Source organism: Medicago truncatula, chromosome 2 (assembly GCF_003473485.1).
Source record: "Medicago truncatula cultivar Jemalong A17 chromosome 2, MtrunA17r5.0-ANR, whole genome shotgun sequence".
Taxonomy (NCBI): domain Eukaryota; kingdom Viridiplantae; phylum Streptophyta; class Magnoliopsida; order Fabales; family Fabaceae; genus Medicago; species Medicago truncatula.
In genome coordinates, this window is record NC_053043.1 from 8,158,188 (window position 1) to 8,226,194 (window position 68,007).

General features: G+C 33.9%; 8 protein-coding genes across 10 annotated transcripts in view; all 8 read left to right on the forward strand.

Moving 5' to 3' along the window:
• Positions 1–983: 983 nt before the first annotated feature.
• Positions 984–8,206, forward strand: LOC25486150 (peptidyl-prolyl cis-trans isomerase CYP57). Its single transcript, XM_024776700.2, has 10 exons — positions 984–1,322; positions 1,489–1,667; positions 2,366–2,464; positions 2,597–2,709; positions 2,810–2,951; positions 3,672–3,894; positions 5,430–5,475; positions 6,282–6,477; positions 7,159–7,299; positions 7,592–8,206. The coding sequence occupies exons 1-10, from the start codon at positions 1,103–1,105 to the stop codon at positions 7,730–7,732; spliced, it is 1,500 nt and encodes a 499-aa protein (XP_024632468.2). The 5' UTR covers positions 984–1,102; the 3' UTR covers positions 7,733–8,206.
• Positions 8,207–8,350: 144 nt separating this feature from the next.
• LOC25486153 (probable inactive receptor kinase At2g26730) lies at positions 8,351–11,386 on the forward strand. The gene is made up of 2 exons (XM_013607364.3): positions 8,351–9,945; positions 10,507–11,386. The coding sequence occupies exons 1-2, from the start codon at positions 8,634–8,636 to the stop codon at positions 11,046–11,048; spliced, it is 1,854 nt and encodes a 617-aa protein (XP_013462818.2). The 5' UTR covers positions 8,351–8,633; the 3' UTR covers positions 11,049–11,386.
• Positions 11,387–14,828: 3,442 nt separating this feature from the next.
• Positions 14,829–15,729, forward strand: LOC25486151 (uncharacterized). The gene is made up of 2 exons (XM_024776888.2): positions 14,829–15,114; positions 15,272–15,729. The coding sequence occupies exons 1-2, from the start codon at positions 14,829–14,831 to the stop codon at positions 15,727–15,729; spliced, it is 744 nt and encodes a 247-aa protein (XP_024632656.2).
• A 4,453-nt stretch (positions 15,730–20,182) lies between these two features.
• Positions 20,183–24,266, forward strand: LOC112419189 (uncharacterized). The gene is made up of 5 exons (XM_039830331.1): positions 20,183–20,279; positions 20,760–20,809; positions 21,162–21,183; positions 23,072–23,127; positions 23,886–24,266. Exons 1-5 carry the CDS (start codon positions 20,198–20,200, stop codon positions 24,141–24,143), a joined length of 468 nt encoding a protein of 155 aa, XP_039686265.1. The 5' UTR covers positions 20,183–20,197; the 3' UTR covers positions 24,144–24,266.
• Positions 24,267–27,043: 2,777 nt separating this feature from the next.
• Positions 27,044–30,478, forward strand: LOC120578138 (uncharacterized). Its single transcript, XM_039830332.1, has 3 exons — positions 27,044–27,773; positions 29,350–29,405; positions 30,107–30,478. The coding sequence occupies exons 1-3, from the start codon at positions 27,707–27,709 to the stop codon at positions 30,356–30,358; spliced, it is 375 nt and encodes a 124-aa protein (XP_039686266.1). The 5' UTR covers positions 27,044–27,706; the 3' UTR covers positions 30,359–30,478.
• Positions 30,479–31,032: 554 nt separating this feature from the next.
• On the forward strand, positions 31,033–31,547 carry LOC120578290 (pentatricopeptide repeat-containing protein At2g03880, mitochondrial). Its single transcript, XM_039830945.1, has 2 exons — positions 31,033–31,130; positions 31,229–31,547. Exons 1-2 carry the CDS (start codon positions 31,033–31,035, stop codon positions 31,545–31,547), a joined length of 417 nt encoding a protein of 138 aa, XP_039686879.1.
• A 17,456-nt stretch (positions 31,548–49,003) lies between these two features.
• LOC112419103 (uncharacterized) lies at positions 49,004–57,948 on the forward strand. 2 transcript variants are annotated; one of them, XM_024776029.2, is made up of 5 exons: positions 49,004–49,148; positions 49,573–49,622; positions 49,975–50,122; positions 51,042–51,097; positions 57,505–57,948. In XM_024776029.2, exons 2-5 carry the CDS (start codon positions 49,581–49,583, stop codon positions 57,751–57,753), a joined length of 495 nt encoding a protein of 164 aa, XP_024631797.2. In that variant the 5' UTR covers positions 49,004–49,148; positions 49,573–49,580; the 3' UTR covers positions 57,754–57,948. The 2 variants fall into 2 exon arrangements, with proteins under 2 accessions (XP_024631797.2, XP_024631796.2); XM_024776028.2 differs by lacking the exon at positions 57,505–57,948 and adding an exon at positions 51,873–52,298 and having other exon boundaries at positions 49,009–49,148.
• Positions 57,949–61,053: 3,105 nt separating this feature from the next.
• Positions 61,054–68,007, forward strand: part of LOC120578139 (uncharacterized) — a 13,451-nt gene continuing 6,497 nt past the window's right edge. The window contains exons 1-7 of one of the 2 annotated variants that reach the window (XM_039830333.1): positions 61,054–61,328; positions 62,177–63,604; positions 63,720–64,038; positions 64,682–64,766; positions 65,978–66,034; positions 67,570–67,629; positions 67,715–67,936. In XM_039830333.1, the coding sequence (XP_039686267.1) occupies positions 61,313–61,328; positions 62,177–63,604; positions 63,720–64,038; positions 64,682–64,766; positions 65,978–66,034; positions 67,570–67,629; positions 67,715–67,936 (2,187 nt within the window). In that variant the 5' untranslated portion in view covers positions 61,054–61,312. Of the gene's footprint in view, positions 61,340–62,176; positions 63,605–63,719; positions 64,039–64,681; positions 64,767–65,977; positions 66,035–67,569; positions 67,630–67,714; positions 67,937–68,007 lie in introns of both variants that reach the window. The other variant, XM_039830334.1, reaches the window with a different exon arrangement.

Here is a 68,007-nt window from a genome sequence, read left to right on the forward strand (position 1 = left end):
TGCCTTTAACCACCCGAGCGTTAGCAACCTTACTTTCTTCGTAAGATGCTTTAGAGGCAACTCTTCGTATGCTTGAAGATTCTTCTATTTCGTTCATTCTGTATGACCCACACACATGAAAGTCAAATTAAATGCATTGTTAATTGACAATTCTTTGTCAGTCATTCAAGATTACGAAACTGCAGTAAGTGATCTATAATATGAGCCGGATAAACTATGTTGATACCTACCCAATGCAAGACCATTGGCCAAATAGACCCATAAGAGCTGCAATTTATGAATAAATGATCTACGTCTTCAACCCAGCCACAACCACCCAAACAAAGTTGATCATGATAATGAAACACACCGCGCCTAGTAAGGTTAACTGTTGTATGAATACGATTCTGGAGCAAATGCCAAGCAAAAAGACAAGTTTGTCATTACAATGAAAATCAGTTAGAAAACGCAACATATCATCCTTTAAATCATCTCAAAAATCCTTTATAAAACTAAAATTAATACCATTAGAACCTGGACTTTTGAAACTGTCGCAGTCCCATAGAGCTTGTTTCACTTCTTCGATACTAAAAGGCTTAATCAGATCACCACAAAGAGCTGATGTTAAAATTTTGACAGAAAAGTTATCCACTCTTGGACGATCAAAGTTACCAGACTGGAAGTGAGTAGCAAAATGATTAAACACCGCTTCTCTAACATTGTCCACACCTTCGACTTGAGTATCGTTCACTTGTATGAAAATTATAGAATTAGACCGACACTGAGAGGACACAGTGCTTGTTTTGTTCATATTTTATCTCTGTTGCTTTAGTTTTTATGCCATCAATATTTTTATATATTTTGGTCTTCGTATAAGTTTATATGGTTGTTCAAATAACATGAACTAGACCGTCTGTTATATTTTTCTTTCTCTATATATATTTTTTATTAAAAAAATATTTCTCCATAAAAATGTGTAAATTTTTTTTATTATTTTACACAATGCCACACGAATTAAACTCACGAAAGTGTAAAATAATTGTTCATCGAATCGAATAATCGATAAACACACGCAGAATCAAAACCACCGCTAACTCCTCCGGCTCAGCAATCGGAATAGAAGATGTCGACGGTGTACGTTTTGGAACCGCCGACAAAGGGAAAAGTGATCGTGACCACCACGCGCGGCCCCATCGATATTGAACTATGGCCTAAAGAAGCTCCCAAAGCCGTTAGAAACTTCGTTCAACTTTGCCTCGAAGGTTACTACGATAACACCATCTTCCACCGTATCATCAAAGGCTTCCTCGTTCAGTGCGGCGATCCCACTGGCACCGGCACCGGTACTCATTAACCCTCCTTTTATTCCTCAATTTGATTATTTAGGTTTCTGAAACACTGATACTGACAAGATAGTAATTTAAGAAAATTGAGATAATTGAAGGTAATCGCATGTGTCTGTCACGCCTTAAAGGCAATTTTATGAATGAATTGGTTGTGATTGTGTAGGAGGTGAGAGTATTTATGGAGATGTGTTTGGTGATGAGTTTCATTCGAGGATTAAGTTTAAGCATAGAGGTTTGGTTGCAATGGCGAATTCTGGAACACCGAATTCTAATGGAAGTCAGTTTTTCGTTACTCTTGATCGTTGTGATTGGCTTGATCGGAAGCATACCATTTTCGGAAAGGTAAATTGCCAAATTTCAATGTTTATGTAGCTAAGTTATTCTCATCATCATTATTATTAGGAGAAGTAGAGGTAGTAGTGGTAGTATGCAGGATTGTAAATAGAGGTTGTAACATCGGCTTGGGTCCTCTACGAAGCCCTGACACATACACCAGACACAACATTGAGTCTGCATTGGTAATAGTTTGAGAAAATGACAAATTGAATATAATCACATGCGCTAGTGTCAGACACTGACACATTTAGGACACCAGACACACCATCAATCATAAGTGTCAGTGCTACAGAGGCGGTCCTTGATATTGCGCAGAATTGCAGCCAAATGTGGCTGATGCGGTTGCAATCACAATTGTGTTTTGGTTTTGGCAACATCAGAATCCGTTATGTTGTGGCATAGGTCACGGCTGCGGACCTTTATTTAAAACCCCGGTAGTAAGTTTTGTGTTTCTGATTTTTAGAGATGCATGCGAAGGATTGATTGCTAAATTATTCTCATTAATTATAATTGTCATTGAGGATAGGAGAGGTAGTAATGGTAGAATACAGTTGTGTTATTGTTTTGGCAACATAAGAAACCATTATGTTGTGGCTTAGGTGCAGTTTGTGGATCTTTATTAAAAAACCTGGTAGTATATTTTGTGTTTGTGATTTTTGGATTTATGTGATGGATTGATTGTTATAGCTGTTATTTATTTTTAGGTGACAGGAGATACATTGTATAATCTGTTGAGACTTGGTGACGCTGAGACTGATAAGAATGATCGGCCTTTAGATCCCCCAAAGATATTATCAGTTGAGGTAGGTCATGGATTTGTGATTTTGATTAACATTGTATGAAAATTAATTGAAGAGATTGTTCTAGGTGTTGAGGAACTCTTTTAAAGAGGGATTCTAACCTTCTTGGTGTCTTTGTTAAACTACTTGTTTTAGGTGTTGTGGAACCCCTTTGAGGACATTGTTCCAAGAACACTTCAGAAACCTCAGACCAAAGCTACACGTGATGGTGATACAGAGGGTAAAAATGAAAAGAAGAAAGGTGTAAAGTGAGACCTCATTTCTACCTATGATATTAAATTTCTTCTTAGAACTCAATGCAATAGTTTGCTTATTATTATTATTTTTTGTTGCAAATTTAAATTGCAGAAATTTGAGTTTGCTTTCATTTGGGGAAGAAGCTGAAGAAGAGGAAAAGGAATTGGCAGTGGTGAAGAAAAAGATTGTGAGCAGCCATGATGTCTTGAATGATCCTCGCCTTCTAAAGGACGAAAATGCTAATAATGAATTGGTAATAAGGCCTTTCTTGTAGTTTTCCTTCCGATTCTAATATAGCATTCTTGCCTGACACCCTGCCGCTAATAATTACAATTTTTTTTGTTCTATCTATTTTATGCAAGTTGTTTTTGGCTTACAGCTCCCAAAGTTGGATTGTTATGCAGTTATTTTAATAAGGGTTAAATAAGTTTTTGGTCCCTATAAATATAGTCAATTTCGTTTTTAGTCCTCATAAAAAAATTGACATGTTTTGGTCCCTATAAAAAATTTCAGCATGTAGTTTTAGTCCCTGTAAAATTAAAATTTGTTGAATTATGCTTATACTTTTAAATGATTTTTTAACTACTTGTTTAAAACATTATAAAAAATTTCTCCGCAAAAAATTAGCTCAAAATTTGATTTTTAGGTCGAAATTTTCATTAGTTTTATCTTGAGACTTTGGAGTTTAAAAATATTCTTACTTAATTCATTACATGTTAAAAAATGTAATTTTTATAAAAGAGTTTCTTATAATGTTCTTAACTACGTGCTGGAATTTTTTATAGGGACCAAAATCTATCACTTTTTTATTTATGAGGACTAAAAACAAAATTTGTTATATTTATAGGGACTAAAAACATATTTAATCCTTTTAATAATTTCACTATGTAAGTTTATATTCGAATAAAAACCTAACGGCATAAATTTACATTAAATGGCCTTACATATAAGCTTGCTTTAATTTATTTTGCAGAGTTCATCCGACAGTAAAATAAAAAAAGATCGGCAGTTATCTGTAAGGGATGCACTTAACTCTAAAAAAGAAGAGCCTCAGAAAGATTCGGAAGCTGATAAATTGGCTCATCTTAATTCCAGTGATGATGATGAAGCAGATTTTGATACAAGAATGCGCATGCAAATACTCAAAAAGCGGAAGGAACTGGATGTTCTGCCGCCCAAACCAAAGTTGAAAAATGGTACCTGACTTACCTTCCATATTATATATTGAAGCTTATAGAATCTCTACCACTAATTTAGGAAGTGTTTGGTTCTGCCGTGGAGTTTTCATAAGCTTAGAACTTTTACATCGAGTTGTTAGAAGCTTAGAGTAACTTTCAGACTGTCATGTTTATTTACTTGACATCCCAATAGAAGATATATATATATATATATATATATATATATATATATATATATATATATATTGCCAATTGTTTGGGTCACTTCCTACTTGATAGGTGTAAGTTTAAATAAATTAAGGTGCTTTGCGAAAGGAACCACGAAGGGGAGTTTGGCTAGCTGCCACCAAATAAATTGGCCCGGAAGAATGTGGAGGCTGAGCTGGCAGGGAAAGGAGGGAAATAACATTAGTGGGAGAGTTAGTTATCTTTGAAATAAGGGGAACTATGATGAGTTCTGTTATAGGAGAGGGAGAGAATAAGGGGTGGTATGAAACAGGTATGGTGACTGAGTTCTGTTATAGGAGAGAAGGAGAGGGAGAGAATAAGGGGTGGTATGAGACAGGTATGATGACTGAGTTCTGTTATAGGAGAGAGATGGAGTTGGACCACTGATAATACTCTCTGGTGAGGGAGCCTGTTATAGGAGAGAGATGGAGTTGGACCACTGATAATACTCTCTGGTGAGGGAGCCATTCTGGATAGGGCTGGGTGACATATTCTTCCTGATTTTGTTTTTCTATTACCAATTTTCATCAATATATAATTTCAGTAGTATTCATCTTATATCTATTCTTTAATCCAAAAACACTTTGAATTATTAATAGAGTTTAATGGAGGTGCACTATCGGTGTAAAATCATTTTACACCAAAATCCACTGACAATTCATTGTATTGCCACATAAGGCCATTTTAAAATGGCATTTTAAAAATAACCGTTGAATACTTGACTCTCTCGGTTATCAGTGACCCAGTGTAGTAGTTTACATTGACAGTTTACATATCCCCATTTCTCTTATGAATATAGTTTGATATGATTGATGATGATTATGATTAGATTAAACATTAACCATTTATTTATTTGGTAATCCACCATAATTAGGGCCCTTGGCCTACAGTTGGCGCCCGAGGGTATCTCTACAGGCCACGGCTTAGGCCCTTTTGGACACTAAGACTAATCCCCATAGATCATAGAAAATTAATTCCAAGTGGTTTTGAGTTAACAGTAGAAGAGGGAATCAATGGGATGGGGCTTTCCATAGAATCCACTTTTTTCATATTGGAAATTGAGATATTGTAATGCTTCACTTCAGTACATCAAAAGGTACAGTAGTGTTGGTACTGCCAAGTCTATTGTCCACATAAACAATAAAGTGGAACTGTGTGTGGAAACATAGTAATTTATATTAACATTTATATATGTTAATATGTAAAATCTGTACACTGTAAATAATATCTCATCATTCCTTCATTTTTTTTATACATTTTCCTTATTCAAAATTATTGTAGTATTGTACTGTTAAGGCTCAGCATCTTATCATTTTCATCTGCAGGAAGGTCCAGGTCCAGTCCAGAGAACCGTACTTTGTCAAGAGCTAGGTATTAATTTCAACATTTAGTACTTTAATGTCTGTTTAGCAGTTGCCACAAGTGCCAATGTGCCAACATTTGAATGGTGATGGTTTAACTTATGGCATAAAACAAACTTAGGGCTTTTAAATTGTATGATTAGAGTTTCATATATGTGTAGCATGTGGCTAATATTTGTTCTGTTTCCCTATAAGTATTGTGTGGAACAAAACTAAGAACTTGTGCCCATGGAGGACACAAGGTTGAGGCAATTTTTAGATGGTTTTACTTGGATGCATGTCACATTGAGTTCAAACAAGGAACTTTGCCTTTGCTTAATCTCATACAAGGTTAATAATTCCTAAAGATTAAAATGGTTTTGTAGTTCATTCTCCAAAATTTACAGAATAAGTTAAGATTTCTTAATAAATGTTGGATCAGATATTTTTTGCATATAAAATCAGTGATAGTTGATATTTCTCTTTAGTAATTGTTGGAGATTTCTTCTTATTCTTGGTGCATTACCTTAGAAATCCATTTCAGGCTGGTCCTTATTCTAGTCTGATACTTGAAAGTTGCCAATGTCGAGCACTATCTATTTAGAGAAGCATTATCTGCCAATTGAACTATTTTAAAATGGCTTCTGTTTGGCTTTGCCAGGCACCTCTGAAGTTTGCTTAATAGATTATAGATATAACAGTTCTATAATAATTTTCAAAATATGGAGTTTAGGATAACTATTTGATGTCCTACATATGTGAGTATGTTTTGGGGTCGTACTATTATCTTACTGGTTTTTTATCAGTTTGGTAAATGGTTGAATAACTTCTTGCCAGGTCCAACTCCGTAAGTGGTGACGAGGATCAACCAAGAGTGGAAAAATTGTCCATGAAGAAAAAGGGAATAGGATCCGAAGCAAGAGCTGAACGAATGGCTAATGCAGATACAGATATGCAGCTTCTGAATGAAGCTGAGAGAGGAAGACAACTGCAGAAGCAGAAGAAACGCAAACTTCAAGGGCGTGAAGAGGAAGTATGTTATATTTTTTAGTTATTTATACTTTTTGCTCTCAGTTTTCTTATTCACATTGTATTTTTTCTACCATATAAAATGCTAGAATGTTCTTGACTATCAAGAAATGTGATCAACAACGCATAGTAGCTAGACTCGTTAAAAAAAAACGCATCGTAAGTAGACTGATAATCTAAAATGATATGGAAGAGCCGCTGGCTATAATTTTGTAGATTAAAAAAGAAATTACCGACCTAGTTGAACTTATGCCAAATCAATGCTCCGTGACATTTCTCAATTTTGAAAGTGCAAATTATTGTGTCAATGACATAATTGTTGTATTTTACTGACTTGAATTGAATCTGAACATTTCTTGTACTTTCTACAAAGAACTGTACAAATATATACAGAAGAGAAAAGATATCCACTTCCTTTTTTTTTTAATAGCAAATATTAGCAGTTAGTTAAATTAATATTTATTCATTTGTCCGGCAGGGTGGGAGTAGTAGCAATGAACCTGAAACCACATATGTTATGATGTTTATGCTATGTTTTAAGTTTATAATTTATAATCATTTCTGGGCTTTTTTGGATATATATATATATATATATATGGCCACTTTCAATCACTATTCATTCTTTCAAAAAAAAAAAAAAAATCACTATTCATGTGTAACGTTCTTTTTATATCTCTATCTTCAGGTTCTGGCAAAACTTGAGAAGTTTAAAACCAAGGTATCAGCAAAGGAGACACCCACAACTGTTGAATCTAAACATGCTAATGATGAGGAATTAACTGACTGGAGTAGTGTTACCTTGAAATTTTCCCCCGGAGTTGGCAAGGTCTGTTTTCTCTTTTCATTCCATCATATGAAATCATTTCACTTTCCATTTACATTGAAGTTTTTTTAAATACAGAATATTGTCGAAAATTGTGTGCTCAGTAGTTTTATAACCAAATGTGGAGACATGTTAGTTTTATAATTTGAAATAATTCCTTTTGAATTCTAACCACCAAGTTAATTCTTTCTACAATAGCAATAACACACGTCTTTTTTAGACGGAGTTGTTCGTATCGATCAAACACACAGTTGTCCCTTTTCTATTGTCTTAAAAAATTTCTGTTAATATGCAGGACCACATGTCTCGCAAAGAGGATCCAAATGATTATGTTGTGCATGACCCACTTTTGGAAAAGGGGAAAGAGAAGTTTAATAAGATGCAAGCCAAACAAAAGAGACGAGAACGGGAATGGGCTGGGAGATCTCTTACTTGATTCTGCTGGTGTCAACTATGTGAATTTACAAAGCTAATCTGTTTTCATTTCTGAAGGCTGGTATATCCTTTCAGCTATGGGAGTACCTTATGTATCAAGTAGGGAAACTTCTCAGTGAAATAGAGGAAAAACTTGTTGGACATAGGATGGTGAGCTTGGTAGACAAGGAAACTAATGTAAAATTTAGGGTTACTGTTCCTGTCTTAATCTATGCTGCATTATTGCTAACTCTTCATCTTTTAGTTGAAGCCAAATGGGGAAGATCTCATGAAAGGATACCCGCATTCATTGCACCATGTGAAAGGACATAGTTCGACATAATTGTAGTTTTGGTGCAATGTTCATAGATGTATTGTTTAGCTTTTCACAGATATACTTGTTATTTGTATTATATATATATAATTGTGGAAGTTGGAACCAACGTGTTGAGTTGAAAACTTAATTTTAGACATACGAATTTTTTGTTTGGCTAAATGAATCAGAATTTTTGGTTTGTGGGTGGAAACATCGAGAGGCTCTATTTGTAGTTGTAGCCCTTGCTTTGAAAAGAGAATAAACTCATCCAACCCTTCTGGTATTTTTATCATACAAACAAAATCAGAATAATTTTCAATAAAAAATTTCGCTTTAAAAGTCGTCCAACTATTGTCTAAATCATGTGAGATTTTAATATCTTGGCTCAGCATTAGTAAATCATGATGTCAACATCCCGGCCAAATGAATAAAATTGAGAGGGTCATGACATTACTAGTTCCATCTGCCGGCCTATATTTGTCAACTATTATATTTATCAGGACGGCTTTAGGATTATAAATCAAATTATCATTGTAATATCAGCCAATTGGACCATTTAGTCCACATAAACTTTTGCATCAAAAACCCTATAGCATATTCTGCTCAAATGGAAATGATTTCCAATATCTTGTTGGTCTTCTTAGTAACACCCTTTTTCCTCCTAAGCATGATTAGTTGTGAGGATGATGAGGTGAAGAGAACACTAATACAGTTCCTGACACAACTCAAAGGCCAGCAGAATAATAGTTCAAGTTTGGTCTGGAAACCAGACACTGATCCCTGCAAGGATCATTGGAATGGTGTATACTGTGATGCACAAATGTCAATAAAGAAATTGGATTTTTACAGGTTCAATTTGTCTGGAACTCTTGACGTTTCCTTGCTTTGCAACCTACAGCCTCTAGCTGAATCTCTCACCTTTCTTAGTCTTGATGACAACAACATCAGTGGTGAAATAACATCAGAAATCAAAAACTGCAAACAACTCACTCGTCTTCACCTAAGCGGAAACCAACTTGCTGGAAACCTTCCGACTTCACTTGCCATGTTGAACAATTTGAAAAGACTAGACATTTCAAACAACAAGTTTTCGGGACCATTGCCAAACCTGGGTAGAATCTCAGGCCTCAATATGTTCCTAGCACAAAACAATGAACTTAGTGGAAATATACCAACATTTTATTTCTCTAATTTTGATCGTTTCAATGTTTCCTTTAACAATTTCAGTGGTCCAATTCCAGATTTGCAAGGTTATTTCTTTGCAGACAGTTTTCTTGGTAATCCAAGATTATGTGGATATCCACTACAAAAAAATTGTACTAGTCAACCTTTAAGTACTGTTAGTAAGACATCAGAAGAAGAATCAAAGGGTGCTTCTAAAGAACAAGTTCTTATGTACTCAGGTTATGCTGCATTAGGTTTTATCATAATCTTTTTTGTAGTCTGGAAGCTGTGTGTAAAAAAGAAGAGTGGGAAAAAAGTTCAAACAGAATTGAATGATGATATCGAAAAACCGAGCTATGTTTCAAGCGAATCCAAAGCAGAAGAGCTAAGCAAATCAGGATTTTCAGTCACTTCTGAAAGTGGAATGGTCTCGCAACAATCGCTTATTGTTCTTTCAAGGCCAGTGGTGAATGAATTGAAATTGGAAGAGTTGTTGAGAGCACCTGCTGAAATGATAGGAAGAGGAAAGAATGGAAGTCTTTATAAGGTGATGCTAACAAATGGGATTCAAGTGGTTGTAAAAAGGATTAAAGATTGGAGTATTTCTAGTGTTGAATTCAAGCAAAGAATGCAACTCTTGAATCAAGCAAAGCACCCTCATGTACTTTCACCTCTTGCTTTCTATTGTTCCAAACAAGAGAAGCTTTTGGTCTATGAATATCAGCAGAATGGAAGTTTGTTCAAGCTTCTACATGGTAAATTTTAAATACCAAATCTTCATTTTGTTTTTATATATCCTACACTTTATTTATTGGTTTAATTATTCTCTAGGTCTCTGAAATAAGTCCTTGAAATATATATTTTTACATTTAAGTCCCTAAATTTATTAACAAATTGCAATTAGGCCCTTGAGTTTAAATATTTTTAATCAGTTCCTTGAATTAAGGGATTCAATTAAAAGTTATATAAAAAGTTAAAGGACTTAATGACAAATTATTTACAAGTTTAGGAATCTGATTAACGGTATTTTAGTTCAGAGACTTAATTACAGTTATTGATAAATTTAGGATTCCACTTACAAATATTTTTAGTCCAACTTTGTAAATTCCCAAATAATTCAATATTTTTTTAGTAACTTTTCATGTACACAACTTTGAAAATAGAAAGTTAGGTGAAACCATGGCAGTTTTGCAATTTAAAATGAAAACAGACAACATTTACTCAAACTGAACATATTATAAAAATCTTGCTTGAAACATTGTATAAATTGCATATGAGGCAACATGGGATAGCTAAAGTACTAGATATGGTTTCAGGCACATCAAAAACCTTTGATTGGAGCAGCAGACTTGGACTTGCATCTACAATTGCTGAAGCATTAGCTTTCATGCATCAAGAGCTTGGCCAACATGGCATTATTCATGGTAACATGAAATCCTCAAACATTTTGCTAAACATTAACATGGAGCCTTGTATTAGTGAATATGGCACTATGCCAAAGGATGAACAACAAAGTTCAACTTTTGCAACTCCTAATGATGCTAATGCATGCAAGGAAGATGTTTATGGCTTTGGTGTTATTCTTCTTGAACTACTAACTGGAAAATTGGTGAAGAGTAATGGTATTGACTTGACTGAATGGGTTCAATCAGTTGTAAGGGAAGAATGGACAGGTGAAGTGTTTGATAGGTCATTATTGAAAGAGTATGCAAGTGAAGAGAGGATGGTTAATATGCTTCAAGTGGCTATAAGATGTGTCAATAGTTCCTTCGAGGCTAGGCCAACTATGAACCAAGTGGCTCTTATGATTAACACTATCAAAGATGAAGAGGAAAAATCCTTGATTTATCAAGTTTGATTGTTTAGGATTATACATGAAGAAAAAAAACATGTAAATCAATTTCTTTGAAATATTTATAAGTGCATGTTTAGATCGATAATGAGTTTGTCAAAATCACGATGTGTTACCGTGATTTTGATAAAAAAGTGTAACTTTCGTCAAAAGTTACACTTAGAACTTCAACAAAATCAAGATCACAATGCCTATGTGATTTTATCAAAGTCATCGTCATTCTAAACATTCATCAAGTCTTCATAAATAACCATAAATTCAGGGATCGAAACAAAACTAGTTTTGGACTTGAGAATTAACTATAGATTAAATATCGTTTCTTTCTTATTTTATTTTTTGAATTATATCCTTGTCTTTACAATATGATATTCTTTTTCCAAAAAAAAAAAACATTTATAAAGTTTTTATTGTTTACTTTTTATTCCGAAGCATGTATTTCCAAATCATCTCAATATAAAACGTGCCCCCCTCTCTCTACTCATATGAAATATTCCTTTTCTACTTGTGTGCATGGTCCCCTAGGTAATTTTAAAAATGTCAAACTATTTCCATAAAAGATACAAGTTGTTTTAATAATCTACTTTTGAAGAGTTTATAGAGATAAGTTCAAAACAACTTAAAATTATATTATAAGTTGTTATCATAACTCATAAGTTCTTTCAAATAATTTTGCAAATACGTTTATGAGGAGACATAATCAAATAAATCATTCTAAATATAACCTTAATATATTTGGTCTTACCCATTTAGTACCAAATTACCTATAACTAGTTTCTTAATTAAGTACGAAAAATCAATAAGTAAAAGAACAATGATTAGAAAAAAAATACAGTATTATTTTTAAAGGAGAAAACTTAAGTACAACCATTTAAAAGTACAACCATTTAAAAAAATACACCATATATTTAATCTATTATTTCAAAATTTGTTATATCCAAAAAAAAAAAAAAAATTAGTTAAGAACCATACAAAAAGGACCTAAGAAATTGTAACTAAGTTTTCTCCATTTTTAAATATAAGTAAATATTAGAATAAAATTTCAAAATAATAAATTCATATCTTTGTAGGTTTGAATTAATAGCTGTGACGACATTTTTGAGCATGTTGTTTTAATAATAAATTCTTATGTATAATACAAGGCAAGCGGATCCTCTCAATCCTACTATGTCTCTACAACTGTCTCTCAATCTAATAAATAAACCATTAGATACATCCAATGGTTGATAGGGAAATGCAATAAAATGTTGGAAAAAAACTGTCTTAAACTCCAAATTAATGGAGTATTTTCACGTAAAATCCGGTTGCATTTATTTCATAATTCTGAAAAAACAAATTGTGCATGTTGTAATAGACAGTGCTTGAATCTTAAACGGTTCAATCACAATCTTCTTTAGAAGAATTACATGATGTATCTTTCTCATAAAACTATAAACAAGAAAGTAGGTTTGATTTGCAAAACAGTAAGTACTCGACGGAACAATATAAGATAGAACAATACAACACAAATCACATGACAAATTTTGTATGACATTGAGTAATTTTTTGTTTTATACGATTTTTAAGGGAAAAAAATGTTATTTTGGTATTTTTAGACTATTTGTATCTGGAACAAAAAGTTGTGTTGTGGTTTGGTGAGAGACAAAAATATGAGTTTTTGTATTGTCTCTTGCCTCCAGTTTGTTCTGTACCTGAAACAATTTTACAAATCAAACACCTTGACAACTAGAGTAGTATTGTCATGTTCTTTATCTTTTAGTAAATCAAACACACCCTTATTCTTTTATTTTGAATTAGGCGCACCAAAAAACAACACAAATACATGCAAGCAGTAAAAAAGAAAAACCTCAAAAGTCATTTAAACTGATTCCTTCTAAAAAAAATTAATGAAGCCCATATATAATAGGTTTTGTGATACTGATGGGAAGAAGTGGTCAAAAGTAGGTGTGTGTTCACATGAGAAATGTTAATCCTTTCTCACCATGGGAAAGTTGGATTCAATGATTAGATTAAGTGAACATATTTTTAACATGTTCTCTCAACACTAGATTTTTCTTCACACTATCTTCCAACAATTTAAAAATTTTGAAAATTAATTTTCAGAAATTAAAAAAATATAAAAAAATTCAGATAATTTTTTTTAAAATTCTGTAATTCATTTATTGAATGTTAGAATTTTTTTTTTGAAAAAAAAAATTATTTCAATAAAAATAAAATTTTGGAAACTAAGATAAGTTTTTATTTTTCTAAAAAGAATATATTTTTTAATTTCATAATAAAATAAGATATTCTGAAAAATAAAATAAAAAGTCCTAAAAAAAATATTTTGAAATTGAAGTTTTTTATTTTTCTAAGAAAATAAAATTCTGGAAAATAAGGTTTTTGAAATAAAATTCTGGAATTTTTTTTTCATTTTTTCAAAAAAAAAAATTCTAACATTCAATAAATAAAAAAAATTATCTGAATTTTTTTCGATTTTTTTAATTTCTGAAAATTAAATTTCAGAATTTTTAAATTATTGGAAGATAGTGTGAAGAAAAATCTAGTGTTGAGAGAGCATGTTAAGAATATGTTCTTCACATAATCTAATCATCGAATCCAACTTTCCCATGGTGGAAAAGGATTAACCTTTCCCATGTGAAATGCCCAAAATTTTTCCTCTAAAAGTTAATGAATCTTGATTGATCGAGAAAGAGAAGCGCGAAAGAAAACTTGGAAGTCTCGTGGTCATGTTTCCTAATTGGTAGTTCTCAATTTCGTTTCTATGTATTTCAACATATTATTGCCTTTTCCTATCAACCATTGGATGTATCTAATGGTTTGATTATTAGATTAAGAGGCTGCTGCAGGGACATAAGATGGAGAGGATTCGAATCCAAAATTAATCACTAGTGAAAAAAACAATTTTGAGAAAAGAATAAGATTGGTGCTAGTCACACCCCAAAAAAAACAAGTTACACCCAAATTTATTTAAAATTTTACTATAATACCAAAATTGTCCTCTTCATGTAAATTTTTAAAAACCCATCTTTTATGATCATTCTGAACCCTTACTTACCCCCTTTCATCCACAAGTCACCATAGATGTGCAACCAATATCTGAATCAACATATTTGTTATTGATCTGTACTATATTTATAAAGGTTAGTGAATTTCATGAATTTCATTTTCGATGAGTTTCTATTTGTTTATTGTTTGTTTTGGTATGAGATATGCTTGTCAATTTGATTTTAAGTGAGAGGTTAGTGTAAATTAAGTTTACGTGTATGTATATAAAAGGGGTTAGTGTACTTTACGTATGTAGGTTAACGTAAATTCAAGTTTACGTATGTTCAATTTAGGTTAGTGTAAATTCAGTTTACTTACGTTCAATCTAGGTTAATGTAAATTTAGTTTACCTATGTATATAGTATGTATATAAGAGGTTAGTGTAAATTCAGTTTACTTACGTTCAATCTAGGTTAATGTAAATTAAGTTTACTTATGTTGAATTTACGTTAATGTAAATTTAGTTTACGTATAAGAGGTTAGTGTAATTTCAGTTTACAAAGGTTAATGTAGATTTAGTTTACGCAATTAAAGAGGTTAGTGTAAATTAAGTTTACGGATTTGCAACTTATGTTGCTCATGCCTAATTATACACACTTATACTCACGTGCATAAACATAGTTTACTTAGCTGTAAACTCAGTTTACATTAACTACGTAAACTCAATTTACATAGTTTAAAAAACTATTATCTTTCTTTCAATTTACATTTTTATATCTTATATTTTTTCCTCTCCAGTAAATGGACCTTGAAGAAGAAGAAAATGTTGACGCAGTTTTCAATGACGTGAAACTTGAAAACCCACAATTAGTAGATTCTACCGTTGTATTTACTACTGATAAAGTGTTTGCTGCACGTGGTGATTTATTGAAGTGGGCTAAAAATGTTGGGAAGCAAAACGGTGTTGTTGTTGTCATTTATAGGTCTGAAACAGCCACAGCAAAACCAGGAACAAGGACAAGACTAATTCTTGGTTGTGAAAGAAGCGGAAAATATAGACCTTGGAAGAACCCTAAACCTATGAGGGGTACGTGCACCAAAAAGTGAGTGTCCATTTAGATTAAGAGGACTACCTTCAAGGGATGGTGAAGGATGGACTCTCCATGTGGAATATGGTATGCACAACCATAATTTATCGAGCATATTGACTGGTCATTCCTTTCTTGGACGATTATCTCATGAAGAGAAAAATTTACTCGGTGACATGACAAAGAATATGGTTAAACCAAGAAATATATTGATGACACTTAGGGATCATAATGCAGAGAGTTTAACAACCATCAAGCAGGTTTATAATGCACGCCAATCATTTCGTTCATCCATTAGGGGAAACAGGACTGAAATGCAACATCTAATGTGGTTGATGGAACGCGACAAATATGTGTATCAGTATAGAAAAGTGGATGATTCTGATGAGTTGATGGACATATTATGGGCACATCCATATTCAATCACACTTGTGAATAAGTTCCACCTAGTTTTGATTATGGATAGCACATATAAGACTTGCAAGTATCATTTGCCATTGCTAGAGATTGTTGGTGTTACTTTGACCGGAATAACATTTTCGGTGGCATTTGCTTATTTACAATCTGAGCGTGGTAATAACTTTGTTTGGGCACTAAAAATGTTGAAAGAATAAATTACAAGTGGTGATGTTGGTGTCATTGTTACTGATAGAGATATTGCCTTGATGAATGTGGTGCAACTTGTTTTTTCAAATGCGGTAAATTTATTGTGTCTATTTCATGTATGCAAGAATGTGAAGGCCAAATGTAAGATGATTGTGTCCCCAAAAGAGAAACAAAAAATGGTCATGGAGGCATGGGAATGTGTAGTATATTGTTCTGACGAAGTTGAGTATCAACAGAAGTTGGAAGTGTTCAAAGAAATTTGTGATGATAATACCAATTTTCATGATTATGTACATGAACAGTGGTTGATTCCTCACAAGGAAAGATTTGTTGAAGCATGGACAAACAAGGTTATGCATTTAGGAAATACAACTACTAATAGGGTTGAGTCTTCACATTGGAGTTTGAAGAGGATATTACAAGATAGCATGGGAGACATATGTAGTGTTTGGGAGGTTGCTTCTAGCATGATCACACTACGACACAATGAGATAAAATCATCATTTGAAACAAGCATATTTTAAAAAGAACATCGACACAATACTAGACTGTACGCCCACTTATGCGACCATGTTTCGAGGCATGCCTTGTCGCACATTGCCAATGAGTTTGACCGTGTGAAGTATGTCTATATTGATAAGTGTAGTTGTCATTGCACTATTAGGACGACTCATGGCCTACCTTGTGCATGTGAACTAGCTAGATATAGTATGATGCCTAGTGCCATCCCATTAGATGTTGTTCATATTTTTTGGAGGAGATTAAATTTTTTCGATGATGGATTCAACAAATCATCAGAGTTCTCTATGAAACCTGAGATTGATGCATTAATGAGAAGATTTGATGAGCTTGATATGTGTGGAAAAATTGCACTTAAGAGTAAGGTACATGAACTTGTCTTCCCAACAACCACCTCAATGTACCCACCGCCTAACAAAGTGAATGTAAAAGATGCACCAAAGAAAGGGAAGAGAGAGGTGTGCAAGAGACAAAAATCAACAAAGTGTGATCCATCTTGGTGGGAATATGTAGATGCCGCTTTTGAATCTCAAGGTTCAGTCCAGAAGCTTACACCTCAACCATCGATTTTGAAGTTTAGAATACAACAATCCCAACAGAAGCTTACACCTCGACCTTCACTCAATAAGGTTGATAAACCTAGAGTGATGCCTTTCATGGAATGGTTACATAAGGAGATCCACCATTTCATAGATCACGTTCTGGATGTAGGCCCAGATGGTAATTGTGGATATCCTGCAATTGGCGCTTTGCTTGGTAGAGGTGAAGACTCATGGCCTCTAATTCGTCAGGAATGTTTGGAAGAGCTTCAAGAGTGGAGGGAAGATTACCCAAAGATGTTTGGTGGGGAAGATTATGTTCAAGATATGATCCAAAGTTTATATGTTAACGGATATGCAACTAGGGATAAGTGGATGACACTTCCAACAATGGGACATGTGATTGCTTCAAAGTATAATATCACACTTGTCTCATTATCGGTGGACATGCCGATCTTTTTTTCCCTCTTAGAAGTCCATTTTCACCATCATCTGGTCTCATAGTAATTACCTACGTTAATTATTGTCATTTTGTTCAGGTACATTATCATAATTTTTAATTCTTTTTCATTATACTTAATAATACAAATAAACTCATCAAATGTATAAATTTTCTTTGTTTTGACAAGTTTATTTGAAGCCTAATTCTCCAATACCACCGGCTACTAATTTATGGAAAAAGTATTGCAAAGAAGAAGCTTACACGTGGGAAACTGCATATCTTACACGCATACAATCTTGGTTGACAATATTTCCACGTACATATGAACCTGTTATAAACCTTGGTGATCCTGTTTAATAACCTTATATGTAGTCAAGATATCGTCAAAATACTTGTTGGTGTACCCTAATTTTGGTACTTTCATAAAATTGTTGGAGGAACATTTTTACATTTATCTCCTGTATTCAAAGTATGCAAAATTCATAAAGTTGCACATCTATAAATGCCGAAACGCAACACTAAAATCGCAAAAAAGTAGTAGCTGAAATGCATAAATGCCGAAACGCAATACTATAAATGCATAAACGCATACTGCAGTACACATCAGATAATTCAAGATCGGAACCAATAATACATAACAATTTTCCTCCGTATATAATAATCGAAGATAACAAAATACTTGTTCAAAATACAAAATCAAGGTATATTTTTTAGCATATCTCCAAAACATGTTTAATGTCGGCATGAAATTACCAAAAAGCTTCATTTCATCCAATGTAGATCACCGGTCAATCAAGGTAAGAATATGCTCCAATATTTGTATCATCAAAGGGTGCCTACGTTAATAACAAAGAGATAATAAAAAGATAATCAGTATCATGATACTTTAATATGTAAGGATAGTTCATAATGAAAAAGATGTGAAAGAAGGATGGATTCTCCAACAATTGTCGTTGAAAATATTGTGAAAGACATCCAATCTCACCATACGCCATACTTCTTTTTCTTTTTGCAGTGATGTAGTTTCTTACATCCTTCTATGTAAATCCTACATTAGCTTTATGCCCTGCATGTGTGCTCATAAGTTGAAACGTGGACTTCTGTCTTAATCCAGACTCATTGGCCATATCAATTTCATATGCTTGTACTTCAGTTATCTTTCTATGTGATCGAAGCATGTGTGTAGTCTCTGGATTTTGTAGGTCATGGTTATGTTCATCTTTAAACTCATGTATGACCAACTTTCCGTTCTTACAGCGTGAAAGTGTAATTCTTGCAAGGCAATCTGTTCTAATATCGGCTCTCTCATATTTTCCTTCATATGCATTTTTGTTCCCTTTATTCTTTAGCCCTTCCTTACAACAAACCAACCTACATGATGTTACACTACCATCTTTCTTCTTGTTTGTAAAACGTACTCTAATTCCGAAGCCCACACGTAAACCATAAACAAGCCAAAATTGTTTAGCCTCTTCCATATTATCAAATCCCATTCCAACCTCTGGCTTCCAATCAACATTTGTAGATGCTATGTTTGATCAAACTACCAAGGAACAACAAAAACAACAACATTAGTCAAGCTGTTAAAAAAAGAAGAATTAGAGTTTATGTAACAATAAGAAAAAGAAACACTAAAAATATCATGACATGGTATTTTGAAGTATGAATTGAACTAAGGGTCTAGCTTGACATGGTGATCAATCAATCTGTGCATACAAAACAATGGTAAAAATAAAAAAATACAAACTTAAGTGAGTTTTTTTTGGTAAAAACAAACTTAAGTGAGTTGATACTTTGTTTAATTGTTTTTTAATAATACTAACGCATATTAACTAAGTTGAGCCTCTATTTGATTTTTTCTTAATATTATTGGGATCATTTATACAATCCATTTTTCTTTTAAACTATTTTAGATATTTAAATATCAACCGAAAACCAGATTAGTAGAGCTATTTTCTCCTAGTGTAGGGTTGAAACTAGGAACATACATAATTAATATGTGTATGGAGAAGAATATAAAAAAAAAAAATGTTTATATAAAAGATTTTAAACGGTGTGTATACAAACAAAGATGACTATTTTTTGCCAAATACAGACTTAAATGAGTTGATTATCTATTTGATTGTTTCTTAATAATATTAACATGTATTAACTAAGCTGATTCTTTATTTTATTGTTTCTTATTATTAACACGTATTAACTCAAATGAATCTTTAGTCACTCACCTTTGATGGATTGAAAATCGGTAAAAAAAAAATGAATCCATTAATATAGTATATTAGTTAAAATGACTCCATTATAACAACATACAAAATGACAATTTAGTTAGTGACAACATACATAACTTTTTTTTTTAATAAGACACCGTAAAATATATATTAGCTATTATAATTGAATATTAAAAAAAAAATTAGCTGATTGAGATTAAAAAAAATCCGATTCTCCAAAAAAAAATTAAGAAGAATGGAGCTATGATATTTTTTTCCAAACATTTACCCATTATTGGGGTTGTGTGGCACATTTTTTTTCATTATCTAATAAAGAAAATCTGATTAATAAATTGGAAAGAAATCAGTCAACAAGTATGATTCAAGAATGTGAATTCATTTTCATTATTAACTAGTTCCAAACTCGTGCGAAGTATTTTGTAAAAAAGTGGTTCTAAAAGAAAAATAATCAAATTAAAGGAGATAGTTGCATTTTTCTTGTTAATTATAAATGAGAGAATTAAGTAAGCATATTGCACAAACATTAAAAATGTGCACCTTTTAGAAATATTTATCAAAAGCATCAAAAGAACATATATTACAATCAACATTCCAGATAGTAGTCATGTCTATCTATTTAGATACACCACTAATTATCTCAAATAGCTAAAATAGACTCGTGTATATACGTTAGCGACGTTGAAGAAATCTAAAAATAATCGAATTTTACATAGTAAAAAATCAACCTCCCGTTAAAAACTGGTTACTTATGTTCTATGCTTTTGTTCTTCCCTTTCCTTTTCAGGTTCCTTTCTTTCTTTCACTACACGCGCGAGCGTCACCGCAAAAAGGTAACCCTAATCATGATGTAATTGAGAACGATGATTGATTATATCAATTCTTGTATATATAATTTATGTAATTTCTTCACAATTACTCTAATTATAGTGGTAATTTTGTGGATTTTTGGTTTTAGTTCTTACATTTGGATGAGATTATTTGAAATTTTTTTTATTATTGTATCCTGTTTCAATATTGTTTTCGTTTTTGAAATTGCAATTCATTCAATTTTGAACCCACCATGCGAAGATGCAATTATTTTTGCCTTATGTTTTATTTAAAATCACCTCCTTGTTTAAGATTTTTAGGCAATTGAAATTCAAAGTTAGTTTTCATACATTTTTACTGTTTTATATATCGACTTTAGAACCAACCAACTGTGTGAAGATACAATTCTTTTTTACTTTCATGTTCTTTGTTAATGCAATGCACATCAACTCTTTACTGTATCCACTTGCCTTATGTGCCTTGTATTTTTTTATTTATTGAAGCTGCTGCTATGGTGCAACTTGCTATTCTAGACACTTGTAAACCAATCAAGGCAAGTCTTTCTGGAAATCCCAACAAAGTTTATGCTAATGAAGCTATTTGATTTTTATTCAATTTTCACAATTTTAATTTCTTTCTACATATTTCAATTCTTTATTTGATATCTTAAGTAGTAACATTGTTCATGTGTGTGTGACATTTAGTATTTCTGCAAATAGCTTTAGCTCAGTTGTTCATAACTTAAGTTGATAAAATGCTCGGGTCGTATACATCGCAATGTGTATGAATGAGAGATGAGGATTCCAACTGTTTGATATTTGCTGTCCCCTCGTGACTTCCTTGCTGATTGTTGTTTAGTTACATATATTATGAATGAGTCTCTAAACAAATATTTACCCTAGCAGGCGATTGGCAGAAGCAAAGGGGGTGTGTTAAGTACCCGTGAGATTCAACTTGGAAAGAAACTGTACCGTATTAAGAAGTTTGGTGATGGAACAACCACCGTTCAATGGAGGTTCTTAAGGGGCTTGAAGGCAAATAATAAAAGTGAAGGTAAGTTTTTCCAATGCGATAATAGTTTATGACTTTATGTAAAGGGGAGGGATATTTTGACTCCAAGAGTAACTCTTTTGAGTTACTCCAAATCACATCCCTCCATTTTGTTTTAATCTAACCACCCTAATTGATTATTAAATCATCTCTCATTATCAAGTAGTACTGAATCATTCCCTCGCCGCATGCGTAGAAACGGTTCCGGTCTTCTTCCTCCCTCATAGTTCTTAAGAAACAAGGATTTGAATATGAATTAATTAATTCATTGGTAAGTTGAGTTTTATTTCGATAAATTTCAGATCTTTGTTTTTAAGCTGCAAAAATTATGAATTACAGTGTCTGCCACACCCCCAACCATCTCACCTCACCTCTCCATCCAGAATTTTGTACAATCATTTAAATTTGATAATTCTGTTATTCAAAGATAAGAAGAATAAAATTATTGGAATCTAAAAACAAAGGAAAGTCGCTAGATTTTTACTGAGTCCAAATTCCTTGCGGAAATCCAAGGGCATAAAATAGAGAACCTGTAGACATTGAATTGAAATCCATAGGCAATTTCGTTCATGACTATTGATAATCTTTGAGAACATACATGGAAGGATCGAGGAAAAGACTTTAACAATGTATTTCATTTTTCTTAGTGACGCTGCAATAAGGGAGCGATGTAGAGGATAATAGTGCTTGATCATGAAGATGATTTAATAATTAATTAAGGATCGGTAGATTAAAACATAATGAAGGGATGTGATTTGGAGTAACTCAAAAGAGTTACTCCTTGGAGTCAAAATATCCCTCCCCTTTTGTAAAATTTTGTACAATCATTTAAATTTGATAATTCTGTTATTCAAAGATAAGAAAAATAAAATTATTGGAATCTAAAAACAAAGGAAAGTAGCTAGATTTTTACTAAGTCCAAATTCCTTGTGGAAATCCGAGGGCATAAAATAGAGAACCTGTAGACATTGAATTGAAATCCATAGGCAATTTCGTTCATGACTATTGATAATCTTTGAGAACATACATGGAAGGATCGAGGAAAAGACTTTAACAATGTATTTCATTTTTCTTAGTGACGCTGCAATAAGGGAGCGATGTAGAGGATAATAGTGCTTGATCATGAAGATGATTTAAATGATTAATTAAGGATCGGTAGATTAAAACATAATGAAGGGATGTGATTTGGAGTAACTCAAAAGAGTTACTCCTTGGAGTCAAAATATCCCTCCCCTTTTGTAAAATTTTGGGGGATTTTATCATGTTTTTGGTGGTTTTTAGTTTTTATTAGGCGTGATTTACTTCTGATTTGCTACGATTTAAGTTGTTATATATATTTCTAAATTTGGTAGGATCTTACAATCCATGTTATGATCCTATGATTTACGATCTTGTGACCCTTCCCCGATCTTACATAGGATCCCGATTCTGACTACCTTGGTGTTAACTATCAATTAATGCACGTAGACTGTTTGATGTATGCAAATAACCTCTTTCTTTATGACTATTAGGCAACTAAATGTCAAAGCTAGTTTTCTCAATGCTGCAATGATTATTAGGCAACTGTATGATTATTAGACAACCTACCATGTTAAGATGCAATGCTTATTTTTTGGTCAAGTAGATGCAGTACTTTTTTTATTTAATGCACGTAAGCTTTTTCATATATTCATTTGTTTTCCGTGCCTTGTATTTTTTATTTATTTTTTATATACATTTTGCCATATTAAATTTAACTCACATTTTGGCATCTTATTTTGTTCAGCTGTAAACCCTTTTACCGGCAAGCCAGTTGCCCTTTTCAATGAGCAACCACCCCAGGCAAGTTTTTCTGGATGGGTCCTTTTTTCTTTTGATTCAAATTTCACAATTTTAGTTTCTTTCTACATATTTGAATTCATTCTTAATTTTTATTTTTACAATCCATTACGGTTCCACACATCAAACAATGAATGTCCCATCAACTGGGATCCAAATACTTCTTGGTAAAACAGCTTCTAGGAGCTCATAAACTCCGATCATAAGATCTGGTAACATTCTCTCCCAAATTGTCCCATAAGCACTTGCAACAGCAGACAAGCCAAAATAATCCAAACATAAGCATTTCCAAACAGCCCCCCTAATAATGAGCAACTTGTACTTTATTTTGTTTTCACATAAGTACCCCATTCTTCAACTTTCCACCTATCTGACTAGGGTATTACATATAAATCAGACATTTAATGCTCTTGAAGATTTTGTCTTGAATAAGTTCAATATTACAATTTGCTTTGTGTGCCAGTTTGCATAATATGGGATTAGTGTTGAATATCTGCTCCATTTTATTTTTTTGTAACATGTATCTTTGGTGGGTGTGTGTGTTTGTTGTAATTGTCTAATTTTTTCTGCAAAACTTCAGCTCAGTTGTTTATAACATACAATGATAAAATGCGTGCTTGAGTTGCATCCGTAATGTTGTGTATGAATGAGAGATGAGGATTTGAACTGTTTGATTTTGCTTTACCCTCCTGATTTCCTTGCCTATTGTTGTTTAATGACATATTTAGACGCCTTGAGTCTCTGATTGAATTTTTAACCAGGAGGTGAAACCCGAAACCGATGAAAAGACTAAAGTGTACTATCATGCAAATGGAAAGCTAGAGTTTCTTCTTATGAACCATCAGCTAGGCCTTCGGTCTATGCTCCAATTTTTAAACAAGCAGGAGAAACTGAAAACTTACAAAAATATTGAAGTTCATGAGACTGAATTTGAAGAGCTACAGTTTCGTGTTGAGAACTTTGGCGGAGCAACCACCATCGAGCGGATCTTGAAGGTCAGAATGATGTATAGTTCTTGAACCATCATGCCATGGATTGATATTATTGTACTCCCTCCTGGATATGTGGATTAATCTTGTCATAAAAAATAAATATATTTCTACTCTTTAAAAAAGAAGTAATATTTGTTACAATTTTAGTAATGATAATGCATCTTTTTTTGTCTTTGAAAGATTAATGTTTATGCGTGATACCACAAATTGTTATCTTCAATCCATTTTTTCAAATACATGGCCACGATTTCAACCAAATCCGGACTTCACAAATTTTCATTTGATTAAAAAAGAAACACGTTAAATTCTTAAAATTTATTTGTGACTTCGAAATAGTATATAACACATTACTGCTTAGCAACATATTTCGTCTGATTGTTTTGTTGAGTTTGTCTTTTGGGCCTTTTGCGCGGTGGGGTTTAGAATGGGAATGAAGAGTTGTTTCCCACCATGGGAAAGATTTTTTGGACTGTTGGATTAAAGATGATTATTGATTTTAGCATGGTCTGTTCACACAAGATTTTTTTTCATTCCCCTTTAACATTGACCTTCAACCTCCATTGTCTTCAAGTGAGGTTTAGCATGGGGAAGGGAAGTTGTTTCCTATGATAGGAAAGTTGATTTTAGCCATTTGATTAAATAAAGAGTACACTATTATCATGTTCTCATAACACTGAATTATTTTGACACTCTTCTCCAACAATTCTCTCTCCTCCGTGTCTCCCTCACCAACCAGTACCACAACCAGCAACTTCACAATGTATTCATCTTCCATTTTCAGATCTTGGTCTCTGTTTAATTTTAACCTCTTATTTCAATTTGAGCCCCTCTTGAATCAGAATAAATCCATTACAAACAAAACCTTCAATAAACTAATATCACTTGATGTTGTTCGGAGAACAAACAGACTACTTGGATCTCTGTCTCATCTTTCGTTGCTTCCTCTTCAACCTCCTCATATGCTTCTTCTTCCACTTGGCACGCATGGTTGTTGAAAACGGATGAGAATTTGATGAGAGAAATTCATATTGGATTGAACATTACCATTATTATTTCCATTATTATTGTTATTATTATCAATAATTGGTGGGTTTTTGTTAGCAAAATTTGCAGCAACCTCTCGAATTTGTTGTGGTATAAGTGAATTGTTAGAAACTGCATTGATATCCAAATTGAAATAAATTTTTATTTGCAGCAACCTTTTGAATTAGTAGCAGATGATGATAAGGTTTTTATTTGATCAGTGGCAACATCATGATGATCCATGTTTAGTATAGTAGCTACTAGCTAGTTACATTCATATAATAATAAATTTTTATGTGGGTAGCTAATTTCAATTAATATTGGAGAATTCATTGTGTTGTGCTTGCCTATAAATAAACACCAAATGATGATGGCTCGTGTGTGAATAACTTGGATTTTGAATTTGAATTGAATGAAGGTCTTAGCTCTAAACGTGTTGATCAAAGTGAGTTAAGCAACTTTAAAGAACATTAAACAACAGAATGAATCAATGGGTTTTAAAAAATTAATGGGTTTTGAGATCTGGTCGCACAACAAGAGTGAGAAAATTAGATCCGAGACAAATTGTGAGCCACTATGGAGAAGAGAGGGGAAATATATGGTGTGGACAAACCATCATAAAATGTATGCACCTCTTTAATCTAATGGTTAAAAAAAACTTTCCCATCATGGAAAACAACTTCCCTTTCCCATGTTAAACTTCACCTTATCTTCAACATATATACTTTCCTGCAATTACCCCTCTTTTCTGTTGAACTCCATGAATACACACTTTTTTTTTCCAGATCTAGAATTTATGTTGCAGAACTATCGGAGGAGAGCATAAATCATATTATCTTAAATTATTTGATTACTCTTCTTCAATTATAAATTAATGAACTAGTACAATCTTAAAACTTTAAAGAAGCTAAAACTGTATTCCACATCTCATATCTTTGATGCCCACAAGCTTCATTTCATATCTCAAAGGCAGTAGTCCTATCACGGACGTTCGCTTCATTAGCCTATTTACAGATTTGTTCCTTCAATTTGTCATCAAATTTATGAGAAGGGGCAGCGTAAACTTGTACAACTAAGAAAGTGCTATGGTGTTGAACATTCCAAAAACTCAAAGGGTCAAATTGAACTCTAAGAAATGTATACAAGTGTGCTTCGATGAGCGAGGAACACACTGGTCTTGCAAACAAAATATTGCAATCAATGGTTTCTAAAATGAGTGTGTAATTAGATTAATCGTAAAGGCTCCTTAAATTTTGTTCCTTCATAAAATGAGTGTCTGTAGTTAGATCAACTAAAAAACAGAATCTAAATCACAAGAAAACGGTGTGGTGGTCAGGGGCGGTTTCACCGCCCGGCGACCCCGGGCGGTCGCCCGGGCTCGATCGATAATCTTTGCACATTAGACCCAACTCAAAAGTCAATTAACACACTTACAAAAAGAAAAATTTGGGCAATCTGAAAAATTCTCACACGCAAATAGATCTCGGAATTTTATTTAACACACTATTGACGGGTTCATCTATCTTATTTTGACGGGTTAATTGTTCAAATTGACCCTGTAATATACCTTATGTCTGAAAAATGACCCTTAAAAATACAAAACATATATTCTAGCATTATAACTTGAATTTCTTCTTATTTTTGACCATCCTGTGATATACGTGTAGTCTAAAAATGTGACCTACATGTTGAATTTTTTCATTATTTTTTTCATACATGATTAGCACATTAAAATATAGCTTTATATAAAAAATTAAATTTCTTCGACCAGAGATAAATTAATTATGAATTTTCATTTCCTCATAATTATGAATTTCTTAAACAATTTATAATTATTATTGTATCATGTTTCAATATTGTTTTCGTTTTTGAAATTGCAATTCATTCAATTTTGAACCCACCATGCGAAGATGCAATTATTTTTGCCTTATGTTTTATTTAAAATCACCTCCTTGTTTAAGATTTTTAGGCAATTGAAATTCAAAGTTAGTTTTCATACATAACCAACTGTGTGAAGATACAATTCTTTTTTACTTTCATGTTCTATGTTAATGCAATGCACATTAACTCTTTTTTATTTATTGAAGCTGCTGCTATGGTGCAACTTGCTAATCTAGACACTTGTAAACCAATCAAGGCAAGTCTTTCTGGAAATCCCAACAAAGTTTATGCTAATGAAGCTATTTGATTTTTATTCAAGTTTCACAATTTTAATTTCTTTCTACATATTTCAATTCTTTATTTGATATCTTAAGTAGTAACATTGTTCATGTGTGTGTGACATTTAGTATTTCTGCAAATAGCTTTAGCTCAGTTGTTCATAACTTAAGTTGATAAAATGCTTGAGTCGTAAACATAGCGATGTGAATGAATGAGAGACGAGGATTTCAACTGTTTGATAATTCTGTCCCCTCTTGACTTCCTTGCTGATTGTTGGTTAGTTACATATATTATGCCTAGAGTCTCTAAACAAATGTTTACACTAGCGGGCTGTTTCCAGAAGCAGGGTGGCTGTGGTAAGCACACGTGAGATTCAAAATGGAAAGAAACTGATCCTTGTTAAGAAGATGCGCGACGGATCATTCACCATTAATCGTAGCTTCCTGGGCTTGAAGGCAAATAATAAAAGTGAAGGTTAGTTTTCCCAATGCTATAATAGTTTATGTTTTTATGACTTTATGTTATTGACTTCACAACCAACCCTGTGAAGATAGATTTTTTCTTTTCTTTTTTGTTTCATGTAAACCCAAGAAAATTGTTAACCGTGTTAGGGAAAAGCGGATTTCGCGGCCGCTTTACATGGAGCGGTAGCGGGTCAAATCGCCCACTTTTCCACTTTCCCGGGTCTGAGTACAAAACGAGAGAAAGAGAGCCAAAAACGACTTTGTTTTTATAATCGACCCATGTGACCCGGTTTTTGACCCGGTTCGCTAGGAATAATAGAAGTTCGTTATTTGTTGAATAAATTAAAATAAATGCATATTTATGATTTCTTTGACATTGCTTGCTGAAAAGTCACACAATGAATGTGCCAGTTAAATGCATATTTTGATAGTTATTTTTCTGACAAATTATTTTAATACTTAATATTATTGGTTATTAATTATCTTTCTTAATTTCAATATAATTTTATTTCAAATCATGAATACTTCATAAAATTTGATTAATATTTAAGGTATTTTAGTATATTTTTTGTATATTATGGTATTTTAATATTAAATATATTAGTGTCCGCGTCATGAAATAGCGTCCGCTACGCGCTGCGTCAATTTTTGGGGTGGCCGCTTTCTGCTTTGACAGCAGAGTATAATGATGTTGATCCCTATCACTGCGTTTCGTGCTTATTGGAATCCTAAATTGCTCGGAGACGATGGAATCTCCATGCTAAGTGGTGGATTCTGCTACTATTCTACATGTTCTGCTATTTCTGAGTTTTCCTGGTCTGGTCAGGCGACCTGGTTTCAATTAAAACGACCCTCAAATATCCCTCTTTGGAAGCTTTATGTTGTTTTTGTTAAGGGGAGGGATATTTTGACTCCAACCATCTCACCTCACCTCTCCATCCAGAATTTTATACAATCATTTAAATTTGATAATTCTGTTATTCAAAGATAAGAAGAATAAAATTATTGGAATCTAAAAACAAAGGAAAGTCGCTAGATTTTTACTAAGTCCAAATTCCTTGTGGAAATCCAAGGGCATAAAATAGAGAACCAGTAGACATTGAATTGAAATCCATAGGCAATTTCTACGATTTGCTACGATTTAAACTTCTGATTTGCTACGATTTAAGTTGTTATATATATTTTTAAATTTGGTAGGATCTTACAATCGGCAAAAGTTATGGTGCATAAGCCATTTCCTTATGCATCGTGCATAAACACATCACAACCATCAGATTTCTTTTATTTTGAACAAAAATGATTTTGGCTCACTTTGGGGGTGTAGGAAGCAATTATGTTGGGATTTATGCATGGTGCATAAGGATTTCCTTATGCACCATTACCACTCCCTGATTATTAGACAACCTACCATGTTAAGATGCAATGCTTATTTTTTGGTCAAATAGATGCAATACTTTTTTTATTTAATGGACGTCAGCTTTTTCATATATTCATTTGTTTTCCGTGCCTTGTATTTTTTATTTATTTTTTATATACATTTTGCCATATTAAATTTAACTCATATTTTGGCATCTTATTTTGTCCAGCTGTAGACCCTTCTACCAGCAAGCCAGATGCCCTTTTCAATGAGCAACCACCCCAGGCAAGTTTTTCTGGATGGGTCCTTTTTTCTTTTGATTCAAATTTCACAATTTTAGTTTCTTTTTACATATTTGAATTCATTCTTAACTGGGATCCAAATACTTCTTGGTAAAACAGCTTCTAGGAGCTCATAAACTCCGATCATAAGATCTGGTAACATTCTCTCCCAAATTGTCCCATAAGCACTTGCAACAGCAGACAAGCCAAAATAATCCAAACATAAGCATTTCCAAACAGCCCCCCTAATAATGAGCAACTTGTACTTTATTTTGTTTTCACATAAGTACCCCATTCTTCAACTTTCCACCTATCTGACTAGGGTATTACATATAAATCAGACATTTAATGCTCTTGAGGATTTTGTCTTGAATAAGTTCAATATTACAATTTGCTTTGTGTGCCAGTTTGCATAATATGGGATTAGTGTTGAATATCTGCTCCATTTTATTTTTTTGTAACATGTATCTTTGGTGGGTGTGTGTGTTTGTTGTAATCGTCTAATTTTTTCTGCAAAACTTCAGCTCAGTTGTTTATAACATACATTGATAAAATGCGTGCTTGAGTTGTATCCGTAATGTTGTGTATGAATGAGAGATGAGGATTTGAACTGTTTGATTTTGCTTTACCCTCCTGATTTCCTTGCCGATTGTTGTTTAATGACATATTTAGACACCTTGAGTCTCTGATTAAATTTTTAACCAGGAGGTGAAACCCGAAACCGATGAAAAGACTAAAGTGTACTATCATGCAATTGGAAAGCTAGAGTTTCTTCTTATGAACTATCAGCTAGGCCTTCGGTCTATGCTCCAATTTTTAAACAAGCAGGAGAAACTGAAAACTTACAAAAATATTGAAGTTCATGAGACTGAATTTGAAGAGCTAAAGTTTCGTGTTGAGAACTTTGGCGGAGCAACCACCATCGAGCGGATCTTGAAGGTCAGAAATGATGTATAGTTCTTGAACCATCATGCCATGGATTGATATTATTGTACTCCCTCCTCGATATGTGGATTAATCTTGTCATAAAAAATAAATATATTTCTACTCTTTAAAAAAGAAGTAATATTTGTTACAATTTTAGTAATGATAATGCATTTTTTTTTCTTTGAAAGAGTAATGTTTATGCGTGATACCACAAATTGTTATCTTCAATCCATTTTTTCAAATACATGGCCACGATTTCCACCAAATCCGGACTTCACAAATTTTCATTTGTGAGTTCGAAATAGTATATAACACATTACTGCTTAGCCACATATTTCGTCTGATTGTTTTGTTGAGTTTGTCTTTTGGGGATTGCACTTACGTAACATTGTGGCGGGCTATGTCACATGACATAGTAAGATTGTGCCACGTGTTGCTTCTTTTTAAAAAAAAAATAAAAAATAAAATGAAATAAAAGAAAAGAAACAAAGCAGAAGCAAAACGCGCACATCTTCTTCTCCTTCAAAACGCGTTCGGCGTTCCCTCATTTCTCCCTTGCTTCACTTCTCCCTGTGCTATCCACCCACAATAATTTGTGCAGAGACCGCCTTCACTTCTCCATCATTCGCCGCCTCCTTCCTCCGTTGCCGTAATCATCTATGCACAGGCCACCGTCGATTTTCATGAACTAATGGATTGATGAAATGCGTCGTAGAGGTATTGTTTCTTGCTCAGCTTTAATATCTTGTCTTGTTAAAAACAATCTTCCAGCTGAAGCTCTTCCTGTTTTCCAACAAATGCAGTGGGTCATTCTAATGTTTGAAATTCACTTGATAGGGCTATTATGTTGAGCATAGGTGTGATTGAATTGGGTATTTGGGTTCATTATTTTATTGTCAGGATGATGATTGTTATTACTGTTCCATTGTGTACTGCTATATATCTGAGATGTGGGTCGATTGATCGTTCTGTTAGGGTGTTTGATGAAATGCCGGAAAGAAATATACTTACGTGGATAGCGTTGATTAATGGGCTTGCTGTTCATGGACGTAGTAGGGAAGCTTTGAAAGTTTTTGATGTGATGAAAGAGTCTGGTTTGAAGCCTGATGGGGTGTTATTTATAGGTGTTTTGGTGGCTTGTAGTCATGGTGGTGGAAATGCCTTTGAAACCAAACTATGTTATTTGGAGGACTTTGCTTGGAGCATGTGTGAATCATAATCATCTTGTGTTGGCTGAAAAGGCAGGGAAAGGATCGTTAAGATTGACCCACGTAAGGCTGGCTTGAGAAATTCCTTGAGGCATAATAGAATTTTCAAGGAGCCTGGGCTCAAGTGTGCTCAAGTGAGGCTTAGACAATTGCTACAAGCACTGCTGTTTATAGTTCAAGTGAAGTTGTGTTGTTATAGTTCAAGTGAAGCTGTTATAGTTCAAGTGAGGTTTCTGGCAGAACGCAAACATTGTTGTTATAGTTCAAATATCATGATGATATGTTCTAATCTCATTACTGTATTGTTCAAAAATAAACAAGCATTATATGCTGTAATATCACTACTCTGTTGTAATCACACTGTTGTTATAGTTAATGAAATTTTCTTTGCCCTTTCAAAAATAAACTTATAACAGAAAAAATGACACAATTTATTAGTTACAGTACCATAAACAAAAAAAATGCTAAAACCGCAATGCATAAATGCAGGTAAAAAAAACTTGAAACGCTGCAACACATTAATGCAGAAACGCAATTTCTACCAGAAACGCAAGTAAAAAAACCTGAAACGCTGCAACGCATAAACGTAGTTTCTTTAACTATTACTAGAAACACAACACTAAAATCGCAAAAAAGTAGTAGCTGAAATGCATAAATACCGAAACGCAATACTATAAATGCATAAACGCATACTGCAGTACACATCAGATGATTCAAGATCGGAACCAATAGTAAATAACAATTTTCCTCCGTATATAATAATCGAAGATAACAAAATACTTGTTCAAAATACAAAATCAAGGTATATTTTTTAGCATATCTCCAAAACATGTTTAATGTCGGCATGAAATTACCAAAAAGCTTCATTTCTTCCAATGTAGATCACCGGTCAATCAAGGTAAGAATATGCTCCAATATTTGTATCGTCAAAGGGTGCCTACGTTAATAACAAAGAGATAATAAAGAGATAATCAGTATCATGATACTTAATATGTAAGGATAGTTCATAATGAAAAAGATGTGAAAGAAGGATGGATTCTCCAACAATTGTCGTTGAAAATATTGTGAAAGACATCCAATCTCACCATACGCCATACTTTTTTTTTTTTGCAGTGATGTAGTTTCTTACATCCTTCTATGTAAATCCTACATTAGCTTTATGCCCTGCATGTGTGCTCATAAGTTGAAACGTGGACTTCTGTCTTAATACAGACTCATTGGCCATATCAATTTCATATGCTTGTACTTCAGTTATCTTTCTATGTGATCGAAGCATGTGTGTAGTCTCTGGATTTTGTAGGTCATGGTTATGTTCATCTTTAAACTCATGTATGACCAACTTTCCGTTCTTACAGCGTGAAAGTGTAATTCTTGCAAGGCAATTTGTTCTAATATCGACTCTCTCATATTTTCCTTCATATGCATTTTTGTTCCCTTTATTCTTTAGCCCTTCCTTACAACAAACCAACCTACATGATGTTACACTGCCATCTTTCTTCTTGTTTGTAAAACGTACTCTAATTCTGAAGCCCACACGTAAACCATAAGCAAGCCAAAATTGTTTAGCCTCTTCCATATTATCAAATCCCATTCCAACCTCTGGCTTCCAATCAACATTTGTAGATACCATGTTTGATCAAACTACCAAGGAACAACAAAAACAACAACATTAGTCAAGCTATTAAAAAAAGAAGAATTAGAGTTTATGTAACAATAAGAAAAAGAGACACTAAAAATATCATGACATGGTATTTTGAAGTATGAATTAAACTAAGGGTCTAGCTTGACATGGTGATCAATCAAACTGTGCATACAAAACAATGGTAAAAAAAAAATATACAAACTTAAGTGAGTTGATACTTTGTTTAATTGTTTTTTAATAATACTAACGCATATTAACTAAGTTGAGCCTCTATTTGATTTTTTCTTAATATTATTGGGATCATTTATACAATCCATTTTTCTTTTAAACTATTTTAGATATTTAAATATCAACCGAAAACCAGATTAGTAGAGCTATTTTCTCCTAGTGTAGGGTTGAAACTAGGAACATACATAATTAATATGTGTATGGAGAAGAATATAAAAAAAAAAAGAAATAATGTTTATATAAAAGATTTTAAACGGTGTGTATACAAACAAAGATGACTTTTTTTTGCCAAATACAGACTTAAATGAGTTGATTATCTATTTGATTGTTTCTTAATAATATTAACATGTATTAACTAAGCTGATTCTTTATTTTATTGTTTCTTATTATTAACACGTATTAACTCAAATGAATCTTTAGTCACTCACCTTTGATGGATTGAAAATCGGTAAAAAAAAAATAATCCATTAATATAGTATATTAGTTAAAATGACTCCATTATAACAACATACAAAATGACAATTTAGTTAGTGACAACATACATAACTTTTTTTTTTTAATAAGACACCGTAAAAAATATATTAGCTATTATAATTGAATATTAAAAAAAAAATTAGCTGATTGAGATTAAAAAAAATCCGATTCTCCAAAAAAAAATTAAGAAGAATGGAGCTATGATATTTTTTTCCAAACATTTACCCATTATTGGGGTTGTGTGGCACATTTTTTTTCATTATCTAATAAAGAAAATCTGATTAATAAATTGGAAAGAAATCAGTCAACAAGTATGGTTCAAGGATCAAATTACCAGAAATATCCAAAGCAGAGACTTGGTTTAATATTTAGTAATTAGTGATCATAACTAACTACATTCCTTTTTCTGTTAAAATTCTGATTCAAACTGAAAATCTTAATAAAATATATGGCAGGAGAGTCCAAAGATGTGGTGCCAGAGGACAAATGTAACACTACACTGCCCCATACTTGGGCAAATCGAATATGCAACAAGAATATCAATTTTGCATTCTGGTGTCAGTTATTGGAGTGGCATACAGAAAGCAACCAATTTTCATATTTCCAACAATATTACAAAACATAGAATATTTCATATTAATCGGTTGCAGTATTTATATATGAAAACTAGTATCAACTCAACAAGGATGTTCCATATCATACTTTACTACCTTCACCAGCTACTAGCCTAACACTTGATTTATATAACAAACAAAAGAAAATTGGAACCTTCCATAACAAACAATACAAAATTAGAACCTTCCAAAATCTGTAGAAAATTATCAAGACCGAACATAAATCAGGCAGCAAAATAATATCCTTAGCTCTTAGAACTAACTAAAACAGACATAATAACTTAAGATAACCACTTCTTATCAATGACAGCAATGTCACTTCTTCCAGCTTTCTCCACAATGTACCTTAAAGACAGTTGTTAGTGAAACCCAATTAAGCTCGGCTGTAAAATACACTTAAGAGATTTTCTTTTCTCGCCCTACTACCTTCTTGCATGTCCTAGAATATTTCATATTATATAGTCCAAACAATTTAAAAACAAGTTAAAAACACCCTACAATATTTCGAATGATATATAATCTAAACCATGTAAAAATACGTTAAAAAGACCCTTCAACATCCTACAACATTTCGAATTTCAGAATTCGATCCAAGAGTGGAGTTTCGGAAAAGAAACTCCCATACAATTATGTAATAACCCTTTAGAAAATTGTTCACCCACTATATGCTTAGAAACCCCCATAAATTCTCATTTTACGCTTTACTAGATTGACCATTCCAAACTAGAATTTTCTAATTGACCGATATAATGAACTCTTTGAAGTTTGATAAGAATTTGAAATTCATAAACTTCTGTGTTCTGAACTGGGGCTCAGCCCATGTCACCGACCCAATACATGGCCGTCAAATAACCCATAACCCTCGCACACTTGTTGTAGGACATAACACTTTGTATACTCCTTACTGCATAGGAGCACGAATCCGTCAATCAGGATTGTCGATACGATCTCTAACGAACTTCCTCCTTCCTCATTGAATATTACAAAGTCAGTTACAACTCGGCTTCCATACGTAATGGTGGCTTTGCGCCACAACGAAGTTACAAGTCACATTTTCACCACTTTTCCGCGGACTTTCCTATCGAGTCTATTATGTAATCTCACCAAGGAAGTTGCTCCACCGTGAATCATAATAACTCTTTGTGTTGGAAAGCTTCTTGTATACACTACATTGACTAAATATACATCCATCCGGTTTACCCCAAATCATTCTCTAAACATAATTTTTCTTGCACGAAATTTGTGTTTCAACGTCATTTTTATTAATTAGTAATATAAAACGTCATTAAATTTAGTTAAAAATAAATAAACATCGTTAAAATTTCGACATCAGTGGTGGAAAAATAACATAAAAATTTATTAAAGTATTGATGTTCTAGATCTCCATTTTTTTCACTTATACTTTTTTATTTTTCTCTTTTCCCCGAAAATTTATAAGATTTTTTTTCTGTCTCACCCTTTAAAAAATTGGTTACAAAATACCCCTATTTTAAAATTAAAATTTCAAAATCCACCTTCTTCCCTTATTTTAATATCAAAGTGGAAGAACCTGACAAAAGTGGCATTCCACCATGACGACGACAAAGAAAGTAATAAATGGCAGTTGACTCGGTTATTTTTTTTTTCAAACAAGCCAAAATGAAATATATAACAATAACAAAGGTGTCTCATCTCGTACAAGACGTACAAAGAGAAACACCCAAAGCGATTACAATGTCAAGTCACCAGTGCCATAAAATAGAACACCGCAACGAAGTAAATTGAAGAAATAACAATACTACACCATGACACCCATACAGGACAAGGGATGTCGCCACCAATCATAAAAGCTAAAGAAAAAAGTATGCATATTAGATTTTAGCCAAAGGTAAGATTGCCTTTTAACCTTGTCTGCAATGCTACGTGAATCCAATGCTTTATGATTTTATTTTATTTTTAAGAAGCTAAATTAGTTCACTTAAATTGACACTGGAGAGAATCCAACTTGAGACCTCAAGGAGGAACACATTCTCAGGTCCCAAGCTAATACCACCAGGATAACCCAAATGAGTTCCAATGCTTTATGATTAACAACTCGGTTGTTTCGCTCCTTCCAGATAATTCATACACAAGCTAGCCAAATAATCCGAAGGAACATGCGTGAAGATGGCGGGAGCCCCGCAAGATGCCCGAATTGAAGAAAATGATCTCGGGCCATATGCGGAGCGACGCAGGAAAGGCTCAGCCACCTGAAAACCAAAAACCACACACCGGAAAAAGTGGCACAGCCAAAGAACAAGTGATTTGCAGTTTCCTGAGAACCGCAACCCTTACACAGACATTATCATCAATACCAAGGATTCGTCGCCGCACCAAGTTATCCTTTGTCGGAAGTCAATTACGAAGCAGTCTCCAAACAAACAAAGAAACCTTTAAATCTGCTTGCTTATGCCAAACATTGTCAAACAAACCTCTATCTGGATGAGCATCTACAGTCGTGAGAAAATGGCACATGCCTTTGATAGAGTAACTAGTAATATTATAGGATCAAGTATCCACCGCCACCTGTCAAGAAGATGATCCTGCAAAACAATATTATGCAACAAGAGTCATTTAGAGTTTTAGTATGTCTATTGTTGTTTGTGAGCCACTCATGTATCTCCTTGATGCTTGAGTTGGACTTGTAGTTGAGTTGTATGTTGTGAATCACTTGTAAGCTTTTAAGCAAAAGTAAATTTTGTTTCTTGTAGTGTGTCTCCACTTTTATTGTATTTGTTCTTGTCACAGATAGAGTGATTGATAGGATGTGAGATGGAGGTCTCTTATCTAGGAGTGTGTCTCCACTTTTATTGTATTTGTCCTTGTCACGGGTAGAGTGATTGAGAGGAAGTGAGAGGGAGGTATCTTATATATGAGTGTCCTAGATAGCAATTGCACGGGTAGTGATTGGCTGCGAAGCTAGTAGACTGAAGATAGTTTATACATGCTTCAAACTGATACTGTTATAGTGGATTTTCTTCCTGACTTGGTAGCCCCAAGACGTACGTGACATTGCATCGAACTGTGTTAACAAATAACTTGTGTCTCTTACTTTCAGCTTTTATCTACTGTTAGTTATTTGTTATTTGTGTTGCCAGGATGTCTTGACATTGTGCTCGACATACCACGTGTCTTGACATCGTGCTAAACATCTTTTACTATGTGCCAGAATTTCGAAAACGATAAATTATTGATTAAAAGTTGCAATGTTCATTGAATGTCTTGATTTATGTAAAATGTTAAAAAAATGACAATTAAAAAGGAACTGAAGTAGTATGAAAAAAAGTCGTAACAAACGGGCCTTAAAAGGAAAAAAAAAGCAGTGGCATCCATTATTATTAATATAAGAGTAGTGTTATCAACACTCTTTTTTTAACACTCTTCAATACTCACTTTTTAACTTAGTTTAAATCACGGTGAGTCTCCTACTTTAAAAATGAGTTTCACTTAAAGTGGTGGGTCATACATTGATTTTATCCAATAAAAAAATGAGTGTTGAAAAGAGTGTTAAAAAGATAGTGTTATAGGATGCCTTTTAATTAGTAGTATTGAAACATGTGTTATGCTTAGGCTAGAGTAAGTGAGGGTAAAGTGGTATTTTTATTATACATTGGCTCTCCATATGATCTTTGTGCATTAGTTTTTGGGTGGAGCCCAACAATACTTTCTTTCCTTTCCGCTGTATAGATGGTATCAAAAGGGTGACGTTTAACCTGGGAATTGAGAGTTTTTTTCCACCATAGGAAAGTCCTCTTTTCTAGAACAGGTGGCAGTTGACAACAGGTTAGGGAGAATAAAAAAAAAAAACTGAAAAATGATTTTTAATGTTTTTTGTTTCTTCCAGTGGAACCCACCCCATTTATTCTTATCCTTCTTCCCTCTCTCTCTCTCCACACCCACTTCTTTCTTCTTCCTGGTGTTCATACATTCTGATTTTGATCTTCTTCTTCCCAGTAATCAAATTTAATCTTAATAATCCTAATAGAATTCCTTCAATAAAGTGTTTGATTAATAATCCTAATTGATGATTATAAAGGGTTTAGAAGAAGATTTGGGTTTGGGTGATGAAAGTTTGAAGGATATGGGTTTGATTAAATAATTGTGTTTTTTTTTTTAAATAACCGTTACTTAATAGAAAATAAGTCAAAATAAATTAAATGAAAAATAGTTATAAAATAATTGTTGTTTAATCAATCAGTGGGGTCCATTGATGTGGTTCACAATACCAAGCAACAAGTAACAGGTCTCAAATCTTAGCCATCTAAATAAAAAATTATTAAATATATGGTTGTGATTCAACTTTTCCATGATGGGAAAAAACTTTCTTTTCCCATACTAAACCCCACCACCAAACAGATCTTTCTACTATCTTTCTTTCTCTTTGTTTTTTGCCTTCCTCTTTCTCTGTTATAACTCAATGTAGTCATGATTCATATATGTCTGTGTGTTTGACACCGGAACACGATTAATCTGACGAGTGTCTGTGCTTCGTAACTGGACCGTCATAATATTTCTAAGGGCTTAAAAGCCCTCCATAAGGGTTTAGGCGCCCTATAGAAGGGACTTTGGAGGCCTAGGCGCGTCCTCCTCAGGGCGCCGTCTACCTCGGCTTCTAGAAACCTCTAGAAGTCGCCCTAAACCGCCTAAATGAGCTAAAAAGTCTAAAAACCCTAGATTAGAACCCTAGTCTACGATTCTTAACCCTAGAATCCTTACCGTACTTTTTCTGCAAGTACAGTTGGCGCCGTCTGTGGGAAAAGGTAAAACTAACCTTACACCACGTTTCTGAATCACAAATTGTGATTTGGAAAACCCTAAACCTCTAATCGAAGCGTCCGACTACGATTTAACCCAACCCCACCATCTCTCCGATGAGTTATTGTTCCTCCACCGTCCTAGGCTTCACCACGCTTTCTTTCAATTTTCTCATCAAGTTGCACGCATGATTGTTTTGCCAATTTTCCTCTCGCAGGTGTCGTATTTTGATCTGGTACATAAGTATTCGGCTATCTTCAATTTGAATCCAATCCATATACGTAAGTGTTTTGTTTTGATTCCAATTTGCCTATCTCGTATACCTTATACGTAAGTGTTTTGGTTCTTTTAAATCTCAATCCCACTGATCATTAATCCTAGTATCGTTATCTTTTATTCCCATAAATCCATCATCACTCTTTCATGAATCGTAACATGTGTTATGTGATGTTTTTTAATGGACACACATGGAATATCTGCCTAGCCATCATAATTCTGTTTATTGATGGAAGAGATTACAAGCCTGTCGATTTCATATAGACCAAATTATGGTACAAATTAATAGGGTAATTGTATTTTCAAAAATCAAAAACAATTTATCAGTCAAACCTATTTGTTACGACCCACCTAGAATAGAAACTTAAACAAATTTAAGCTCTGGTTGGTGTTACTATATAATGCATGATTGATGGTTTCCAACATCATGAAAAATTAAGGTTCTTGTAAGTACTGGATTCGCATCTATCTTTATTGAAATTTTAACATATTATTAAATTAGTTAGATAGGAGATAATTTGGGTTTGGTTTCTAGTAGAATCAATCAATATTTTAAAAGGAGTTTAATTCATATATCTGTTAATTGCATCATACGATTAGAAGCTGAGGCCAAATTTGATTTGCTTGACCGCAAATTAACTGTGCAATCAATATATATATATATTTATATACGCACTGTACCAATAATCTAGTATGATAATTGATATTTTGGAGACAATAGGTTGGACCTTCATTCTTGATTTCATTAATACCACAAGGGCGTTGTATTTCCTAAGTAATTTTCAGGGCCTCAAGATTCAACGAATGAACTCAATTTCTCATTTCCAACAACCCGGTTATCGGTAAAGGAAGTGGAATGTGCGGCTTTCTCTCAACACCAACGACGTCACGAAGATCTGATCGACAGTGGAGCCCAATTCGTCACCATCATAGTCATTCTTGTTGGCGCATACTCAACCCGGTTAATCGGATCTGGAAAAGGAATAGGAAAAACGGGGAAAGAGCAAAAGGGATAAAGCTAATTTCTGCTTCACGTTGATTAAACACTGCACAACCGTAACAACGTCACTCGAGAGTCAGAGAGAAAAATATAACGTCCAGGTTTTATCTTTCCGATTTTTACGTGTAGGACAATTGTATATTGAGAACTGACTTATTCTTCGATAGCCTATTATATTTTTGTCTTTACTCGGATTGGCGAATAGATAGGATAATGGGCGAGTTAGTTCCAATTTCTTATTATGCAACAAATAAGAAAAATAGGTAGAAGAAATAAGGTGAGTATTTACACTTTTGATTTGAAGAATATATTTTGAGAAAATATACTATTTGATTTGAAGAAAATTTATCGTCGAATATATTTTGAGAAAATATACTATTTGATTTGAAGAAAATTTATCGTCGAATATATTTTGAGAAAATAATACTGTTTGATTTGAAGAAAATTTATCGTCGAATATATTTGGAGAAAATAATACTGTTTGATTTGAAGAAAATTTATGGTCAAATATATTTCGAGAAAATAATACTGTTTGATCTGAAGAAAATTTATCATCAAATATATTTTGAGAAAATATACTAAAATTTATTATCAAATACGAGCTAAATAAAAGAAGACAAAGAATAGTTAGTTTTGGTGAAGTATGATTGCATATGATTAAAGGACTCGTTTATTTATGATACTGATTACTTTGGAAGTTTGGAGAAATTGTTATATTTCAGATAAATCAAGGTTGGGATATTAACAAGCTCGCCAAGGGCTAGATGAATAAAAGAAGAGAACTCGCCAATCAACACGCCATGATTAAACGAGCATGGAAGCAATAGTCCCGCCATGGAAAACATAAAAATGAAACGCGGAGTTATATTCTAAAAAAACCTTTTTGACCTTTGAGATTTGTTTTGCAGGTTTTTTATAAAAGGAAGACTCAAAGCCAGTACGACCTTCTTAAAGGCGACTGAGACTCAAAGCCAGTACGACCTTCTTAAAGGCGACTGAGATTCAAAGCCAGTATGACCTTCTTAAAGGCTGCTGAGACTTTAAAAATTAGTACGACCTTCTTAAAGGCGACTAAAAATCCCGGCCAGTATGACCTTCTTAAAGGCTGCTGAGACTTTAAAAATTAGTACGACCTTCTTAAAGGCGACTAAAAATCCCGGCCAGTATGACCTTCTTAAAGGCTGCTGAGACTTTAAAAATTAGTACGACCTTCTTAAAGGCGACTAAAAATCCCGGCCAATATGACCTTCTTAAAGGCTGCTGAGACTTTAAAAATTAGTACGACCTTCTTAAAGGCGACTAAAAATCCCGGCCAGTATGACCTTCTTAAAGGCTGCTGAGACTTTAAAAATTAGTACGACCTTAAAGGCGACTAAAAATCCCGGCCAGTATGACCTTCTTAAAGGCTGCTGAGACTTTAAAAATTAGTACGACCTTCTTAAAGGCGACTAAAAATCCCGGCCAGTATGACCTTCTTAAAGGCTGCTGAGACTTTAAAAATTAGTACGACCTTCTTAAAGGCGACTAAAAATCCCGGCCAGTATGACCTTCTTAAAGGCTGCTGAGACTTTAAAAATTAGTACGACCTTCTTAAAGGCGACTAAAAATCCCGGCCAGTATGACCTTCTTAAAGGCTGCTGAGACTTTAAAAATCCCGGTCAGTATGACCTTCTTAAAGGCTGCTGAGACTTTAAAAATTAGTACGACCTTCTTAAAGGCGACTAATTAGTACGACCTTCTTAAAGGCTACTAATATTCGACCAACAAAGTCCGACCTTTTTAAAAGGTGACTGATAGTTTAACATCAACAAAACGCCTATGAAAGGTTTTAAACCTTATAAGGGCTCTAATTCAGCGAATTCATGAAAGCGAAGTCTTATTATCATAGCAAAACGATTATTGTATGAGCAAATTATCTATAAAGGCTTAACTTCGCTCAGAAATTTAAAAGGAACGAATCCTTATTAAGGAGATTAAGCCAAATTTTGATAAAGGGAGAAAAGAAGATAATTCATAAAAAGAAGCCAACGAACGTTTATGGTATGAACAAATTGCCCATGAAGATTAAACTTCATCAACCCTTATAAGTTAAGGACGCCCAAAGAGGACGCCCAATCAAGGAACAAACGATAGTCTTCTCATAAACAGAACCATCCCGCCCAAACATTTTAAAGCGTCCCGACCGCATAAAGAATCAAAAGCACCACGCCTTGTACCAAGCCTCGTGCTTGGGGGGCTGTGGACCGTCATAATATTCCTTAGGGTTAAAAGCCCTCCAGAAGGGCCAAATCCACATTATTAATCACCACGCCTTGTTCCAAGCCTCGTGCTTGGGGGGCTGTGGACCGTCATAATATTCCTAAGGGCTTAAAAGCCCTCCAGAAGGGTTTAGGCGCCCTATAGAAGGGACTTTGGAGGCCTAGGCGCGTCCTCCTCAGGGCGCCGTCTACCTCGGCTTCTAGAAACCTCTAGAAGTCGCCCTAAACCGCCTAAATGAGCTAAAAAGACTAAAAACCCTGCTTTCTTAGAGCTTAAGTCACGCAGGAAAAAGCCCATTAGCAGGCTATAAATAACCCTCTTGGGGTCATTCTAAAAGAATCCATTATTCAGTCTAAAAACCCTAGATTAGAACCCTAGTCTACGATTCTTAACCCTAGAATCCTTACCGTACTTTTTCTGCAAGTACAGTAACCATGTCAAGATACAATTCATTTTTACTTTCATGTTCTATATCAATGCACATAAACTGTTTAATGTATTCAGTTTCCTTATGTGCCTTGTATTTTTATTTTTTATCTTTCTATTTCCACAGAAGCTGCTATGATGCTATTTGCTAATCGAGACCGTTCTAAACCAATCAAGGCAAGTCTTTCTGGAAATCCCAACAAAGTTTATGCGGATTGGGGCCTATTTGATTTTGATTCATTCTAGTTTCACAATTTAGTTTCTTTCTACATATTTCAATTCTTTATTTGATATCTTAAGTTGTAACATTGTTGATGTGTGTGTTACATTTAGTATTTCTGCAAATAGCATCAGCTCAGTTGTTCATAACTTAAGTTTATAAAATGCTTGAGTCGTAACGTAAGCATAGCGATGTGAATGAATGAGAGACGAGGATTTCAACTGTTTGATATTAATGTCCCCTCGTGACTTCCTTGCTGATTGTTGGTTAGTTACATATATTATGCCTAGAGTCTCTAAACAAATATTTACACTAACAGGCGATTTCCAGAAATAGGGGGACTGACGTACATCGGTACATGTCTATCAAGTTGGAAATATACTGTACCGTGTTACGAAGCATGCCTCCGGAGTAACCTCCACCGAGCGTAGCGTCAGAGGCAGGAAGGTAAAAAATGAAGGTGAGGGTTAGTTTTCTCAATGCTATAAAGGTTAATGTATTTGCCATACTAAATTTAGTGCCTGTTTGGTTCAGCGTTTGATGGCCCCCAAACGCGGTTCTGACACTCAAACGCGGTTTCAGCCTTTTTTATTATGTTTGGATAGCTGCAGAATCAATTCTCCAAAACGTGGTTTTGCTTCCAAACGCGAGTCTGTGAAAAGCTATAGATTGGAGCTTCTGCGGCAAAGCACAATTGATTCCAATCAATAATTTTCAATAACAAACATATTTTACCTAATTACCCTTAACCTCTTCTCCAATTTACCCAGATCCATCACTCCTTACAAAACCCACAACCACACAGATCTGTCTTTCCCCTCTATAAGCTTGAGGCCATCTTGCAAGAATTGAGTCATGGAGAGATGGTAGAGTGGGAAAATAATATTGAGAGATTTGGAAAGAAATCGAAATGATAGTGTAATGGAAGAAACACCAGAGAAGAGGGTTCTAGAGAAATCAGAGTGATGCTGGAGAAATGAAAGAGAGCACATAATCTTATTTTCTTTGATTTTTTTTACTATGGGTTGGGTTAATGTTTTTTTCTTTAATGGTAGTGTTATTTTACTATTATGTTTTTTTGCATACGCTGAAATTTTCTTTACACCTTTTGATTCTTATAGTATATTAAAAATTAGTCAATTGATAAAAATAATATTAAAAATAAATGTTATAAATTAATTATTTTAAAATGAATTTGTGAAGCAATAAAAATTCAAATATGATAAGTTCAAATAATTATCTAAAATGATATTTATTTTTAATAACATTAGAAGGATAATTTAGTCATTATACATTCAAAATCAATTTTAATTCAAACTATCCAAACAACATCAACTCATAAGAATCACCTCTGTTAACGTGTATCCAAACATAATCAATTTACATTCAACTCACTTTTAATCAAAATCAATTCTCTCAAACTCAATTCTATCAAAATTAATTCTCGCCACCGCCCTACCAAACACACACTTAACTGATGTTTTGGTTTCTTATCTGTCTAAAATAAACAAATAAATAGAAGCTGTCGTGAAGCTAATAGCTGGAGACCCATCTACCCTCAAGCTGGGTGCCCCTTTCAGTGACATACCACTCCAGGCAAGTTTTTCTGGAAATCCCAACAAAGTTTATGAGTCCTTTTTGCTTATGATTCAACTTTCAAAATTTTAGTTTCTTTCTACATATTTGAATTCTTTATTAATTTTTATTTTTACCAACCATTATGGTTCCACATATCAAACAATGAATGTCCCGTCAACAAGGTTCCAAATGCCTCTTGGTAAAACAGATTCTAGGAGCTCATAAGCTCTGATCATATTCTCTCCCAAATAGTCCCATAAGCACTTGCAACAGTAGATAAGCCAGAATAATCCATACATAAGCCATTCCAAACAGCCCCCTAACAATGAACAACTTGTACTTGAATAAGTTCAATGTTACATATTGTTCTGTATGCCAGATATTTCAAGTCACAATAGAAAAATACATGTTTCAAAAAAAAAAATCGACGTATGTTGTCTTGTATCTTGTGCATATCTTTGGTGTGTGTGTGTGTATGTCGGTTCGTTGTAATCATTTAATTTTTGTACAAAAAACTTCAGCTCAGTTGTTTATAACATACATAGGTTGAAAAAATGCTTGAGTTGTAACCATAATGATGTGAATGAATGACTGATGAGGCTGTTCGATATTGATGTCCTCTCCTTATTTCCTTGCCAATTGTTGTTTAGCGACATTTAGATGCCTTAGAGTCTCTGTTCAAATTTTTAAACCAGCTGGTGAATCAGAAAACTTATGAAGAGAATAAAGAGTACTACACTGAATTTGGAAAGGTACGGTTTCTTGGTAACTATGGTGGCCAAGGATTCGAGTCTCTGATCAAATTTTTAGACCAGCAGGCGGATCTCAAAACTTGGAAAAATATTGAAATACATGAGACTGAATTTGGAAAGCTACAGTTTCGTGTTGAGAACTTTGGCGGAGCAACCACCATCGAGCGTATCTTGAAGGTTAAAAATGATGTATAGCTTTTGAACCTATAATATTGTACACCCTCTTGGATATGTGGATTAATCTTGTCATCAAAAATATATTTCTACTCTTAAAAAAGAGTAATATTTGTTACATTTTTAATAAGGCAAAATTACACTTTTGGTCCCTTAACTTAATTTTATATAATAGTTTGATCTTTATATGTTTTTTTCATTTCAATTTTGTCCTTTGGTCCTATATCCTTTTTTTACTTTCATGTTCTATGTTAGCTCACATTTTGATTTCTTACCGTAAGTATTTTGCCTTACTCTGTGTCAACAAAAGACTTGGAAAAGGTGATGAGTCAATGAAATTAGCAAACATCATTTTGTGAAGAGTAATGGTATTACCGAATGGGTTCAATCAGTTGTAACTTGTAAGGGAAGAATGGGCAGGTGACGTGTTTGATAGGTCATTGAAAGAGTATGCAAGTGAAGAGAGGATGGTTAATATGCTTCAAGTGGCTATAAGATCTGTCAATAGTTCCTTCGAGGCTAGGCCAACCATAAAATGTGTTGTATTTAATTAGGATTTTAAAAGATTTTTTTATTATGAAAAAATTTTGTGGCTTTCAATCAAGATTCTTTCTATCTTAAAAAAGTTTTGTGGTATTTAATCAATACTCTTTATCACTTAAGAAAAGTCTTGTGGTATTTAATCAAGACTCTTTGTCACTTCAAAAAAGTTATGTGGTATTCGAAAACATTCTGATTTTGAAGGATTTCTTAATAAATTGGATTTTGTGAGATTTTGTGATAGGTTTCCACAAGTGCACGGTTCTATCAAATGGTAAAAATATTGATTCACATAAAGTTAAAGTAATTATCAATCTAATTTTTAGTTTTGATTACTGAAAATGAATAATTTGGTTTATGGGCAATGATTTTTTAGATTAAAATTTAGATATTAAAAACCTCGTGGGATTGAGGTTTTCATCGTAATGTTAAACTTGACATTTCCTATCTATTTTCTCGGTTCTATAGAAATTCATTTCTAAGGACAATGTTTTTTTTTAGTATTTCACGTTTCTTATGAGAATACATGAATGTATCTCAACAATAATAAACATATTCTCATGATTGATTCTCATTGAGATCCTTTTGATGCAACCTTATTGTTCCACGACTCATAAAATTATTCTTGTGTTTGTTTGTCTTGTCTAATTTCATTTGATTCAATATCAAACTTCACATCTTGATTCTTCGTTTGATATTTAAGATATGATTAAATAACAATATCAAACTTCATATATCAGATCTTCGTATGATATTTGTTACAAATTTAACAACACTGAGATTATATTAGAAAATGAATTCCTATAAAATAGAGTTTAGACTTGAGTTGATTATGATTTAATCATTAGATTATTCTAACAATCCAAAGACTAAAAAAGTCAATTTACACATGATCATAGCAGACAAGAGATTAAAATATAAACACATGAAAGTAAAAGACATAAAGATAAACAACTGAAAAGTAAAACAAGAATGTAAAGAGCAGAAAAAATAAATAACAAAGAACTTATAACAATGCAAAAACTATGCTTTCAACTCTAGAGTAAGTTTACAAGTATGCAAGTTCCCTTTTTTTTCCTCAAGTGAGGTCTATTTATAGCCTAGAGCCTCAAACAATGCATTAAAAACAAATTACAAGCCATCAAGAAAAAAAGTTCTAAAAGTTTGTAATAACTATTTTCTTTGCATCGGACGCACGATCGTGCTTGTGAGGTACACATTCATGTTTGCCTTCAAAAACCTTTAAAATTCCGCTAGCTTAGAGGGGCGAACGATCGTGGTTTAGGGCTCGGGCGCATGATCGTGCTCTTTTTTAAAAGACTATTTAGTTTTTTTTATCATAGATCTGTTGTAAAAGTGACTCAAAATTGGAGTTTATAGATACTGCCAAAAGCGGGGCCCGAATTGTGCAGTCCGGGGTCCAAATTTACCTGAGTTTTTCAGCCTTTTCTTTACGTGAAAAACCGGTGGCCGAAGAGCAAAATCGGTGGCCGAATTTGGCTCTCTCCCCCATACTAGGTCAGTATTGGACCGAACTGGGTAAACAAATTTCGTGTGTTCACTCTTTCTTTTCTCTCGTTGTTTTTTACCTTTGTTTGTGTTTATAATTGTTCCCACGTTGATATTGGTTGCTTGATTACTTTGCTCCATACATTAGTATTTTATTGGTGTGATTTTTCAACGAATTCACAACAAGATCTAAACAGTCTTTTAAAATCTCTCTACTCATTAAATTCTTGAAAAATCTTTTAAAATCTGCAAAACTTTTTTAAACAAAAAATGTATTTTAAAATCATAATCCAAAAAGAAATTTGTGCATTTAAAAAAAAACTTATTAAATTATAGGTTTAATTACCTTTTTGGTCCTCTAACTATTTAATTGATATCAGATTGGTCCTCTAACTAAAAATTGATTTATTTCGGTCCTCTAAGTTTCTCACCGTTACTACATTTAGTCCTTTCTGTTAATTTTATTCAAATGAACGTTAGGGTTTGTGTTATGTGGGTACCTGACCTCCTGTTTCACACATACATATGAACCATAACAATTACCAATAATATCAGTCACTATTTAATCATAATACCTTAACAAGGCATAAGACCAAAATGATACTAATAAATAAAGTTAGAGGACCCACATAACACAAACCCTAACGTTTATTTGAATAAAACTAACAGAAATGACTAAATGTAGAAACGGTGAGAAATTTAAAGGACCGAAATAAATTAATTTTTAGTTAGAGGACCAATCTGATACCAATTAAATAGTTAGAGGACCAAAAAGATAATTTAGCCTAAATTATACCTTTAATTAAGATATATTCATTAGAATTTGGACAAGAACCCGTGGCCCGCCGGAATCCGCAATAACCGAGTCAATTTTTGATCAAACGGGCGGTTCGGGTCGGTCAATCGGGTGAGCCGACTGTCAGAATCGGTTTAACATGGTTTGAAACGGGCAGGTGCAGATTAATTTCAGAACCCGAAACCCTATTGATCCGTAACCCGTGAAATCCGCATCAAAACATGGGTCCAGTATTCTCACCCCTCAAGAATATCAACTTATTATTATACGAAGTGGTTTGATACTCATAATCTCGTCCAACAGTTTGGGAATTAGGGTTTCCCATTTTCACCACGTTTGACATCGCAAAAGGTGATTCTTTACTTAATGTTCTATCAATTGAGAAGGATGATTGATTATTAGAATTATTGTAATTTCTACCTAATTAGAGTCTCATAATAGTCGTGATTTTGTGGATTTAAGTTTGCCTCCTGCATTTTAATTCATTATGCATGCTATGGTTTTGGTTGTCACATTTGAATAAAATAAATGCTGCTAAATGCTAATGCATTCTTTTCAAGTATCATGTTTCAATACTTCATCATTCATGTTTTATTTAAAATCACCTCCTTGTTTAAGATTATCAGGCAACTGAAATTCAAAGTTAGTTTTCTCTATGATGTAATGTTTTATAAATCGACTTTAGAACCAACCAACTGTGTGAAGATACAATTCTTTTTTACTTTCATGTTCTATGTTAATGCAATGCACATTAACTCTTTTTTATTTATTGAAGCTGCTGCTATGGTGCAACTTGCTAATCTAGACACTTGTAAACCAATCAAGGCAAGTCTTTCTGGAAATCCCAACAAAGTTTATGCTAATGAAGCTATTTGATTTTTATTCAAGTTTCACAATTTTAATTTCTTTCTACATATTTCAATTCTTTATTTGATATCTTAAGTAGTAACATTGTTCATGTGTGTGTGACATTTAGTATTTCTGCAAATAGCTTTAGCTCAGTTGTTCATAACTTAAGTTGATAAAATGCTCGGGTCGTATACATCGCAATGTGTATGAATGAGAGATGAGGATTCCAACTGTTTGATATTTGCTGTCCCCTCGTGACTTCCTTGCTGATTGTTGTTTAGTTACATATATTATGAATGAGTCTCTAAACAAATATTTACCCTAGCAGGCGATTTCCAGAAGCAGAGGGGGTGTGGTAAGAACCCGTGAGATTCAACTTGGAAAGAAACTGTACCGTATTAAGAAGTTCCGTGACGGAACAACCACCCTTCAATGGAGGTTCTTAAGGGGCTTGAAGGCAAATAATAAAAGTGAAGGTTAGTTTTCCCAATGCTATAATAGTTTATGTTTTTATGACTTTATGTTATTGACTTCACAACCAACCCTGTGAAGATAGATTTTTTTTTTCTTTTATGTTTCATGTAAACCCAAGAAAATTGTTAACCGTGGTAGTCAAAATTTATTGCCATCACTTAAAATCATACGATATAATGATGTTGATCCCTATCACTGCGTTCCGTGTTTATTGGAATCCTAAATTGCTAGGAGACGGTGGAATCTCCATGCTAGGTGGTGGATTCCGCTACTATTCTACGTGTTCTGCTATTTCTGAGTTTTCCTGGTCGGGTCAGGCGACCTGGTTTCAATTAAAACGACCCTCAAATATCCCTCTTTGGAAGCTTTATGTTGTTTTTGTAAAATATTGGGAGGTTTTATCATGTTTTTGGTGGTTTTTAGTTGTTATTAGGCGTGATTTACTTCTGATTTGCTACGATTTAAGTTGTTATATATATTTCTAAATTTGGTAGGATCTTACAATCCGTGTTACGATCATACGATTTACGATCTTGTGACCCTTCCCCGATCTTACATAGGATCCCGATCTATGTGTTAACTGTTAACTAATGCACGTAAACTGTTTGATGTATGCAAATAACCTCTTTCTTTATGATTATTAGGCAACTAAATGTCAAAGTTAGTTTTCTCAATGCTGTAACTATTATTAGGCAACTGTATGATTATTAGACAGCCAACCATGTTAAGATGCAATACTCTTTTTTTTTGGTCAAGTAGATGCAATACTTTTTTTACTTTCATGGGTTATGTAAATCCAAAAGGATCTTGAGTGTTTTTTTTTTTTTTTGAAGAAAGGATCTTGAGTGTTAATTAATGCATGTAAGCTATTTCATATATTCATTTGTTTTAACTCACATTTTGGTACCTTATTTTGTCCAGCTGTAGACCCTTCTACCAGCAAGCCAGATGCCATTTTCAATGACCAACCACCCCAGGCAAGTTTTTCTGGATGGGACCTTTTTTCTTTTGATTCAAATTTCACAATTTTAGTTTCTTTCTACATATTTGAATTCATTCTTAATTTCTATTTTTACCATCCATTACGGTTCCACACACCAAACAATGAATGTCCCATCAACAGGGATCCAAACACCTCTTGGTAAAACAGCTTCTTGGAGCTCATAAGCTCTGATCATAATATCTGGTCATATTCTCTCCCAAATAGTCCCATAAGCACTTGCAACAGTAGATAAGGCAAAATAATCCAAACATAAGCCATTCCAAACAGCCCCCTTATAATGAGCAACTTGTATTTGATTTTCTTTTCACATAAGTACTACCTATCTGACTAGGGCATTACATATAAATCAGACATTTAGTGCTCGTAATGATTTTGTCTTAAATAAGTTCAATATTACAATTTGGGATTAGTGTCGAATATCTGCTCCATTTTTTTTGTAACATGTATCTTTTTATTTCGTGAGTTGAAATACCTTGTAGTATTTTTCTTGCATCTTGTTCATATCTTTGGTGTGTGTGTGTGTGTCGGTTCTTTGTAATCATTTTATTTTTCTGCAAAACTTCAGCTCAGCTTTTCTAAAATACGTTGGTAGAATGTTTGAGATTTGAAATACTGTAACATTGTGTATGAATGAGAGGTGAGGATTTGAACTGTTTGATATCACTTTGCCTGCTTTATTTCCTTGCCGATTGTTGTTTAGTTACATATTTAGATGCCTCGAGTCTCTGATTAAATTTTTAAACCAGCAGGTGAATCCCGAAACTAATGAAAAGACTAAATTTTACTATCACGGAATTGGAAAGCTAGAGTTTCTTCTTTTGAACTATGGCCGAGGCATTCGGTCTATGCTCAAATTTTTAGAGAAGCAGGCGAAACTCAAAACTTATGAAAATATTGAAGTACGTGAGATTGAATTTGGAAAGCAACATTTGCGTGTTGAGAACTTCGGGGGAGCAACCACCATCGAGCGTATCTTGAAGGTTAAAAATGATTATAGCTCTTGAACATCATGCCTTGGATCCACAATATTGTACACCTTCTTGGATATGTGGATTAATCTTGTCAAAATTTTCCACATAAAATCAAATTTTGCCCATATTTGGTCTTTGTTTTGTTCGGTTAATCTTTTGAACCTCTTGCGCTTAAGTTGAAAAACATACGACAATTGGTAATTATACTCCTATATCGTTTTGTTAAAAAATATGCCCCTCTCAAATTTTAACTCATAATTTTCTTTGTTGAAATTTTCACACTTTTGATGTATAATACTTGTAGAGAAAGTATGACATAGCACCCTGATAAAAGTTTAGCACAAAGGAGAAAAAAGGCCTTAGGCTCTGAACTGTTAATTTGCATACCTATAAATACTAATCTCACTTTAGCGACATAACAACGCGCTGTATGGCTCAAGTACAGTGTCAAATGAGCAAGGGCCGCTGCATCGCCGCCTGGATGTAGTGAAAAATAAGCAAGGGTTCACGCATCTTCGTGAACGGGTGCGGGTAAAGAAGCTAGTTCATGAGAATAGGATTCGTTTTGGAACTTGGAATATAGGTACACTTACAGGAAAATCTATGGAAGTAGACACAATGACTAGGAGGAGGATCAATTTCATGTGCCTACAAGAAACAAAGTGGGTGGGGAAAAAGGCGAAAGAATTAGATAGTTCATGATTTAAGCTTTGGTATACTAGTGAAGTTAGATCGAGAAATGGGGTAGGCATCATTGTGGATAAGGAGTGGAAGAAAGATATTGTAGATGTTAAAAGGATAGGAGATCGGATTATAGCCCTAAAGATTGTAGTGGAACAAGACACCTTTAATGTAATTAGCGCTTATGCACCTCAGGCAGGGTTAGAAGCACACCTTAAAGTGAAGTTTTGGGAGGAGCTAAAAGGCTTAATTTAGGATATCCCGTTAGGAGAAAATATTTTTCTAGGAGGGGATTTAAATGGGCATGTAGGGAGTGTTTCGAGAGGTTTCGAGGGTTTGCATGGGGGTATGGTCTCGGGGAGATTAATGCGGAGGGTAAATCCATCTTAGATTTTTCATCAGCTTTTGATCTTACTATAGCTAATACTTGTTTCAGGAAAATAGAGGAGCATTTTATCACTTACAAGAGTGGGGTCTCATGTTCTCAGATAGATTTCTTTCTTATTAGGAAAGCCGACAGGAAGATTTGTTTGGACTGTAAAGTCATACCTGGAGAGAGTTTAACTACCCAACATAGAGTGACAGTGATGGATGTAAGGGTAAAGAGGAGGGCTAAGAGAAGAAGTCAAAATGGGGATCCGCGAATCAAGTGGTGGCATTTAAAGGGTGAAAAACTAAGGATATTCCAACACACGATATTAGAGGGAGGCTTCAGGTAACCGCATGGAAGCGCAAATGATATGTGGGAGAGGATGGCACATGAGATTAAAAAGGTAGCAAAAGAGACGTTGGGAGAATCTCGAGGTTTTGGACCTAGGGGTAAAGAATCTTGGTCGTGGAATGACAGTGTTCAGAGTAAAGTTCGGATCAAAAGAGATTGTTTTAAAGATTGTTCTAGGTGTAAAAATGTCGAAACTTGGGATAAATATAAGATAGCTAGGAAAGAGGCTAAGAAGGCGGTGAGCGAAGCGAGAACTCAAGCTTTTGAAGGATTATACCAATCTTTAGGTATCAAGGAGGGAGAGAAATCTATATATAAGCTTGGTAAGGGACGAGAAAGAAAGACAAGAGATTTGGACCAAGCAAAGTGTATTAAGGATGAAGAGCGTAGAGTTTTTGGTTCAGGAAAGAGATATTAAGGGTAGATGGAAGAAGTATTTTCACAACCTATTTAATGAAGGATATGAGATCTTACCAGACTCTAACAGGTTAGACATCGGAGAGGAGGACTGAAACTATAATTATTATCGTCGGATTCAAGAGCACGAGGTTAGAGAAGCGTTGAAAAGGATGATTAGTGGCAAGGCAGTTGGGCCGGACAACATACCTATCGAAGTGTGGAAAAGTCTTAGCGATAGAGGGATTGTGTGGCTCACAAACCTTTTTAACGAGATTATGAGGACGAAGAAAATGTCAGACGAGTGGAGAAGAAGCACTTTAATTCCAATCTATAAGAACAAGGAGGATATACAAAATTGCGCGAATTATAGGGGAATTAAGCTAATTAGTCATACCATGAAGTTATGGGAAAGGGTGATCGAAAGAAGACTAAGAAAGGAGACTCGAGTTACGGATAACCAATTTGGTTTTATGCCTGGGAGGTCGACTATGAAAGCAATCTACTTACTTTGACGCGTGATGGAGCGATATCGGACGGATAAAAAAGACTTGCACTTGGTTTTCATTGATTTGGAAAAGACGTATGATAGAGTACCGAGAGAGAGATTTTGTGGAAAGCCCTGGAGAAGAAAGGGGTTAGGATTGCCAATATTAGGGCTATCAAGGATATGTACGAGGGAGCTTCGACTAGTGTGAGGTCGCAGGATGGAACTACCGAAGATTTTCCCATAACAATAGGATTGCGCCAAGGGTCAACCATAAGTCCTTATCTTTTTACTTTAGTTTTGGATGTATTGACGAAACACATCCAAGAGTTAGCACCGAGATGTATGCTTTTTGCAGATGATGTAGTCTTGGTGGGTGAGTCGAGGGAGGAAGTGAACGGGAGGCTAGAGACCTGGAGGCAAGGATTCCACTTGAGTAGAAGCAAGACAGAGTATATGGAATGTAATTTCAGTGGAAGGAGAAGTAGGTCTACCTTGGAGGTGAAAGTTGGAGATCATATCATACTCCAAGTTACACGGTTTAAATATTTTGGGTCCTTCTTATAAAATGACGGAGAAATAGAAGCAGATGTAAGCCATCGTATTCAAGCTGGGTGGTTGAAATGGAGAAGAGCCTCAGGTGTTTTGTGCGATAAGAAAGTACCACTTAAGTTGAAAGGAAAGTTCTATCGGACATCAGTCAGACCAGCGTTGTTGTATGGTACGGAGTGTTGGACGGTTAAGAGTCAACATGAGAATCAAGTAAGTGTAGCAGAGATGAGGATGTTGTGTTGGATGAGTGGTAAGACTAGACATGATAGGATTAGGAATGACACCATTAGAGAGAGAGTGGGGGTAGCACCTATAGTAGAAAAGTTGGTAGAAAATAAGCTTAGATGGTTTGGGCATGTAGAGAGAAGACCTGTGGATGCCGTGGTAAGAAGAGTAGATCAAATGGAGGAGAGTCAAGTTAAAAGCGGTAGAGGAAGACATAGGAAAACTATTAGATAAACCATTAGAAAGGATTTAGAGGTCAATGAGTTGGATCCAAATTTGGTGTATGATAGAACACTATAGTGTCATTTGATCCATGTAGCCGACCCCACTTAGTGGGATAAGGCTTCGTTGTTGTTAGCGACATAACATAAGCACAAAATATTTCCATTAAAAGCAAGGATAAAGGACAACAGACAAACAACAGGTAAGTCAAAGTTTGAACAAGAGAAATAACAATATTTTAGCAAAAGTCTACCTCAATCTAGAAATTTTCTTCACAATATTTTATGTAACATCCCAGACGACTTTTAAGCATTGTCGACTGACCTGCAAACCAACACGAGTCTTTTCAGCGTGTTTTGTCCTCACTTGCACGTTTATCGGAAAACTTCCCAGTAGGTCACCCATCCAACGACTACTCCAGATGCACGCTTAACTGTGGAGTTTTTATGGAATATATGAGCTACCAAATCTTGTTGATATAGGTAGTACCAAACAATTCTTAAAAGTCTTCCTTCAACCACAAAGTCCCATACCTATAAGGTCTCGGGATCCCTCTCATTTCCTCTCCGCCCTCGTTAGCCTTGGGTGTTACATGCCACCGTTAGTCTACCGATATGTTCTTCACCCACCAGTTCCCGTTTGAGGAAAAATGAAACTTCTAGCAAAAGAAAAAAATGAATATGGAAAAGAACAAAATGAGAAAAAAAAAACTCGAGCTTTAGCCACCAAACCAAGCAAAAACATAGAGAAGGAAACTTAATAAAGGATATGAAACGAGAGGCAAGATCATTGAGTGCTGCTAGGGTTTAAGGGTTGTCTGTTCTGATCTCTCGTTCTGACTTCACATATCATTAGTTAATTTTATAAAAAAAAAAAAATTATTAAATGCATTTTTAAATTTAAAGGGTATGGATATATATTATTATTAAATGTATATTTTTTTTTCCTTTAAATTATTACCTTAATTAATATGATTAATCACATAGAACAAACCAAAATTTGATTGATAATAACTGAAACTTGAATATACTCCATATGATCTAGAAGTAAGTTTGGACCTTTAAGGAAAAATAATTAACCACGTTCAACTACGTACTTATAGGTGAAGCCTTGTATATATCTCAAATGATATAGAATAATGGTGTGACCTTTGTAGGAAAACCAATAAACTAGATTTTGATCGATCACAAGTGAAGCTCCACGATAGTTCATCCCATCTAGAAGAAAGATAAAAAATTTCAATCATCTTTCTCTCATATCTCATCGCACGTTCGTTTTCTTCTTTGCTTTCTCGTTCTCCTTTTCAGCTATCTCTCTCATGCATTTTAATTCATTGTGCATGCTATGATATTGGTTCTCACATAATTGCCGCTAGATTTTGATTTCTTTCAATACTTTTATGCTCTATGTTAATGCATTGCACATAAACTGTTTACTGTATCCATTTGCCTTATGTGTCTTGTATTTTTTTATTTTTTTCTTTCTATGTTCACATAAGCTGCTATGATGCTATTTGCTGATCAAGACCCTTCTAATAATGAGCCATGCATAAGCCAAAATAATCCAAACATAAACCATTCCAAACAGCCCCCTAATAATGAGCAACTTGTATTTGATTGTGTTTTCACATAAGTACTCCATTATTCAACTTTCCACCTATCTGACTAGGGCATTACATATAAATTAGACATTTAATGCTCTTAATGATTATATGTCTTGAATAAGTTCAATATTACAATTTGCTTTGTATGCCAGTTTACATAATATGGGATTAGTGTCGAATATCTGCTCCATTTAATTTTTTTGTAACATGTATCTTTCTATTTTGTGAATTGAAATACCTGGCAGTATTTTTCTTGCATCTTGGTCATATCTTTGGTGCGCGTGTGTGTGTTTGGTCGTTGTAATCGTCTAATGTTTTTATACAATACTTCAGCTCAGTTGTTTTATAACATACGTTGATAAAATGCATGCTTGAGTTGCATCCGTATATAATGTTGTGTACGAATGAGAGATGAGGATTTGAACTGTTTGATATTGCTTTACCCTCTTTATTTCCTTGTCGATTTTTGTTTAGTTACATATTTAGATGCTTTGAGTCTCTGATTAAATTTTTAAACCAGCAGGTGAATCCCAAAACTGATGAAAAGACAAAATTTTACTATCACGGAATTGGAAAGCTAGAGTTTCTTCTTTTGAACTATCGCCGAGGCCTTCGGTCTATGCTCAAATTTTTAGAGAAGCAGGTGAAACTCAAAACTTATAAAAATATTGAAGTACGTGAGATTGAATTTGGAAAGCCACATTTTCGTGTTGAGAACTTCGGCGAAGCAACCACCATCGAGCGTATCTTGAAGGTTAAAAATGATGTATAGCTCTTGAACATCATGCCTTGGATCCTGTCAAAAATTTCCCCATAAAATCAAATTTTACCCCATATTTGGTCTTTGTTTTGTTCAGTTAATCTTTTGGACCTTTTGCGCTTAAGTTGAAAAACATACGACAATTGTAATTATACTACTATATTGCTTTGTTAAAAAATATACCCGTCTCAAATTTTAACTGTTATGATTTTCTTTGTTGAAATTTTTACACTTTTGATGTATGTAATACTTGTGGCAGCTATTATAAATGAATAAAGAAAGATAAAAGATTGCAAACAGCTGATGAATTTCTTATTTGTGTAGTGAGATTTAAAGAGAAGATACAAAAGGTATACTATAAAGATATAACCTTGCGCACTCAAGGCTACCCGAAAGGAGCACTCTCCTTTCACTAGAGCTTTCTGTCGTCACGATTTAGTTATTCAAAGATCAACTATGTCATATATCGTGAGAGGTTTCCACGCGAAATTTCCACAAATACTGTTATGTATATTTTTCTTTCTATATAGCTACCACTATTTTTTACCATAACTATTTTTGATCAATTTTTTTTCTCTACATAGCTACTACTATTAAATAGAGAGAAAAAAAACTTGCACAATCGAAATATTTATTATGGTAGGTGGCTTTACAAGTATTAAAATATTAAAATCACTTAAGTTTTGTTTGGAAGTTTGGAGAGTTGGAAATATAGGGAAAAATGATAAATTCTTTCGCATTTTTTGAAAGAGTAATTTTTTAGAGAATGATAAATTAATTTTATTTTTTTGAGGGAAGAGAATGATAAATTAATATTTTTTTATTAATATATTTTTAATTTAAAAAATATTATAAGTACATAGATTAAATCTGAAGAATTCATGTAAATCTTCCAAAACCCCAAAACTCTCCTTTAATAAAACTTTTGAGTTCCCCAAACGAGAAAAATTTTGTATTATGAAGAAAAATGATCCCCCAAAATCTTTGTCTCTCAATGTCATTTATTTCTTCCACTTACTCTTTTTTTTCTTTCTCCAAACCTCTCCTCTCCATTCCCCTCCAAACTCGCGAACAAAGCCTTAAAATTTGAAGAAAATAACATGAAGTTTAGGTGATGACACATAAAAGAGTTTGAATCAACAAAACAATGGAAGTTGGTACTTGTAGATACAAGTTTAAATGCTTGTGAATGTTCGTGATATATTTTGGTCGCAATATTAAGCATTTTTCTTTTCTTTAGCATGCACGTGTTTTTTAGTTCAATAGTTTAGTGGTTAGAAACTCACATTTGTAAGTTGTCTGTGAACACCGCATATATCAATTGAGTTAAAGTCATGATGACCGTTACATCTTTCTATTCATAGGAAAAAATCTTCTATTGTGTTCGCAGGTATGATTATATTGAAAATAGAACAAACGGTGACAACAAAGTTGTGTCAATCTAATAAGCTTGATTATTGATAGATCAATAAAATCCAATATTATGTATGCATATAAGTATAGGAAATGATAATTGGTTGAAACAATGTTATTGGTAATATCAACAAAGAATAGTCGGAAATACTCGATGATGGTGGTTGGTGGGTAGATGATATCGAATATCAATAGAAAGTGTAACGTAATGCAGTTGAATTGGTGTTGAAGGAGGGAAGGAAGAAGAGTTGGAACACTAAGCAAACGCAAAATTAGGTGGTTGTTAGTTAAGAGTTGTTATTTTGCTTATCCTTAGAAAGTCTTTAAATAGCCCTAAAGGATAGAGGGGAAAGATATATTTGAAGAGCATTGTTATTTACAGCGAATGTCAATATCACGAGCGCTTCACGAACTAGCTTTTGTCTAGTTACTCTCCACTTAATTTTTTCTCCCAATACACATGTAGCAAGTACCAACACTGCTTAGTGTCCACCAAAACAAAAACCAGAAGCAAACTATCTCACCCTAACTTCTTTTTTGTGCATATCATATAAACATTTGATTTTAGTCCCCCTAAAATATTATTTAGGCTTTTGGTCCATTCAAAATTTTCCATCCATGAAGTTGGTCCCTACTTTTTAGTCAACTTGTGTCTAACCTTCATATTTTTAATGAAGTTTTCCATCCATGATTAATGAAGATTTGTATATTCAAAGATTCGCTCCATGTCCCATAAATAGAAAAACAAAAATATGAAGCAATTGTCGTTCTTCTCAGTAATATCAAACATAGTAATGACCACTCTCATATTCACTCAGTTTGAGATTCTCCATATTTTGTGAACAAATGACAAAAGAATGATAAAGTATAGATGGTGATAGAATAATGCATCATGAGATGATGACGACGACTCTCATATTCTTCCATTTTTAAACACAAAAATGCCAGAATCAATCCCATGAATTTCTCTGTATCATTAAATGATTTCATCAAAATTAGGAGCCAAAAGAAAGTAGAAATTGTGCATTTCTCGATTATTGTCCCATAATTTAAGTAACTGAAGATAAAAATTAAAAAGTTTAATTGCAGTTTTGACCTCCTATAAAAAAATAATAACAATTTTGCCTCTTAAGTTTACCATCTCTTACAATTTTAGTCCCTTAATCTGATTTTGACACAATCAACGCACACATGACAACTCACTGAAATAAGTAGGATGTCAACGTGTTATTGTCAATTTAAAATTAATAAGAAAACCACATGGATTCTTTCCAAAAAAAATCACGTGGATATTTCATTAATTAAAAAAAACAAAAAAGGAAGGAGGAAAAAATGGAATTAAACCTTTTTTTTTTTTTTCTGTTCAGTTTTCTTCGTCTCTCATGAATAAAGAACATGTTTTTCTTCACACCATCACCATCAACGCCAAACTTTCAACCACCATTCCTCCATCATCTCATACCATTTTGCCACACCATCACAGCCATTGAAACTCTCTCTTCTTCCTCTACATAACCACTATTTTAATTTTTAAGATCTAAGATGTTGAAAATTTGTAGCCCCCACCTTCTCTTTTCTTTTTCGGCCACCACGAGCCGTGATGTTAAAGGAAATATTTTCTTGGAAATTGTGTATTTTATGTTTTAAAAGTTAAAAAGTTGCTCTTTTCAATGCAATTTTTTTTTTCTTTCTACTTTTAGCTTCTTAACCAGTGTCCGTGTCCCAGGATACCCGTTAACAAAACCCATTATTTTATTAAGTTTATTTAAATTCAATGTAATCTCTCAATTTGCTTTAAACCACCCTTAATAAAATAAAATAAAATTTACTTTATACTACTTAAAAATGATTTGTATCTTAACCATCTTCAACGTGAGAAGAAAAAATCAGAAGAAAATTGGATTATAGTGATACGAAAGCTTGCCGTTTCCATCTCTGATCAACCAAGCTCGATTCCGAGCGAGGACAATTTGGGTATATTTCATTCTCATCTTCCCACGCGTATAGCACATTCATCGATTTTCAGGTTCGATTCATTGCTTTGGGATTAGGGTTCATAGTTTGTGGATTTTAACGTTGTATTGAACAGAAAACGTTTTCTGACACGACGGACCGTTTTGGCGTTTACCCAAGTTGTCACGTGCTGAAGAAAACAACCATGGAAGTTAACCTTCGTCAGTATATAGTAAATTCCGAAACTTTACTACTTATTGATATTGGGTTTCTGCAAATTTCTACAATTTAGGTCTTTTATTTATTTATTTTTAGTTCTATTGTTTCATTTGGGTTTTTAATAAAATCACTATTTGATTTTACTAAATCAAATTTTCTATTGTTCATTTTTGAAGTGATTGGATTTGGAAGATGCATGAAAAAGTGATGTTTCTTATTTAGGGTTCGTTTGGATTGGCTTATTTGAGTTTTATCTACCGGCATTAACTCAAATAAGACGGTGGGAACTTAAGCTTATATGGTTTAGGCATGTAGAGAGAAGACCTATAAATTTTGTAGTAGGGAGGGTATTACTAGAGGCATAGGAAGACCTAGAAAAACTTTGAGAAACTATTAAGAATGATTTAGAGATTAACGGGTCGGATAGAAGTATGGTATTTAATACAACATTATGGTGTTGTTTGATCCATGTAGCCTACCTCGCTTAGAGGAATAAGGTTTGGTTGTTGCTGATGTGGTTTTGTTGTAGTATAACCACTTGTGAGACTGTTTGAAAGAACTTATGAATACAACTTATGAAATTTTCGCAAGTTGTTTTCAGGTTATTTCCATAATCTCTCCATGGTAGCTTATGAAAACAGTTTATGAATTATGACTTTATTTTATCTTTTATTATGAAATTAGATTATATGAGAAGTGTTTGTGCTACTATAAGTTGCAAAGTAAGCTGTTTATCTAAACAAGGACCTGTAGCTGTTATTATGCTTTGTTCAGATTCTCCGGTGGATTTGACTTTTGTTTTGAGAAGCATAAAAAATTGATATTTATTGGTTATTTAATATGTCTACAGATTCAAACACTGAGTCGGCCGAAATTGGGGTTGCTGCGAATCAGAATGCAGTTTCTACTAGTGACGGCTGTGAAAGGAGTTTGAAACCTGTGGAAGATAAAGAAGAAGAGGAGGAAGAGGAAGAGGAAGAAGAAGATGCAGACTTTAATCCTTTGTTTCTAAAGGAAACACTTTCAGATGCTTCATCAAGTTTGAGTTCTGAAGGTGATGGATTGGATCGTAATGTTGTAGATAGTGGGCCATCTATGGATATAGATTTGGAAAAGATAACGGATAATGAGCAAATCTGTAGTGCAGTAGATTCTGAACATGGCGAGGAGGAAATTGTTTTAGAAGCGGCAGGTATGATATCTCAATTGGAGATTGATAAGGAGAAGAAGAATGACTTGATTAGTGGTACTAGTGATGGTTTTAGGATAGAAGACATAAGCAACACAACGAAACCCCGAAGCCCAGTGATAGACATAGATACTGAGGATGCTATTTGTATGCGTACTAGAGCTCGTTATTCGCTTGAAGGTTTCAGTCTTGATGAGCTTGAGACCTTTCTTCAAGAGACTGATGATGAAGATGATGTTCAAAATGTCGATGATGAAGAAGAGTATAAAAAATTTCTAGCAGCTGTATTACAGGGTGGAGAACGTGACGGTCTTTCATCTCATGAAAATGAAAACCTTGATGATGATGAGGATAATGATGCAGACTTTGAGTTAGAGCTTCAGGAGTTGCTGGACAGTGATGCTGACGAGAATGCAGCGGTAGAAACCCGAAATGAGTGTGATGGTGCTGGACGACGACCAAAGACTAGACAAAATAATCGCCGGAAGAGCTCTTCCCAAAGTGAGAGAAAAACATTCGGACAGGTTAACAGGCCACTGCGGCCCATTTTGCCTTGTTGGCTTAATGGACAACTTGTTTCAGGGAATGGTTTGATGCCTGAAGCTACTTGTAGCATTCAATCTTCTGCTTCAAGAAATGGTCTTGTTAATGGCTTTACTCCCCAACAGATTGGTCAGCTGTACAGTTTGATACATGAGCATGTACAACTGCTTATTCAGGTATTTTCGCTGTCAGTTCTTGAGCCTTCACACAAACAGGTAGCTTCTCAAGTTCAGAGTATGCTTTTTGAGATGCTTCACAAACGGGATGCAGTATTAGCTTCAACAAGAACACCATATCCTGCTGTTTGCTTTACTCCATCTGTCCCAGGCCAGTGCCACACAGGATCTGCTTCTATCCAAGATGCAATGAGTGTGAGGATTCCTCAATACCATCAGACCTCTTCTGAAGGTTTGAATGGGCAAAGAAGTTGTTTTCAAGATGCTGACGGTTCTTTCTGGTTTCCTATTGTAAGAGGCCCTGTGCTATCTATGTTGGATGTTGCTCCTCTTAATTTACTAAGAGGATATGTAAATGACATTAATTCTGGTAGGTGCTATTATTTACTTAAAGTTTTTTTCATGCCTTTCCATTCTATACTGGTTCATAATATTGACTTTTATGGTTTACTTACTCAAGCATTGGTTTGAAATTCCTTTTACAGCTGCCCGAGAGTTTCGAAAGCGATTCATTGAATCTGGTTTTGATCAAGTTATTGAAAAGGAACCTCTATTTCCTTTTTCTTCATCTGTTGTTGGAGCCAATAGTACAGTCTCATCTTCACCTGATAAAAAACAACCTAAGAAAACATTGGCTGGCATGCTTGTTGAAAGTTCCAAAAAGCAGTCAATTGCTTTGGTGCCAAAGGAAGTTGCGAGCAAAACTCAAAGATTTTTGGCCTTTTTTAATCCAGCATTATTCCCACACAAGCCACCCCTGGCAGCATCTGTAAATAGGACACTTTTCACTGATTCAGAGGACGAGTAAGTTGCATTCCTCCTCTTTGCGCTAGTCAACTATATTAAATTATTTACTGTGAAAAAGCTAGATCTTGATTCTGTTTACTTTGTATTACTTGAATATTCTTTTCTCACTCAATAATGCAAAGGTTTGTACAAATATTTGTATACATGAGAGATGTAATCTAACTAGGAATGTAATCCTGTCATGATTTTAACTAACAAATCTTATAATAATCAACATCAATTTCTCAGCACTTCCCCTCAACTTCATACCCCCTAAAACCTTATCAAAACACGTTTTCATACCCTCAAAATGGAAGGTATGAAAATGTTTTTTTTACTGGTAAGAAGTGGGTCAAGTTCTTTTAGATACTTAAAACTAATGTTGGAGCTTTCGCTTCCACCTATCAAGGCTTAGGTGAAATAAATGCAATATTGGTTTTTATTCTCTTATAAGTTCCCCTTTTCAACCATGCTGCCATTAATATCGCGGCCAACATTTTCTGTCGTGCAAAATCCACTTTTGTTCTACCGTTACACCGTATGACCACTTAATAAAAGCATTGCGTGTCTTCATTTTCTGCATTTTTATCTATTACAATTGTATTCCCATTGTTCAAGACAAGCTCGCAGTGTTTACTAAGACCTATATATTTTATTGCAGATTACTAGCCTTAGGGATATTGGAATATAATACAGATTGGGAAGCAATTAAACAAAGATTTCTTCCCAGCAAGTCTACGCATCAGGTGACTATTATTGTTGACTAAATTTTATGACAACTTCTTTGAATGTGATACAATGGATGGACTCTTTTCTTGCATATAAATGTATGTTATTTTTTGTTGTATGCTTCTTTGAGGTTTTTTCTCTAATTTGTGAGTATTGTCATGTTTAGAGACTAATGTATGGCTCGATCGCATTCGTTATTCATGTTATTATACAAAATTGTAATATAACAAGTATTTCAAAACTTCCAGCGGTCAGTGGAATAATGAATATGCTGGTTCCTTGATACACTAATTCAACCATATTTAAATTAGTGATATTTAATGTATGTATTTTGAATATTTTATGTTCTATAACATTAATTTTAAGTAATAAGGAAACATAAATATTATAAGAAATCAAGTTAGATAGAAAATGAAAATTAACATAAAATGCCCATCTTATATGTTTTGTAAGTAACATTAAAACTCAATAAGAGACTAAATAATGATAATTCGCACATCATCCTCATATGTGAGCCTTTGTAACTTGGCATCAGGCTTGTACTGATTTTATTTTTGGCTGAATTTTTTTTTACAAAAAAGGTTAAAATATAACAACTGCTTCTTCATCGTAGGTTTTCCACTGGATTTTGGGTTTGTACAAACCAGACCCCATACAAATAGTATTCACTAATTTCCAATCAAATCAGCTTCTTTGGTCTCGTTTTTTAAAATATGTTTGAAATGGCTAAATGGGTTGCATGAGTTATTGGTTACTTGAATTAAACTTTTTGTGTCGTACTTGGATGGCTATACTCTAATAAAAGGCAGGGTAGGCTTACATTTGTTGCTCAATTCCATTTGCTGTCATCTATTTTTTACATGATTCGGCTGCCTAGTGGTGAGACACTGCCTGAACCCCCTCCCCCAAAAGTAAAAATGTAAAGAAAGAGCAAAAGTAAACGAATTAGTATGCAACAAGTTTCTTGGCTCTAGGATATTCATTAGTAAATAGTAAGCGACTGTGCTTACAGATTTGGGAAGTTGGTTTTAATAATTGTCTTATATGGGTATAATATACTATGTTATTCATTGATTGGCCAACACTTTTTTAGTTGTGCAAATAATTGTCCTATATACTAGCTTTTGAATTAAAATAAAATGTTTAGTTGAATAATTAGTTTAGCAATTTCATTGTGGTGGTCAATTTTGTTGCTTATCTAATATGGCACTGAATGGTCTGGTTACAGATTTTTGTCAGACAGAAAAATCGTTGCTCTTCAAAGTCATCAGAGAACCCAATAAAGGTAAACACACATGCTTAATCCATATATAATCAAATACAAGCTGTTTCTGACCAGTTAAATCTTTACTATCTCTGTTTCATCATCAATGGTAAAGCAATAATTTCCTTTGGAAGAGACTGCATATCCATTTCTTAGCAATTGTGCAAGACTAAGAAGATTTAGATATAATTTTGCTATGTAAAGAACATCAGTGGCAATTTTCACAACATTCATATTTTTACAGCAATTGTCCCATTTTGCTTGTTCAAATTCACCATTTCCAAGCTTAACTTTTGGTTGAGTGATCTGTCCGTGGATGTAAAAATTACAAATCATTATCAATTATATTTCACCATAATCATATTCTTATTCTTCTTATTTTATCTAAAACCCCATGCCTTCACAGTTTTCACCATTAAACATTGAAATTGCAACTGGATAAATGCTCAAAGTAGACATATTTGCGCCACAACTTCCTAAAAAATAAATCGCTCAACCTCAGTGTATTTAGCCCTAAAAGAAATAAGAACATTGCTTCATAGCCATAGAAGTTTGGCTTTTTTGCACCAATTCTGAGTCATAAGGGGAGCCTAAAAATTTTGGTAGATTCTCGTGTTGGGCTAAGAGTGTCCATACAAATGGTTTTGACAAGACGTGCCACCAGACTTCCACATTGCTAAAGGAGAATTTTGATGCAAGGAGTGAATCACCTTTATTTATCATCGACTCTAGTACCACTGTTCAAAATAAAATTGAAATAGTGGGAGATTAAACTTTTTTTTTTTTTGAAAACTCGGTATCCGATCCAAGGACCGACTAATCCGAGGGGCCCAATCCCACCGCCCACTTGCGAGGGGCCGTTCTAAGCCAGAGCAAAGCTCTATATGGACTTGCCCACCGACATTGGCACCAGAGGGAATCGAACCTGAGACCTTGAGAGGAGCACACTCCAAGATCCCAAGCCAACCACTAGGCCAACCCCAAATGGGTGTGGGAGATTAAACTTGAAGAAGGAAATTGCAATTTATTTCATAGAAGAGAATTACTAAGTATAAGCTACAATCAACGTGAAGTTCTTTGAAAATCTGAACTGCCATCAAATTTTTTAGCTAACTGAAAACAGATAAAAATGCATGGACAAAGTCAATCATGCACCTAGACCAAGATCCAAAACCAACTTGCTTCAGAAAAGAAATTTATGGTTAAATACTTCAAATTTGTATCACTCAAATGATGTATTTATCATCATGGATGGAAAATCACAAATTGGAATTCCAGTTGGCTGAATAGCAAATTGAATTTTTGCTCATTTTTCATATCATTATATGATTGATCATTTTAAGTAACAATTATCAACAGTTAAAGCCAAAATAGAGCATCATGTACCCAAAGTATATACATCTGAACTCAACTAATTTGAGATTCGAGTCACATAGGCTTGTCCTTCGATGTTTTTTATTTAAAAAGAACCTAAAGATAAAACGAACTACAGAACTGAATATAAGATTTAATTAATTGATTCTTTACTCTATTTACCTGATTTTTTCTCCATACAGGCAGTTCGAAGAATGAAAACCTCCCCATTGACTGAAGAGGAGATAGCATGCATTGATGAGGTAATTTATTCTAGAGCAATTTGGATTTGAAAATTTTCTGTTAAATCGCACATAAGTTTGCTAATGCGTGACAAAAAATTAACAGGGACTTAAGCATTATAAATCTGATTGGATGTCAGTATGGCAATATATTGTTCCACACAGAGATCCATTCTTGCTTCCACGCCAATGGCGAGTTGCTCTTGGGACTCAAAAGTCTTACAAGGTAGCTGAAGGAAAAAAGGAGAAGCGGAGATTGTACGAGTCTGGAAGAAGAAAGTCGAAAGCTACTGAGACAGAATGTGGGCAACCTAGGTCTGATAAAGAGGTTTGTTACTGTCTGAAGCTAAGAAACCTGCGTTTGAATTTACCTCTCAGGTTCTACCTGTATATGAAATG

What these genes read in the sequence shown, in the direction of transcription:
- LOC112419189 (XM_039830331.1), top strand. Translation starts at nt 20,198, where the DNA reads ATGTTCTATGCTTTTGTTCTTCCCTTTCCTTTTCAGGTTCCTTTCTTT. An exon ending in GCGAGCGTCACCGCAAAAAG is followed by an intron (nt 20,280 to 20,759) that starts GTAACCCTAATC and finishes TATTTATTGAAG; the next exon opens with CTGCTGCTATGGTGCAACTT. An exon ending in ACACTTGTAAACCAATCAAG is followed by an intron (nt 20,810 to 21,161) that starts GCAAGTCTTTCT and finishes TTACCCTAGCAG; the next exon opens with GCGATTGGCAGAAGCAAAGG.
- LOC120578290 (XM_039830945.1), top strand. Translation starts at nt 31,033, where the DNA reads ATGCGTCGTAGAGGTATTGTTTCTTGCTCAGCTTTAATATCTTGTCTT. An exon ending in CCTGTTTTCCAACAAATGCA is followed by an intron (nt 31,131 to 31,228) that starts GTGGGTCATTCT and finishes TTTTATTGTCAG; the next exon opens with GATGATGATTGTTATTACTG.
- LOC25486150 (XM_024776700.2), top strand. Translation starts at nt 1,103, where the DNA reads ATGTCGACGGTGTACGTTTTGGAACCGCCGACAAAGGGAAAAGTGATC. An exon ending in CAAAGATATTATCAGTTGAG is followed by an intron (nt 2,465 to 2,596) that starts GTAGGTCATGGA and finishes TACTTGTTTTAG; the next exon opens with GTGTTGTGGAACCCCTTTGA. An exon ending in TTTCCCCCGGAGTTGGCAAG is followed by an intron (nt 7,300 to 7,591) that starts GTCTGTTTTCTC and finishes GTTAATATGCAG; the next exon opens with GACCACATGTCTCGCAAAGA.
- LOC112419103 (XM_024776028.2), top strand. Translation starts at nt 49,581, where the DNA reads ATGGTGCAACTTGCTAATCTAGACACTTGTAAACCAATCAAG. An exon ending in ACACTTGTAAACCAATCAAG is followed by an intron (nt 49,623 to 49,974) that starts GCAAGTCTTTCT and finishes TTACCCTAGCAG; the next exon opens with GCGATTTCCAGAAGCAGAGG. An exon ending in TCAATGACCAACCACCCCAG is followed by an intron (nt 51,098 to 51,872) that starts GCAAGTTTTTCT and finishes TTAAACCAGCAG; the next exon opens with GTGAATCCCGAAACTAATGA.
- LOC25486153 (XM_013607364.3), top strand. Translation starts at nt 8,634, where the DNA reads ATGGAAATGATTTCCAATATCTTGTTGGTCTTCTTAGTAACACCCTTT. An exon ending in TTTGTTCAAGCTTCTACATG is followed by an intron (nt 9,946 to 10,506) that starts GTAAATTTTAAA and finishes ATATGGTTTCAG; the next exon opens with GCACATCAAAAACCTTTGAT.
- LOC120578138 (XM_039830332.1), top strand. Translation starts at nt 27,707, where the DNA reads ATGCGCGACGGATCATTCACCATTAATCGTAGCTTCCTGGGCTTGAAG. An exon ending in GGCAAATAATAAAAGTGAAG is followed by an intron (nt 27,774 to 29,349) that starts GTTAGTTTTCCC and finishes TATTTTGTCCAG; the next exon opens with CTGTAGACCCTTCTACCAGC. An exon ending in TCAATGAGCAACCACCCCAG is followed by an intron (nt 29,406 to 30,106) that starts GCAAGTTTTTCT and finishes ATTTTTAACCAG; the next exon opens with GAGGTGAAACCCGAAACCGA.
- LOC25486151 (XM_024776888.2), top strand. Translation starts at nt 14,829, where the DNA reads ATGGACCTTGAAGAAGAAGAAAATGTTGACGCAGTTTTCAATGACGTG. An exon ending in GAACCCTAAACCTATGAGGG is followed by an intron (nt 15,115 to 15,271) that starts GTACGTGCACCA and finishes TATCTCATGAAG; the next exon opens with AGAAAAATTTACTCGGTGAC.